Source organism: Colossoma macropomum, unplaced genomic scaffold (assembly GCF_904425465.1).
Source record: "Colossoma macropomum unplaced genomic scaffold, Colossoma_macropomum, whole genome shotgun sequence".
NCBI lineage: Eukaryota > Metazoa > Chordata > Actinopteri > Characiformes > Serrasalmidae > Colossoma > Colossoma macropomum.
In genome coordinates this window covers 33,252,793-33,309,178 of record NW_023494795.1, presented here as the reverse complement: position 1 = coordinate 33,309,178, position 56,386 = coordinate 33,252,793, and the positions used below count along the sequence as shown (strand labels likewise).

At 38.9% G+C, this 56,386-nt stretch overlaps 1 protein-coding gene and 1 long non-coding RNA gene across 4 annotated transcripts; one reads left to right on the top strand and one right to left on the bottom strand.

Moving 5' to 3' along the window:
- Nucleotides 1–246: 246 nt before the first annotated feature.
- rsph3 (radial spoke head 3) lies at nucleotides 247–23,292 on the top strand. Of its 3 annotated transcripts, none has more exons than XM_036582235.1 (9): nucleotides 247–468; nucleotides 706–793; nucleotides 1,002–1,140; nucleotides 3,020–3,165; nucleotides 5,038–5,241; nucleotides 6,410–6,572; nucleotides 7,083–7,169; nucleotides 8,900–8,979; nucleotides 23,088–23,292. In XM_036582235.1, the coding sequence occupies exons 1-8, from the start codon at nucleotides 356–358 to the stop codon at nucleotides 8,959–8,961; spliced, it is 1,002 nt and encodes a 333-aa protein (XP_036438128.1). In that variant the 5' UTR covers nucleotides 247–355; the 3' UTR covers nucleotides 8,962–8,979; nucleotides 23,088–23,292. The 3 variants fall into 3 exon arrangements, with proteins under 3 accessions (XP_036438128.1, XP_036438127.1, XP_036438129.1); XM_036582234.1 differs by having other exon boundaries at nucleotides 3,020–3,171; XM_036582236.1 differs by lacking the exon at nucleotides 247–468 and adding an exon at nucleotides 516–571 and having other exon boundaries at nucleotides 3,020–3,171.
- A 5,262-nt stretch (nucleotides 23,293–28,554) lies between these two features.
- LOC118816201 lies at nucleotides 28,555–29,280 on the bottom strand. The gene is made up of 2 exons (XR_005007851.1): nucleotides 29,180–29,280; nucleotides 28,555–29,063 (listed from the first exon to the last, which is right to left on the bottom strand). It is a non-coding gene; the product is annotated as an uncharacterized LOC118816201 (long non-coding RNA).
- Between the last annotated feature and the right edge of the window lie 27,106 nt (nucleotides 29,281–56,386).

The following is a 56,386-nucleotide window of genomic DNA, read 5'->3' as shown; positions in this document are numbered from 1 at the left end:
TTTTATGTAATTATATGATTATTTACATTTTATTATAATGTAGCCTTCAAGGGTGCTTCTGTATCCAGCTTGATGTTTGACGTCCCATCTTTGATCTATTAGTTGTGCGATGGAGGGGTTGCGTTCGTCCGTTTAATTCATTATCAAAATTTTCCCTGAGGAGAAATGAATGTTTTGAGCGCCACCAGCAGATGGCGTGAGTCTGCACCTCATACGGGTCAATGTTGCCAGGGCAACTTTCAACAACAATAACACCGATTCCTCACGTGGCAACAGACCTTGTGTTTTCTGCTGCTTTTATTTGCTTTTTATGATTTAAATAATATATTTTCAGTCAGTATTATAGTGTGCGAGAATGACTTCGACGTTACAGCCTGATAGCGAGACTCCGAATGAAACATACACATTTTCTAGTCGTCCACGACCTGTTCCAACTCGTCTCAAATACAAGGAGCACGCGATTACACTGTAAATAAGCGCCCTTTATTATATTTCCTGTTTTTTGTCTGATATGGTAAAGTTTGCCTTGAAAGCTAGCCAGCTAATTAACGATACCTGCATTAAACCGACGGTTAGTAGTTTGTTAGCTAAAGAGACTGAAGGGTCTGGGATTTTTTTCTGCCATCGTTGTTTTGTTGTATTTATATTTCGTTTATCGCTATGTAACGTTAGGTTGGCTAACTTCGTTTTTTTCATGGGATGCAGAAACGAAGGACAAGGAATCTATGGAAACATTATGTATGATCGACGTGTCGTTAGAGGAAATACCTATGCCCAACACGTTCTACCACGTGTAAGTAAGAGTTTATGTACTCAAGAAATGCCGTAGGCCTAATTATCTTAAAAAGTTTCTAACTAAAATGCGAGGAGAGTCACTCGAACATTTTGCTGTCAGAAGACAGTAGATTTATTATGTTGAAGATGATGTATTACTTATCAAACGGAATTAATTAATGAATCGTTTGTGTATAATCAGTACTTTTGCAATATGTTTTTGACAGACGTCTCAGCCCGACCTTGTTGAGATTCAAAGGCAGCAAGAGGCTAGAAAAAGATCCATCGCAAAAAAACGGGCAAAAGAGTTTCACTCAAGAACCCCAGACGCACTTCAGGGGAGAAAACACACAGATGTGCAGACTGGTAAGTAAGGATGACATATCTTGTCACTTTGTTGCTATTTCTTATTGTAATGTTTTTATAAAAACAAATTTAAATGTGATAAGAAGGCCCTGTGATGGACTGGCGACCCGTCCAGGGTGTATCCTGCCTTCCGCCCAATGACAGCTGGGATAGGCTTCAGGACCCCACCGCAACCCAGAAGGATAAGCGGTTTAGATAATGGATGGATGGATGAAGTGATAAGAAGTGGTGACAAGTCAGAAAGCTGTAGCTAACTTCTTTCTTTTTGAATAAGAAGTGTTAGTCCGCAAATAGCCTTCACTGTTGTCCGAATGACACCTGTTTTTGTGGTATTTCTGTTTTTGTGCAGTCCTTGGAAACTCCAGTTAGAAAGGACAGAGGTTTTAATTATACAAGATTATACAAGAATTATATAACAACAATTTCACAAGAAATATAGCTTTGGAGATAACAGACCTACTGAGCATAGGCCTTTCCTGTATTTGATTTTGTTGGTCTTTCACTTTAAGTAACCTTGCACACCATATGAGCCTTTGGAGTTAAGAAAGCTATAGACCAAATCACAGTGTTTGTAAACTGATATGTCAAATATTGTGGGTGGAAATGGGGTCTATATGCCTTTAAAAAGTGTGAAGGTGCCCAGTTTTCCCCTGCTATTGCTGAGAAGAGAGAGCATGAATAAAGAAGTGTGTTAGGAAAACTGCTTTTTGCTTCCCACTTTATCCAGCCCACGGTTAAGTTCAGTTTGTTCCAGTTCCTCCAAAGATGTTTAGTGGGGTTGAGATCAGGGCTCTGTGCAGGCCACTGGATTTCCTCCACACCAAACTCATCAAACCATGTCTTTATGAAGTTCACGTTGTGCACAGGGGCACAGTCATGCTGGAACAGGAAAGGGCCTTCCCCAAACTGTTGCCACAAAATTGGTAGCATATAACTGTCTAAAATATTTTTGTATGTTGTAGCATTAACATTATCCTTCACTGAAATTAAGGGGCCAATACCCCAATAGCCCAAAACCTGAAAAACAGCCCAAGACCATTATCTCACCTCCACCAAACTTTACTGTTGGCAAAGTGCATTCTGTTAGGTAGTGTACTCATGTTGACATTTACCATCTGTGTGATGTAGTCGTCATAAAGTTTATACAAGCACACTAGCTCATGAGCCAAAAAAAAAAAATATCCAAAAGAGATGGGGAAAAAAGCTATTGAAATCAGTCTGGGAAGAGTTCAAAAACAATTTCTAAATTCCTAGAACATCACTGAACCTTAGTGAGAGCCATTAACTACATACAGGGAACCCTAGGAACATTGGTGAATCTTCCCATGAGTTGCCAGCCTGCCAAAACAGGGCAGATCATCAAGTTATCAAGTTCTGCATGTCACAGTAAGAATATAATGCACTGCAATGCGTAACATTCAAAAGAGAAAAGCAAATTTTACATTTTGGAGTGGCCTAGTCAAAGTTCTGACTTGAAGCCAACATAGATGCTGTAACAGGGCCTCTAATGAGCAGTTCATACTTGAAAACGTATATATCTGAATTAAAGCAGTTCTGCAAAGAAGATTGGGCTCACGTTGCTCCACAGTGATGTGAAAGGCTGATATCAAATTACTGAAAATGTCTAATGTCTAATATTACATTTTATTTTGAGATCTAAAAGCATTTATTTAGATAAATATGCAGCAATAGAGAAAATCTGGAAGAGGCAAACACTTTTTCATAGCACAGTAAATCTGATCTTTTGGCTTGAAAACATTCCTTATTGTTTGCAGAGAGTGAAGCAGTGTCATAGATCCGATGCAGTTCAGTTATCTTACGAGTCCAACAATTCAAAAGTATTCTTGCATTCTGTTTTGAAATTTGATTTGTATCTCAGAGTTATACTTGGAGGAGCTGAGTGATCTTACTGAGGATACCAGTGTGGGATGTCAAACAGATGCATTCCTGGACAAACCAACCACTCCTCTCTTTATCTCTGCCAAATCTGGAAAAGATGTAGCCACACAAATAGAGGAAAGCGAGGTACAGGTAGAACTTTTTCTTCATTTTTTAACCTGATTTTACACTTCTGCTTAATAGTTATGCCCTCTTCTAAAGCTCTTTTAATAATTAAGGCTGTAATTTGTCTGTGATCACATTACAAGAGCATCAAAGTTAGAATTAAGCAATAGTTTGTCAAACTTCAAATGTATACAAATTTTCGTTTACTACAAATGATGTTTATTAGCCAAGACATGTTTGGTATCTGAAATCTGCTAATTCAGCTAAGAAAAAACTTGAATCCTACCAGTTAGCACTGTGAAAACTGCATGTGTAAATCATAAGTATATATATATAAAGTTTATATAAGAAAAGTTTTAGGATTGTGCATTAGGATTGTCATTTTTTTTAAATATTCACTATTGTTCAAAAATGAAAAATGACTTTCTAATGTTGATATATTTTGTGATTTTATTCATAACAGTTTATGGAAGTACTAGGTACCTGAGGTGGTTCGTTAATGTATTGACTAGAGAGATATAAAAACAACAACATTTAATTTTTAAAAATTATTATTATGTATTATTATTGGTAATACTTATTTTTTATTTCTTTTTCTTTTTCATTCTAAAGAAATCAGCCTCCACAGTTTCACGTATTCCCTCCAAATTCACACTCCAAATTCTGTAGGATTTTTTCAAAGTGATTACACAGCTTAGAGCTGGCTCTTCATCATCATCATCATCATCATCGTCGCTAACCGCTTAGTCCAGCTAGGGTCGCAGTAGCAGTTGGGAGAGCAGAGAATCCCAGATGACCCTGTCCCCCGCAACTTCCTCCAGCTCATTTCCGGGGACCCCAAGCCGCTCCCAGGCCAACCCGGAGATATAATCCCTCCAGCCCATCCTAGGACGACCCCGGGGTCTTGTCCCGGTAGGCCGTGCCTGGTACACCCCCACCGGGAGGCGTCCAGGGGGCATCCAGATCAGATGCCCGAACCACCTCAGCTGGCTCCTCTCAATGCGGAGGAGTAATGGCTCTACTCTGAGCTCCTCCCGGATGGCCGAGCTCCTCACCCTATCAAATAGAGTGTAGCCCGCCACCCTGCGAAGAAAGCTCATTTCCGCTGCTTGTATTCGCGATCTCATTCTTTCGGTCATTACCCATAGCTCATGACCATAGGTGAGGGTCGGGATGTAGACCGACCGGTAAACAGAGAGCTTCGCCTTATGGCTCAGCTCCCTCTTCACCACTACAGTCCAGTACAGCGACCGCATTACTGCTGCCGCCTGTCCCAGCCTGCGGTCGATCTCACGATCCTTCTTCCCATCACTTGTGAACAAGACCCCGAGATACTTAAACTCCTCCACCTGGGGCAAGTCCTTTCCCCCCTACCTGGAGTGGGCATGCCATCCTTTTCTGGGCTAAGACCATGGACTCAGACTTGGAGGTGCTGATCCGCATACCAACCGCTTCACACTCAGCTGCAAACTGCTCCAGTACCAGAAAAGCTGGTCCATTGTTCCACGGCCGGGACGGAATCCGCATTGTTCGTCCTCAATCCGAGGTTCAACTATCGGTCGAAGTCTCCTTTCTAGCACCTTGGCATAGACTTTCCCAGGGAGGCTGAGCAGTGTGATACCCCGATAGTTGGCACACACCCTCCGGTCCCCTTTCTTAAAAATAGGGACCACCACCCCGGTCTGCCAGTCCAAGGGTACCGTTCCCGAGGTTCATGCAATATTGCAGAGGCGATAGTCAGTGGCAAGGCACCAGAGGTGGATGAGATTCGTCCGGAGATGCTTAAGGCTCTGGATATTGTGGGGCTGTCGTGGCTGGCACGCCTCTGCAATATTGCATGGCTCTTCATATGACTAAATATATTGATGTCAGCTTTTCCATTTCTTGTTACAGCTTTTTGACTTTGATGTGGAAGCCCAGCCTGTGTTGGAGGTGCTAGTAGGAAAGATCATGGAGCAGGCTTTACTGGAGGTTTTAGAGGAGGAAGAGCTAGCTGTCTTGAGGACACAACAACGCGCTTTCCAGGAGCTACGTGACACTGAAATGGTGGAGGTTGAGCGCCTGGAGGAACAGGAGAGGCGTCGCCGTGAGGAGAAGGTACTATTATCGTGAATCTAGGGTGGTCTTACAGTATACATTATATGTATAGCATGCCAGCATTAATATTAAATGGCTAGTTCCAGTGTTTGCATTTTGCCCCAAATCTGATCACTAAATATCCTCTGCTCTTGGCAGAGAATTAGAATTTATGTTTACATTGATAAATTGATTTATTCATTGCATTATTGCAATATTTCCACTATATTTACATCTAAGACAGCATGTAAAAAAGGCAGCATATGTTGCTCCAAAATGTGTTCAGCATTAATGGTACCTTCACAGATATGCAGGTAACCCACTAATACACCCCCAAAATGACAAATCCTGGCTTTTGAACTTGCTGGACAATCTGGATGATCCTTTTCTTCGTGGGCTCAGAGAACACAATGTCCATTATTTCCAGTCTGAAAGATTTACTCATCAGACCACAATACACGTTTCTACTGTGAATCAGTCTATTTCAGAAACATGCTATTTTTTATTGCAGTGCTGTCTGAGGGGTCACAGGCATTCATTTGAGTTTTTGTGGCCTTTTCCTTTATGCACAGAGATTTCTCTAGATTCCCTGAATCTTGATATTATGCACTGTAGAATGTGAAATACCTAAAATCATCGCAATTCCTTAGCTGAGAATTTTTTTAACTGTTAGATTTTTTGCAGATGTATTTTTTACCGATGCATTTTTGGTATATTTCTCCAAGTATTTCTCAGTAAGTGTGTATCTTAATGGACATACTGTCAATGTTTATTTCCTTTTGTGCTGGAACAGATTGTGCCAGTGTGTTTATCCATGTTTATATTGTCTCTTATATGCAACAAGTATCTTCTTTTTATAGCCTCTTTTCTACTGTATGGCCAAACTATTCTGAACACAGAGAGTAAATTGTTCGGGTGGACATGGTTTGGCATGAAATGCTTAAAAATTTTCCCAGCATGGTTTCCTTAGGATGGTTAGCTAACTGTGGCTATGATTTAATGACAAAGGTTTTCACTGAATGGCTTGACATCACTTTTGTGATGCCTCATCTAGGCAAAAACAGTTAAAAAAAACTCAGAAGCACAATGTGGCCATGGCAGCTATTCAGCCCTACAGCAAATGCCATCATCTTGTATGCCTGTTATCTATTCTGATTGTCTTTTCATGTTTGCTGTTTTCCTAATGCAGGACTGCAGAATTAAGCAGAAAAGGGCAGTTCTAGAGAAGGAGAGAGAGACAGCAGAAAAAATTGCTGCTAGAGTGTTCGCTCAGCATTATCTCGCTGACCTGCTTCCCTCAGTCTACACCACTCTGGAGGACCATGGCTATTTCTCTGACCCAGTGCAGAGAGGTGTGCATCCCTGCCTCCAGTTCTTTGTACTTCAGTCAGTGAATATAGAAATATAGGAATCTAAAAGACAGCTTTGATTGGAGAGTATAATATAAATATATATCGCTGCTGTCGGAAGAAAACCTTGTATCTCTGTTTATGTTAATTTCAAAATGCCTTTTGCCATTGACATTGTGGTCATGATGAATGGACCAAAAGAAATGGGCCAAAATTACTTGGAAAAAAATCTGGTTCCATTGACATACATAAAGGTGTTCTTCCGACAACAGCGATATATATGTATATATGTATGTATAGGAAAAAAATATATGTGTGTGTGTATATATGTGTGTGTGTGTGTGTGTGTGTGTGTGTGTGTGTGTGTGTTCCCCCCTATTACATCATAACTCCTACTTCTCTTGAAATATGACATCTATAGGTTATATAGTTATACACGTATTATATCGGTTTTTATCTTTTAATCTATATCCTTACATTTATTTAAATATATCCTCACCCTCTGTACTTCAGATATAGAGACAGGATTCCTTCCCTGGCTGGTGACGGAAGTAAACAGTGCTTTGGAGAAGCGACAAATTGCACTTACAGTATTTGACAGTGAGTTCATGATTTTTTTTTAATCTTATATATTTATTCCAAATGAGTATTTTCCTTCAGATAGATACAGCTTCTATCTGCAGAATGTTTTCAGATATTGGTAACAATTTTCGAGTGGTCCCTTGTAGATGATTAATAAACTCTTAACAGAGTTTCAGTAACATATCAGTGAAGTAGCAGTAGTACAGCTTCGGAAAACATTGAGGCAAATGTCTTGAAGATGTACTACTGATACATTACTTACATTAAGTAGATGTATATGTTTCATGAAGTAGACTTTATATGGTACTTCCATTAAGCAAAGCCTGACCATACCCAAAGCCTAACTCTCACTCTAGCCTGAATCCTAACCTTAACCAAAATCTTATTCACTAACAGAATGGTGTCAGCATCATGTCTATAACAGCTTGTTGAGGATGTTGAGGTGGTGTGTATTATGCCTGTTACATGTTTAGTGACCTCTCGGGTTAACATCTACAGATATAAATTTGAACACCAAATAAAGGGAAAAACAACTGAATTCAGCAGGTTATAAACAAATTTTATTTATGCAGGAAATTAAACATTTCTTGATAATGTACTGAATATATTCACTGCTGCTACATAATTCCTGTTGATTAAGTTGTTGATGTGTTACTGAGAGTCTATTGAGTATTTAATCTAAAAAGGACCTCTCAAAATAAAGTGTCACCCAGGTATTCAGTGTAGTTTTTTGATACATGTGGAAAGTTAGAGCTTTGACATCCTCATTAGTTGCTTCCTTTGGAAGCCTCTAAATTTCTGTTGTACTCCTCTGCCTCCACTCCATTCTAAGAATGGTAAAAAAAACAATGCAATATATTAAACAAATTAAAGCATTGCCAGTTCTTTAGTTGGTGCTATAGTTACACTTTCCTCTCTTTGATTGTAAGAAAATCTCTATAACTTTCTACTAAGTCCTCCAGGGTGGTCATTCCTTGACAGCATTGTTTTGTAGTTTTCATTTGACCTTCTGAAGAACAAAAGAATTAGGTGATTAGTATTTGGATTTTTAAATCAAATTTCTGGAGAGCTTAGCATATAAAATACATTGTAGAACAAGCTGTTTCTTTGGGGTCACTGGTAAGTTTGATATTTAATGTGCAACTAGATTGTCAAACATAAAAAATATACAAAGTTCTGCTCACCTTGCTTTGTCCACCGAAGATAAGATCACTAAGTTTTAGGACTTTAAGTCACTAAGCAGAATCGCCAGCCTCTAAAAAGTGTGTTAAACAGCAAGTTCTGTTGACTGAGGTTGAGGCATCATGGTGTTGTTTAGTGTTAATTGCAACTGACAAAAAATGTTGGGAAGTATTTTAAATGCACTATTTTTAAAATATCTTTTTTTAATAATTCATCCAACCATCAAATAGAGTATTTTTTGTATAAGTGTTAAAATCAGTTCCATTTTAAATTGTTTCTAAGCATCTAAGATACTGTTCAAATAATTGGTTGACAACATTTTCCAGATTGGTGTGGTAAGGTCAGTCATTTTTCAGATGTGTTGTAGAAAAAGTCATGATATTTATTTGACTGGTGTTTACATAGTTCTAGCTGCTGAGTACTACGTTACCATGTCCTGGATAACATATAATATTTAACCTCACCATAATCAGGAACTTCTTACCTAAAACCATGGCCAGCAAGGTGAACTGTAACTATTCTGAGTGAATTCACACTCCAACTGACTCTTTATTGTTCTGTTACAGTTCTCATCCAAGATGTGACCAACTGCAGAAGAGAGATGTTTCAGATTGTCAACCCTGAATGATATTGCCTTCCTCTGTTGGTAAATTCATACAATTTACAAAATATTTCTCTTATCATTTATTCGTAAAATAATAAGGTCTGTAATAAGGTCTCATGAGCGTGTTAACAAATGTGTCTCATTTTCACCATAATGTAATATGCTTTTGTCATACTGGTTCCTTTACTGCTAATACATGTTGTTGATCATGTTCTACACCTAAAATCACTGTCATTAATAGATCATTTGTAATACTTTTTGTTTTTTCATGCATTGTAGCTTTTACAGACTGGCAATTCTCCACTGCTTCAACAGAGCAGAGAATTTCAAAGAGCGAAGATTATAAATATTATACACTAGTAGCACAAGCAACATTTGCTGTTTGTATTAATCATAAATACATTTGGTTAACAAATGTTAATGCAAATGTTTCATGTAAACATTTTGTTGGGTTTCATGTAATGGCAGTTGCAAAGGTTTACCATATACAGATGCAGACTAACATAAGAATGTATAGGATTTTTAACCCTTTCCCATTGCAATTGAGTATAAGATTAGACTTAAAGGGATACTTTGACCAAAATGAAAACTGAAACCATCGCTACTGTTGTATGTGCATTTTGTTGTTGCTGTAGTCTTTCTGTAGTCTTTCCTCTTCTGATGTTATATCTAGAATGTTGAAGGCTGCTTCTGGGGTGGATGTTTGGCTAAATTTCTTTTTTTCTGTTAGCTGGTATATGTAGATAGCTAAAGTTACTGCTAGGAAGCTAAACATCTTATTGCAGTCGTTTATCGTTCAGCCTTTATTTAAATACTGAGGACATTGAGGGTGACCTTCATTTACAACGTAGCCGAGCCAATACTGAAATCAGGGATTGAACATTTTTTATTGTAAAAACATATACACATAAAAGTGATAAATAGTAAATAAAAAAATAAATCAGAATAAACTGTAAAAATTGCAAAAATTAATTAACATAAACATCAGATCAACTAGGAATAAAATAATATTAAAATATAGTTAATATATATATAAAAAAATATAAATATAAAATAAATAAAAGAATAGAAAATGTAAAACTATAACTTAAAAGTTAGTATAGTAAAATAAATAAAAAGAATGATACATGTAAAACATAATTGTTTTTTTTTAAATATTAAAACATAATAATAAATAACTAAAACATACCAAAATCTGCGGCACGGTGACGTAGTGGGTAGCGCTGTCGCCTCACAGCAAGAATGGCCTGGGTTCGACTAGGGTCATTTCTGTGTGGAGTTTGCATGTTCTCCCCGTGTCTGCCTGGGTTTCCTCTGGGTACTCCGGTTTCCTCCCACAGTCCAAAGACATGCGGTCAGGCCAATTGGACATGCTAAAATTGCCCCTAGGTGTGAGAGTGTGTGTGACTGTGTATGTCTGTCTGTCTGCCCTGCGATGGACTGGCGACCTGTCCAGGGTGTATCCTGCCTTCCGCCCAATGACAGCTGGGATAGGCTCCAGGACCCCACCGCGACCCAGAAGGATAAGCGGTTTAGATGATGTATGTATGTATGTAACATACCAAAATCATATTGAAAATGAGCAAAAATCAAATAAAACAATTACGGGCTGAGTGGAAGTGGTTAGAGACTAAAAGATTAAAATGTTCATGTGACACCAGCAAGCAATGTTGTAGAGATTTCTGTAATGAATTCCAGCTCACTGGTGCACTATAGCTAAAAGCAGATTTTCCCAGTTCAGAAAACACTCTTCGCACTTAAAGGGTAATCCAGTTATTATTTAATCCAGTATGATGGCATATGGCCAGTAAGCTCTTTATGAATAAAAAGAATCCAGTGTGTCTCCAGCACAGCTAGAGATGACCAGCCATCCTTCTTATATAGTACAGTGATGGGTATTGTAGAGGTCACAAGTAATGAATCTTAAAGCAGAGTGGTGTAAAGAGTCTAAAGATTTCAGAATAGTTGCGAGTGCATATCTGCACATCACCATAATTCAGAATAGACAATAGCATTGCTCTGACAGTCTTTTTCCTTGTGTGCATTGGGAAACATTTTGTTTTGATACAGGAATTTTTTTGTCTAGAAATATCCACATATTTATATTCACTAACTTTTTCAATGTCAGATCACTTAAGGGTTGTGATTTTAAAAATGTTAAAATCAATGTTTGGGGCTCTGGAAAATAGCATAGATTTATTTTTCCCAACATTTAAGACTAATTTATGATTGTAAAAAGCTGATTGTAAGGCATTAAAAGAATACAGCAGTTACATTACAGCACCACTATAGCCAGCCGAGCAGTACAGAATGGTGTCGTCAGCATATAAATGTACTTTGTCTTTGACAAAGGAGGTGGCATTGCCATTAATATAGATATTAAATAATTCTGGTCTGAAGATTGAACTTTGATGTACCCCTTAGTGATCGGTAGTAGTTCAGATTTACCTTGTCCCAGGGCCACACATTGCTGACTATCCAAGAGATATTTTCTAATCCAGTTGACAGCACTGTGGATAAAAATGATATTTTGTAGATTTTTCAAAAGTATGGAATGATCAACTGTATCAAAGGCTTTGGAGAGATCAATAAAAATGACTGCACAATGTTTCTTGCGATCAATGTCAGTGAAAAGATTGTCTAAGATAATAGTAGTAGCTGAGATTCTAAGATTTTGCCTTAGCATGACAGTATCGAGTTGGGTCTATAGTTATTAAGATCTGAGGCATCACCTGTTTTTGGAGTGGAATTAAATGTGCTGTTTTCCAGATATTAGAATTTCTGCCCAATAAAACAGATAGATTAAAAAGAAAAAGAGGAGAGAAGAGATGCGAGAAGAAAAGAGAATTGAATTGTAAAGAGACTATGTCTTCCAGCAAGGGCTGGATCCATTTCGAGGCGCTTCCAAGTTGGTATTATCAAATAAATGTCCAGCAGCTGCGAAGTGAGTATTAAATGCTTGGCAGAGCTCTCTTGCTGATGATCATTAACTAAGATATGAGTTGCAATAGGCACCGGTTTGTTTTTGAGTAAATTGACTGTCCTCTGGAATTTGAAGGAGTTTGAAGCTGAATTTGTAAATAACTGAAGGTGACATTCTGCTTTTGCTTTTGTGACGTAGGAAGTATATTTATTCCTTAGTTGCCTGAGAATAAGCTATTGGTTTCTTTCACCATTTCTTTTTGCAAAGGCCCATACTTTATTTCTTGCATTGAGAAAGGAAGATATTTCAGTGTAGTATCTGTAGTAACTTCCTTAAATAATCATTACAGTGGAGTAAATGGATTACTTACATGACAGGAATGAAGATAAAAAATTATGAATTCTGTCACCGAGACTGTTGAGGCTGAGGATATAATGCTTATAGTGCTGCTTTTAGTGTTTGTTATGAATACTGCGTAACACAACAGATAACATTAAAGTCTAGTATACAGCCAGAATGCCACTTTAATATGTGTGAAACTGTGAGTGTACAAACATTTCTGTACTGCAATCAACCTACTTTTATTAATGAATGTGGATGTTAAATGCAAAAGTCCAGCTGGAAAAAGGATGTGGGAAGGGTCCTCATTTGAGACAGAGCACAGCCAGTTTAGCAGTTAAAAAGAGACACCAGTAAGCAATAGAGAAACGATGAGACAAGGAACTTGCAGCAGAAAACAAGCACAATGAGGTAGAGGGTGGTAGGATGTGGAGCATCCTTGAAGTTCTGGTAGTTGTGGAGGACATTGTACAGTACTGTGCAGGATCACAGACCACCCTTCATTTTTTATTTTCTAGTTTAAATGACAAGGACAAGTTACTCATTTTCATTCACAAAAACTTTCAACATCAGATAAACAGTACATAAATATTTCATCTTTGAGAGATATGAGACATTTAAGCTCCACTCTTGCTTCAAATCTGAAAAAATCCACAGATGTTTCTGTCTGTCCTTCCGCTGTGAGAAGACAACACAGCGTTGTTTTTTTAAACTGTCAATAAGCTGTTCCTGAGAAAAGGAAAATTTGCACTAGAACACTAAAACTGAGTTGTGGAGTAAGGTTTTATGGTCTGATGAGTCTAAATTTGTCATTGGAATTACTTGGATCATGTGAAGCAGCAAATGGTACCAACTTCTAAAACTCGACTGAATTTGGAAATTTCTTTAAAAGACTAAAACAAGGCTTCCTAAATGAATAGAAGCTTTAATGAAGGCAAAGGGTGGACACACAAAATACTAAACAAACTGACATATATTTAGTTATTAAGACTTGTGTGTGATTTTCTGTTATATATATGTTGTCTGCTTTTTCCTGATGCTGAAAAATGAATAACTTGCACTTAGTGGCCATTTTGTCAGAATAATGGGTGGTGAATGTGAAACACAGACATAACTGGACACAGAGAAGGGATTTGGGAAGGGTGCTCAAAAGAAAGATATTAAAGTGGTAGTTTGGCAAAAAATCCACATACCATTTCCCTTACCCCTAATGAGCCAAAACATGTTTAGTGTCCAGAGTTGGCTTTTTTATTTGTGCATGGGAGCTACAAAGCTAGTGTAGCTATCACCTTACAAAAGCATTGTGCAAAGTTAGCATCATGCAAACTACCTCTGTTTAGGGCATATGATGCCATGGGATATATACACTATATGGACGAAAGTATTGGGACACATTACGCCTACGTGAGCTTTTATTGTCAATCCACAGAATATGTTTCCAATGCTCCAGGGTCCAGTGGCAGTGTGCTTTACACCACACCATTCAATGCTCGGTATTGTGCTTGGTACACCTGCTTGGCCATGGGAACCCATGGCATGAAGCTCCTGGTGCACAGTTGTTTTGCTGATGTTAATGCCAGAGGAGGTTTGGAACTCTGCACTTATTGAGCCAGCAGAGCGTTGGCACCTTTTATACACTAAGTGCCTCGGCGCTCAGCCACACCGCTCTGTAACTTTACATGGTTGAGTTGCTGTGGTTCCTGAACGCTTCCAATGTTCAATAATACCACTCACAATTAATCGTGGAATATCTAGGAGGGAAGAAATTTCGCAAAACTGACTTGTTGCAGCAGTGGTGGCATCCTATTAGAGTACCACGCTTGAATTCAGTGAGCTCTTTAGAACGACCAGTTCTTTCACAAATGCTTGTAAAGGCAGACTGCATGGCTAGGTGCTTTTATTCACCTGTGGCAATGGAACTGAATGAAACAGCTGAATTCAATGATTACGAGGTCTATCCCAACACTTTTGTCCATATGGTGTATGCATCATTTCTACAGATTGGCTGCTTCCATAGCTACCAAGAACCCCATCCATTGCCTTACTTACAAGAATTTTTTGACCTAGTTAGTTCAAAAAACATTTTTTGAGTATGCTCTACACACACAAAAAAGGTGGAATATTAAGTGTTCCTCAGGGGTTCATTAGTAAAGACAGTGGTTCTGTTTAGAGCCATGAGTTGTAAATAGAACCACTTCATGCTTAAATGTTTCATTGCATGTTCTTCAGATTGATGGAGAATGTGTTGTATATGGTTTTACATAGAACATTTTTGAAAATGGCTCAATGTAGCTATGTTACCAGCTTGACATTGTTACAATAGCTGAAATATCCATTAAATTCAACTGAACTTCAAGTTCAGTGTGAAAGAGTTTTTTAAATTGGTCCCTAACCCTAAACCTAACCCTAACCTTAACCATAATGTTGATAATCAACTGAACATCAACAGAAACCTTGTTAATGATTTAAGTATCTGTAGAGCATCTATAGCATTGGCTATATATAGTTTTGCTCATAGGGGCTTGGACCCGGATTTTTCTGTAAAACACCTGTTGTAAAAATCGCTATATAAATAAACTTCAACTTGGCTTTGACTATAGGGGACCATCCAAATGAAGCGTAACCAATGTCATGGTTACATACATCTAATTAACACTCAATGAAACCATCCTGAATTAGATACTCTTTTTATATAAATACTTTTACTTTTTTACTTTTAGTACATCTAGGAACTTGTATTTTTATACTTTACCTGAGTACAAAAAATGTAAACCAACCAAATTTTTACCAGAGTATTTTTTTTTTTGAGAGTACCAAAATACTTTACTTCAATAAAGGACCTGTGTACTTCTGCCATCTCTGCAGAGCAGGCTCTATTTTTTAAGCAACCACAGTTTAGAGGGTTACCACAGGGGTATTGCTGCTGATTTGGTTTGGCACAAGTGCATTTTTACCATTTGCATCTAGTTGCTATTTTAGTTGCCAGAAATGAATGCACATGCGCCAACATGGGTGGAGGGGTGCAGCAGGGGAAGGGACACTCAGAATCCACCAGGGCAGTGGTATTTTCACTTTGGTTCAAAAGCTTGCACTGCCGACAAACTCAAGGGCAAAATTGTATTTTCCTGACTTCACACCCAGGTGCAAGGTACTGTGGCATTTTACACATGGTTTTGTCGGCGTACACTATTTAGAAGATTCCACTTGAGTATAAACAGACAACCTCACCCAATTATTAAATAAATGCAACTTACTGAATTATTTGTAACTGATAAGAACAAACAACAGAGTTTTTAGTTTTTTAAAAAACTAAAAACTTTTCTTTAAAAAACTTTAAAAAACTAAAACTTCTTTAATTTTCCACCTTTAGTAAAATTTGACATATGGAGCTATTGAATGAGTATTTTTCAAAAAGTCAAAAAGTATCAACATTTAAACATACTCAAGCATGTTTAGGTAAAATGTTAACAAGTGTGTAAAAAGTTGTGGGCAGGGCAGTTTCATTTTAGACTGATATAAATTTAGTTCAAATTTAAATTTAAATCTTGAATTAAGATTATTTTTAAAATTATTTTGTTGACGTATGCTTTATTTTATAATAATTATATTACCTTTGCGCTTGCACCATGATCACAAAAATAGGGCCCAGTGAAGTTTATAATAATTGACAGTATGTTGCAAAGCATCTTAAAGCTTGCATTTTGTCTGTACCTTTGTCCGATCTATGGGAAGGCAAGATGGCACCAGTGTCTTTGTCAGCGTGCCATCTGTTCCTACCTGCCTTACTGCTACCTGTTTCATGTGTGTTTGTGCTTGTGTGCCTCGTCCAGCAGCTACCTACAGTATCAGCAATTCAACTTCAATATGTTCGTGAAGCTTTGCTCAAAATACGATCTGCAATGGAGGAGTTGCAATCGTTTTTAGAAATGGATACAAACGCTCTGCTCTCTCTATTGATGTAAGTAAGTAAGTAAGTAAAGTTTATTTATATAGCGCTTTTTACAACAGGTGTTGTCACAAAGCAGCTTTACAAGGAAATGAGCATTACAAAAAGAAATCCGGGTCCGAGCCCCCATGAGCAAGCCAGTGGCGACAGTGGCAAGGAAAAACTCCCTAAGAGAAACAGGAAGAAACCTTGAGAGGAACCAGGACTCAGAAGGGGAACCCATCCTCCTCTGGTCGACACCAGATAGTAAACATTGTTGGTATAAAGTATTATAGTACAAAAACAGGGTAAAAGGTGAAGGAAACAATTAATTTGAATAGTTCAGTGATGCAGCAGAAGCAGCAGCATCAGTGGGGTCAGGTTGTGAGGGTGAGGTTTGCACGGTGAGCAGTGGCACCCGATCAAGGCAGCAGAGGCAGCAGCATCAGCAGCAGGATGGGCAGCTGTTCAACTCGGCAAAAGAAAGAGAGGAAAAACACAGTCAATGGGTGATTGATTAATTTGAATTAGTTTGAATGATTGATTGGTTCAAGTGAAAAATTTTGAATAGTTCATGCAGCAACAGCAGTAGTATCAGTGGGGTCAGGTTGTGAGGGTGAGGTTTGCATGGCGTTGTACAGCAGGAGGCTCAATGTTGGTAACCCGGTCCAGAGGGCTGGCGAGCAGTGGCACCCGATCGAGGCAGAAAAGGCAGCAGCATCAGAACGCACAGGATGGGCAGCTGTTCAACTCGGCGAAGAAAAGAAAGGAAAACACACAGAGAGGAAAACACACAGAGTTAGTTCTGTAATGGGTGACCGATCACAAATTACAGTGTTAGCAGAGACTCTGGCAGGTATAGAACTAACAGGGAAAACTAATTACCAAAGGCTTGAATATACAAGTAGGTTTTTAGCTTAGACTTAAACACTGAGGCTGTGTCTGAGTCCCGAACATTAACAGGAAGACTATTCCAAAGCTGGGGGGCTTTGTATGAGAAAGCTCTCCCCCCCGACGTAACTTTATTAATTCTGGGTACTAATAGTAAGCCAGCACCTTGTGATCTAAGTAGGCGGGATGGTTCATAGTGAGAGAGAAGTTCACTCAGGTACAGCGGGGCGAGTCCGTTTAGTGCTTTATAAGTCAGCAAGAGAATTTTATAATCAATCCGAAATTTTACTGGCAACCAGTGTAAGGCTGATAAAACTGGGCTGATATGGTCAAACTTTCTGGTTCTTGTAAGAACTCTGGCTGCAGTGTTCTGGACTAGCTGAAGCTTGTTAATGCTTTTGCTGGGACATCCAGCCAGCAGGGCATTACAGTAATCTAGCCTTGAAGTAATAAATGCATGAACTAACTTTTCTGCATCCTGTAGAGATAATGCATTTCTCAATTTAGCAATATTGCGAAGATGCAGGAAGGCTATTCTAGTAATATTAGTTATATGTGTGTCGAAGGACAGATCAGGGTCTATAATGACACCAAGGTTTTTTACATATGAGCTTGATGCAACTGAGAAATTGTTAAGTTTAAGTGTTAAATTAGACAGTTTGTTTCTAGCTGCTTTTGGACCAAGAAGCAGAACCTCTGTTTTATCTGAGTTTAGAAGGAGAAAGTTACCTTTATGTCTTGTATACAGTCTTCAATCTTGCTAAGTTTAATTCTATCATCTGGGTCGCTTGCTAAATATAACTGAGTGTCATCGGCATAGCAGTGGAAGTTTATGCCGTGTCTACTGATAATGGTGCCCAGTGGTAGCATATATAAAGTGAATAATACAGGTCCTAAAACAGAGCCTTGTGGAACACCATATTTTACTTTTGTGAGAACAGATGATTCACCGTTTATATTAACAAACTGATACCGATCAGTGAGGTAGGACCGGAACCAGGAAAGAGCTGTTCCTGTTACCCCTACAAGGTTTTCTAGTCTGTCTAGTAAGATAGTGTGGTCTATTGTGTCAAATGCCGCACTAAGATCGAGGAGGACCAACAAGGACACATGATCTTGGTCAGAAAATAATAATAGATCATTCACAATTTTTACTAGTGCTGTTTCTGTACTATGATGTGGCCTAAAACCAGATTGGAATTTTTCATGTATTTGATTCCTATGTAAAAAGGAGCTTAACTGTTTTGCTACAACTTTTTCCAAGATCTTAGATATAAAGGAGAGATTCGAGATAGGTCTATAATTTGAAAGTTCGCATGGATCGAGGTTAGCTTTCTTAATCAGCGGTCTAATTACTGCTAGTTTAAGAGATTTTGGGATGTACCCAAGGCTAAGAGAAGAGTTTATTATTGACAGAATAGGCTTGGTTATTTCTGGCAGAATTTCCTTGAGTAAACCTGTAGGAATCGGATCTAGCATACAGGTAGATGATTTCGCGGAAGAGACTATTTTAAATAGTTCATTTTCTTGGAGTAAGGTAAACGATTCCAGCCTCTCTGCAGGAATTATAATATTTTCAAGGTTGAGGCTGGCATTATGGGGAAGCAGGTTTCTAGAGTTTAATTGCGTATTCTGAATTTTCTGCCTAATTTTTTTCAATTTTATCACTAAAGAAATTCATAAAATCGTTGCTGCTATAGGCTGATGGCATCTGGGGTTCACTAACTGTTTTGTTCTCTGTTAGTTTAGAGATTGTGCTGAAAAGTAATCTAGGATTATTCTTATTGTTTTCTATGAGAGAGGAGAGATAAGCTGAGCGTGCTGTAGCAAGTGCTTGTCTATAGTCTGTAAGGCTCTCCTTCCAGGCGGACTGGAACACTTCTAGCTTAGTCAGGCGCCATTTACGCTCAAGTTGTCTGGCGTTCTGTTTTAAAGCCCGAGTGTTGTCATTATACCAGGGGGCGAGTTTTTTCTGCCTTACTATTTTACTTTTTAATGGGGCCACACTATCTAGAGTAGATCGAAAACTATCCTCTAAGAGCTTGGTCATAGCATCTAGCTCAGTAGGATTAGATGGACAGATGAGAGCGGCTGATAATTTAGAAAGGTTTCTAATAAAGCCACCAGCTGTGGAGGGATTTATTGTCCGCTTGACACAATAACATGGTGATGAACGCACATTACCACTAAAGTGAATTTCGTAAGAGATTAAGTAATGGTCAGAGACTGCTGTGCTCTGGGGGAGAATGGCTAAGTTATCTATGTTTACACCAAAAGTCAGTATTAAGTCTAGAGTGTGGTTGTGGTAGTGTGTGGGCCCCTTTATGATTTGGGTGAAACCTATGGAGTCTATGATAGATATAAATGCCTTGCTTAGTGCATCTTGGGGATTGTCTAAATGGATATTAAAATCTCCGACAACTATTATTTTATTTGAAAGCGTTATTAGACTTGATAGAAACTCAGAGAATTCCTGTAAGAACTGAGAATACGGCCCTGGTGGCCTGTAGACTGTAATTAGTGTAAAGGAATTTTTATGTGTTCCTTGATCACTTATATTAAGAAAAAGACCTTCAATAGAAGAGAATGTATAGCCTACTTTCTGCCTCACGCCTAAAGCTTTAGTATGGATGGTTGCTATACCTCCATCTCGGCCGCTTAAACGAGGGCTATGTGCATAGCTGTAGCCTGGGGGTGTGGCTTCGTTTAGACTAAAGTAGTCATCGGGTCTAATCCACGTTTCTGTGAGGCACAGAGCATCAAAGCTGTGATCGGTAATAATTTCATTAACAACGACAGCTTTAGGAGTAAGGGATCTTATATTAAGCAGTCCTAGTTTTAGACCAAAGGTGCTGTCACTGCAAACTGGTATAACTGGTCTGATATTAATCAAGTTACTGAAGCAAACTTTTCGAGGCTTTTTGATGCTTTGTTTTATTCGGGGAACAGACACTGTCTCTATTGGGAGAAACCTATGAGCATTTATATTTATAGAATGAGCATTTGTTACCCTATTTACAGTATAAAAGCTAGCAATCGCATAATCTTCAGCAGTAGCACTATCATAATGAGCTGTGGCGTTTCTATCTTTGCCGCTACTTACGTGGCCTTCGCTCTGGAGTCAGCGGATGGCCCTCTCAATGTTCCGTGAGAGAACTATGGATCCCAGGCGACTGGGGTGGAGGCCGTCCCTCCGGAAGAGCGCTGGCTGTTCCCAAAACGAGGCCCAGTTGTCCACGTAGGCCAAGCCGTTGAGGGCGCACCAGCCGCGGAGCCAGGACTGCAGCGCGAAGAGCCTGCTGAACCGCTCGGATCCCCTCCTGTAGGTGGGTAGCGGTCCGGAGATGACGATCCTGGCGTCCGTCTTCTTCCTGGCGGTGTCCAGCAGCGTCTGGTAGTGCTCCTTCAGGACCTCACTTGGCCGGTCGAGGATGTCGTTGGTCCCGACATGGATCACCACGGTCCCGAAGGCGTTTCGTCTGAGAGCCGAGGGGAGGCGCCTGGCTATGTCTAAGACACGAGCACCTGGAAAACAAGAAACAGTGGCATGGGTGTTTTTAACCTTTACTTGAACGTGGCGGACAATGGAACTACCAATAACGTAAACAGAGTCCTGTGTAGAGCGCCGGGGCGCCGGGGCGGGTGACGAGGTCCGGGGCGCTGGGGCGGGCGGCGGCGAGGAGGCCCGGGACGTAGGTGAGGGCGTAGGCGGTGAACAAAGGACGGCGAAACGGTTGCCGGAGGTGAAGATCGGCTGGGGCGGCGGTGAGGGTCTGCAGGGCCCTCTGCGGCGCTGGCGTTCCCAGGGACCATGCGGGGCTGGCGTGAGAACGGTGTCTCCCGGCGTGCGGAAAGACGACGCTGGCGCCACCACCGAGGGGTAAACTTCCCGGGTGGCTTCGAGCATCGACTTCTGCCGAAGGAGCTCGTCCTGCTTCTTCAGTAGGACGGTGATCTGCCGGTCCAGCCGGGCCAACTCTACGCTCAGAGTCTGGAGGGCGCGTTTCTGGGCGGACGCCATGGTGGATGGGCTGAGGGAATAACTGAGAGATAGATAGAGAAAAAGAGAGGGAGAAGACAAAATAAGAGGGAGAGGCATGAGGGGGTTAGCGGCCTGCTAACTGCAGAATTTTCAACTAATTTTCAAGTAAAGTTTGGACGCTGCTCGATCTGAAGTTCTAAGGTGTGCTGCTCTCTGTCGCTCGCAGTGACATGCTCTCTGTCGCTCGCATGTGTATTCTAGTTTTGAATCACTTCTTTTTAAAGTTGAATCCATGGATCCCCAGCTCTGTGTTCTTATCTACAGGCCACCTAAAACAAATAAGGACTTTATTAAGGAATTCTCTGACCTTTTATCTGTAGTAACTGTGATGTCAGACCGGATATTGATTCTGGGGGACTTTAACATTCACATATGTTGCCCCTATAAGCCTATGGTCAGTGAATTGAACCATTTGCTGGATTCATTTGACTTTACTCAGCATGTAAATGGCCCTACTCATGAGCATGGGCATACTCTTGATCTTATATTATCTCATGGTTTTAATGTAGACAATGTGACAATTTTTGAAGCTGCATTTTCAGACCACATGCCTGTTATGTTCAGTTCACTGAAAGCTTCACATCCTATGGCTATTAGAACTTCAGAACAACCTTCTAGAAAGTTAGGCCCCACTACAGCTACTCAGTTTGCACTTGCTTATACAAATTATTTTTTGTCTAGTGATCTTCACTTGGGTATTGAAGACCTAACTGCTTCCTTTCAATCTCACTGTAGAACTGTGCTGGATTCAGTTGCCCCTCTGAGAGTTAGACATCCTAGGTTTAAATCTCAACCTTGGCTGAATGATACTATTAGGACGGCTAGGAAAGAGTGTAGAATAGCTGAGCGCAAATGGAAGAAGGATAGGCTGCAAGTATCATTTGAGATTCTCAAATCATGTTTGATTAGGTTTCAGATCTGCAAAAACAGAATACTTTTCAGAAATTATCTCAAAAAAAGCATAAGCCAAAATACCTGTTTAATACAATAAATTCAGTACTAAATCCTCTTCCATGCCATGGCCCAGAAGCATCTCTAAATAACTTTAATGCTTTTCTGGATTTCTTTGTGGCCAAGGTTGAAAATGTTAGGTCTAATATCTCAATTTCTGTGACTAGGCCCTTTGCCTTTCAGCCAGGTATTCCACCATTTGAGAAATTCGAACTGGTTTCCTTTGCACAGTTATCTGACATTGTTTCTCACATGAAGTGCTCCACGTCTGCTATGGAAGTTTTTGACACAATTGGACCTGATGTTTTATCAATTATAAATGTAAGTTTAGCATCTGGTGCAGTTCCTGCGTGTTTTAAGCATGCAGTTGTTAAGCCCCTCCTAAAAAAGCATAATCTGGATGTAGGGGTTCTGAGTAATTACCGGCCTATATCAAAACTATCATTTTTGGCTAAAGTTATTGAAAAGGTTGTTTTTACTCAACTTGAATCTTTTTCAGACAACAACAAAATTTTTCAATCAGGGTTTAGGGCATTTCACAGTACTGAGTCTGCTCTTTTAAAAGTCACTAACAATCTTTTACTTAATGCTGATTCTGGTGACTGTTCTGTCCTGGTCTTGCTGGACTTGAGCGCTGCATTCGACACTGTAAGTTGATCGTGCTTTTGCTGTCACTGCACCAAGACTTTGGAATGGTCTTCCAAGTGACATCAGGCATGCTTCATCTATGACTGTTTTATAACAAAGCTTAAAACACATTTTTATTGATTAGCATTCAGCAGCTGTTGAACTGTGGACTGAGGTCTGTACACTTGTGTGAATGTATGGTAGTGGTGTTTGGAAGGTAGGAATCCTTTTTGTGTTTTATTGTAAAGTACTTTGGTTTTAAATGTGCTATATAAATAAAATTTACTTACTTACTTAATTTTTTATAGAGCAGTTTGCATTCTACTTCTGTGGCTAGAGGGAAGTGAAAACTGATTTCAAAACTTTTTTCAAAAAAAAAAACTTTAAAGATATTTCCTGACACTTGACATTTTGGTCATGACTTAATGAAATTTTCAATTTTCTCATTACAGGTTGTTCCTGAGATGGACTTCCAGTATCTATGGGGTGTGTGATCGAAAAATCAACATTAAATAACTAATAGAGATAAATAGAATTTAGCCTTTAATTGTATATTAATACCCAGAATAAAAACAGTGCATGGTACTGTGTTTCAATTTCACTATTATATAGGAAAAAGTAATTACTTATAATTAAATAAAGAAAATGTAAAATCTATACATAAATTAAACTTTTCTGACATCTTTCTTTTTTTTTTACCTTGTTAGGTCATGTCCCTGGTCATATCAAGCACAATTTATTATACCATACTATTTAAAAGACAACATTCTTGTTTTCCCATAATATTTTAATGGAATTGTAATGACTTTAGTATGCTTTGAAACATCTGTGTTTTGATTACATGCCCATGCACCAGTGTTATGTCACAGTACGGAAGAAAGAAGAAAAATGCGGTATGATTTCTGATTCACGTTGACTTAAAGTGAGCAGCATATTGACCTTATGGTCAAAGTTGTGTTTGCAATAGCAACAGTTTCCTTGGCACAGTTTCCTTTGCACTGGAAGATAGCATTCTAGTTTGCATGCATTCTAGCATGCAAACTTGGCCTTACTTGCTCACCTAGCACTGCAGCTCTGAGGTATGCCGTATTGTTTTATGTTTATATTTAGCATGACTAGAGCATGCTACCATTTTTTCCAGAAGATCTGCAGCTTGCAGGTGCCCTCTTAGATAGCTAGCCAAGGGAGTTACCTGTCCTAATAATAAACATATGCTGAATGTGGCTTTTCAGTAGTGAGAGGATATCTTGTTAAAACTGAAGAAAAAGGGAAGATGTGCTGATAAAATGAAGCTTGGGAGAAAGTTAACCTTTTAGCTGGACAGTGAGCCCAAACACAACATTGGAGTGACTTAATGGCCTACAGTGGTCTAGTCAAAGTCCTGTTTTATTGCATGCCATATCTGCAGTCACGAGATGTAGTAGCTTTGACATATTTTCTCTACCACTGTCTGATTAAACTAGTGATGGCAAGCCATTTTGCTCTACAGCAGCAAGAAAACTGTTGAAGTTTCTGCATGGTTACTGGCATTGATAAGTTCACAATAAATCTATTAAAACCCATCTATTTCCATATGAACCGCCAGCTTCCACCTCTATTTCAGGATCTACACAATCAAAAAGCAGATTAACAGCAGTATGAAGATGGGAGTGGGAAAAGTAGGGAGACATTATACATACTATATATAAGTTAAAGTTTGAGTATGTTGTCAAAATATACTGATGTTGTTAAAATTGGATGTATAGAGCCAAAAGAAAAGTTTAGTATTTTTCAAAAACTCAAAAAAGTATCAACATTTAAACATACTCATATATATTGTGCCACATTAGAATCAGAATCAAGCTTTATTGGCCAGGTATGCTTACATATACAAGGAATAATAATATATATAAATATAATAAATATAAAATAAAATAAATATAAAATAAAAATAAATATAAAATAAAATAAAGTACAATAAAATAAAATACAAAAAAAATAAATAAAACATGCATTCCTACCATCACTCACTCATACACACACACACACAGTCATACCTGTAACCTTTACATTGTGCAAAGTATGGATCTAAAGTTAAGGTGCTAAGTGCAGCAGCAGTTAAAGGGTGTATAGTGGCAAAGAAAGGGATCAATGAGGTGACGGTCAGATAAGTGGGGTAATATGGCAGGTAAGTAAGATGCTAGAATAAACACTGGTCTGTGACGGTAGTATCAGAGGATGGAGTTGAGTGTGTTACTATATACCAGTATTTTAGAAGTGCAGTTTAGAAGCTGGAATATTTTAACTGTTCAAGAGCGTAATGGCTTGTGGGAAGAAGCTCCTTTGTAGCCTGGAGGTCCTGATCCTCATCTGGCTGAAGCACCGGCCTGAGGGAAGGAGCTGGAACAGGTGCTGTCCGGGGTGTGACAAGTCAGTGGAGATCTTCTCTGCACACTTCCTGGTTCTGGAGGCATGCAGTTCCAGCAATGCGGGCAACTTAACCCCAATTGTCCTCTCTGCAGACCTGATGATGCGCTGCAGTCTGTGGAGGTCATGCTTGGTGGCTGAGCTACCCCACACTGTGATGGACATACTCTATGATGGCTGTGTAGAAATGCACCATCAGCTCCTGGGGCAGGTTGAACTTCCTCAGAACATCTAATTCCTCAGAACATTGAATTATTAATGCTCACATCTATCTATCTATCTATCTATCTATCTATCTATCTATCTATCTATCTTCAGCATGGAATAGTATATCAATGAAAAAAACACTGTCATGTCAGTATGCTGCTCTAGGATCTATAAATGGAGTCCACTGAATAGAATCAAAAGTAAAAATTAGTGATCCACACTAATGGAGTGGACTGTTGACTTGAGTTTTTTTCCCCCGGTAAATGACTAGTTTGCTGCACGCACTTTTCAGGCGCGCTGACATGCTGTTTAGCTGCAATTCCTGTGATTTTCTTGTAAATGGAACAAAATATTCAGGATTATATTTGACTGTAGCCCGTTTCGTGTCTTCAAGTGAGTGAGAAAAAGTCATTTTGGTCATTGAAAATTCCTAGTCGTTGATAAGGGGAATTCAAATGTTAGGCGACCTTTACTGGGAGTACAATTAAAATTAGATGAATAAGAAAAATAGTTTAGTATTAATGAACAACGTTCCGTTTACATCTAGCAATTACCCGCGTACTGCGATCTTCTTAAGTTCCTGGGCATCCTTTCAACCAGAGACACAGAGACTTCTGGAAAGCTTAGTGTAGGTTAATAGACATTTATATGATTATTTTTTAGCTTTTTCATCCGAAGGCCACATCCCAGCCATCAAACTTCCCAGTCCAGACCGATATGCTGACTTGTTTCAATTTTATTTCATAAAGCCGTGTGGCTTAAACTAGTCATTATAAACAGAAAATGTAGTTTGCCCAAATTCAATCTATCCTCTATTTGTCTGGTTCTACAAAATGCGTGCAAGCTCAGCTATTTTTTGTTTTTTGGTTCAAATGTTGGTGTTCCTCATAATTATTTTTTACCAACCATGTTTTTAAATAGAACCTAGCGCAATGAACTTTAGTATCTTAGAATTTTAGTATCTTAGTATATTTGCCTAAATATTAGAATATTACCCTTATTATTATAAGTTTGATCATATTTGTGGCCTGTAGTGTGACATGTTTCATTATATGTCTTGGTATACATCCTGATCGATTAGCCTAAATTAAATCTATTTTCTTTTTTGAAATCTAATTGCTGTTGGTAACACATATTACAGAAAGATTAAACAATGCTAAATAAATAATAGGCGAATTATTGCATCAGATCTTAAATGCCACTGTTTTAATGGTTATGCAGAATCAATATAAATTGCAGGCAACAAATAGACGTCTGCATGTCTTTAAGTATATGTCAAAATATCTACTTATTGATGCAGTAACAATAAGACTATAACTGACACCAATGTTTGAGTGTCCTATTAATTTTTCTTAAGACATGAGTAATATATTTTTCTTAAGTTCGGTTGGATATGATGAAGAAGCCAGTGCTTAGGTTAAATCTATATAAGTATTCTTGACGTGATTTGTTTAAAACAATTTTATTATACAACCCAAACATAATCACTTATAATAGGCTATAGCTATTGCGGTAGTTTGCATTCATAGAAACACATGATTCGATCAGTTTGATCGTCATGCCGCGTGTTAAAAGGCTATATGGAGAAGGGTCTGGCTGCAGACATGTATGGAAAGCTAATAGGCGTGTTCGACTTAACCCGGCGCTGCGCAGACGGATCGCCGCCTGGCTCGGTACGTTGCATGCCGGTTAGTTTTTTTGTCCGACTTGCGTCGGCGCCATCGGCGCGTCACGATGACATACGGCGTTAAAATCTCGCGAGTGCGAGGCGGCTGCAGGCTTCAGAGCCAGTCGCTGCAGTTGCTTCCCACGAGCTGCGCGAGCTGAGAGATGGCTTGATGACGAGTGCTTAATCCTCATTGGCTAGAAGCTCCGCTGACACCTGTGATGTGTGTTTCGTTTTATTCTAAAATGAAACTTTTTTTTCTAAAATGTAAATCTCCGCTGTAGCTCTTAAAGACTCTATATTTACGCTAATACTATCAGGCTCTCTAGTAGCATGACAGTTTATTTCGGTGCAGTATTCAACGTATTTAATGTCATAATTATCATTTCGTGTCGTGAAAAGACTCTAGTGCCTGATATTTCTTCAAACTAACATATCTAATTTTTTATCTTGATAATTTTCTAGAACCTTTAATGGTTTTGGTCTTCTTATTTTATTTTTATGAAGCACTCTGAAATGCTTTTATGATTTATAACGACGTTTTTTTTTTCTGTTTCACCTTCGTTGTTCATCATACTCGATTTCATGCATATAACAGAGGGATTTCTACTGCATCCATATCATCAGCTACGAAGAACGGAAACTCCTCGAGATCCGCCAGCTCACGTGGGTTTCATGTGGCGACTGTCCGACTTGACGGCTCTACCTTCCTCCGCCAACTGCAACCGGCTGCTCTCGCTGACCACCAAGGCGAGGCGCAGTTCATCTCGAACAAGCCTAATAGAGCCAAAACGCCTAATGAGCAATCGCCTGCACGAATGAAAATATCACGCGTCCACACGTAAAAATGCAAGTGTGCAGGCGGTAAAAAATTACGTTTACACGTTTTGACGTCTTACATCCAATCAGTAAAGCTGTATATGAATATATCTGCATTTTAATAAGGGAGCGTGATCATTGATTGTGGTAAAATAATACATATTCAAGGTTGAAAACGTTAGGTAAGACACTGTAAAGTGGTACTGTACTGTTACTGTTCTTATAAGCTACATTATTGATTAGCTTGCTACATTACTTGCTAAATTACTACATTTACAAATTTACAAATACAACTGATTACTGCAGACTTGATCTGTTTGGTTCGAGCCTTAAGCAAGATTTTGAAGAATGAAAGCATTTTAGTAAAGCTGTTTTTTTATTTATTTATTTATTTTTTTTGCATGGATACAATTTTAGTTTATATTAGACCAAAAAGGTTTCTGATGTTTTGGAAGAAGGCATTTTACTTAAACCGTTGTGCTTAGGAAATATAGTTTTCAGCCTTCATTAATATGATATTATTCAGAACACATCGTTCTTTAAAAAAAAAGTAATATTTTGAAAATGTAGGCCTTGGAGCACTGGCACCATATTTTATATCAGAATAGAAGAAAAACAGCAGACTGTTCTCTGACTGTTTGACTAATGCCCATACTCTCAACTGGTGTGGCTGAGAAATACTGTTTTGCTGTTACTTTATTAACAATCTTACTTAGGAAGAATTAATCTATAAGAAAACTGGCATTATGAAGGAAAATAGGTCTCTGAACCACTAGCACCACATTTTGAACTAGGTAAATAGACAAAATCAGCACAAGTAGTATTGCTCAGTAATACAGTTTTGCACTGGCACTTTATTGATATCAAGAATCTTTAAGAAAAGTGGCATTATGAGGAAAAATATAGGTCTTTGAACCACTTGCACTTGCAACACATTTTGTACCAGGTGTAGTAAGGATTAGATAAAGTCTCTGACCAGCTTCTCAAAGCATTTGAATCGGCGGTAGAGGGGGTGGGGACTCTTTCCGTGAGCGTGGTGTGATTTGCCTCGAAACAGGCGTAGAAAGTTTTCAGCTCGTCTGGAAGCGCAGCGCTGATGTTATTCACAGAACTAGTTTCCCTCTCAAAGTCTGTTATTGTGTTTAACTCCTCCCACAGGCTTCTCGCATTGGTGGTGTTAAACTGTGAGTCCACTTTAGCCCTGTTGTCCTGTCCTCAAATGAAGCACCTTGCTTAGCTTGACAGGCAGCTAAACTCCTCTCCAATAACCACACCAACAAGAGATTCCAGTATATCTCTGTTTACTGAAGGCACTTGGAGTAGGGTAAAACTGAGAAAGAAAATCAACATAATTCTCTGTCACAGTTTAAGTCTGGAAACATAGCGGAGTGCAACAAATGCTTGTCAACAGAGAGAAATATACAGTAGAAGAAACTGCTTACATACCGACAATACCATCTAAAGCCAAAATGTAGATGTTTAAAGAAGATAGCCATGCTTCCATTGATAACTGCACAAACGAGACTCATACTGATGACATCATCAACCAAGGACAAGTCACATTATTTAAGTTACATATAGAACATTGTCACTAGGTGGCGCCAATTTACAAGCGTAAAGTACTAAACACATAAAGTCTATGGGACATTACACCTGTACTCGCGCTGCTCTTATGGTCTTACGGAGCGCATAGCTGGCTTTTTTTTTTACATCCGTGTTTCCTGATTTAAAAGCAGCAGTACGTGCGTTTAGAACTGCATGGACTTCACAGTTGAGCCATCCTTTCTGATTGGGATAAACACGAACTCCCATTTCGAAGGCTCCTTTTTTATTATTATTTGTACACTTTACATTTATTTTAATATTTTTTGTTCACACTATAACTTTGTATTTTTTGTATTGCTAGAGGAATAAGTAATTATCAGAGACAGGGTTTCAGTATAACAGTAGTTCACAATGAGAAAAAATAAAGTATATAAAAATAATAAAAAATAATAATGATATATATATATATATATATATATATATATATATATATATATATATATATATATATATAAAGTACATTCATAAACCGAAAGGCAGATATCACATCTTGCATGAGGTAGTAGAACAAATCTTTAAACAAAGTTGAATTTACGTTCATTAGTTTAGCTGTTCTTTTACAATACATATATGTAAATTTCATTTTATGAATGAAGTATTTACCAAGTAGAATGAACAGATTAAGCAAGTAACAAATGTCCTTATTGGAGTCTTTATAATAAAAGAAAATATAAAATATATCTATTCTTAATATATCCTTCATTGCATTAAGACTATACTGTTGCAGGGGTAATATTTATGAAGGATTTTGTATGTTACTTCTTTGGCTTTGTTATTTAATACATATTTGTTATGTTATATGTCATATTTATGTTCCAATCAATAACACATTTTGATGCCCACTGAGCCAGTACCATGGGAGTACTTCTTGGGATGTATAAATCTCTAAGAAATCTATTATTAAATCGTTCTTCATTTATATTAATTCCATTGTAGATAAGAGACCAGAAGAGTAGTGACTGCTTATGGAAGTTAGCTGGTTCGATTGGTAATTTCCCTATCGCATAAGAACACTGCAGCAAGAAGTTCAGACCACCAAGTTTTTGAAATAAAAAATTGGGTAGAATATTCCATTGGCTATGAGGATTTTTTAAGTATCTTTTAATCCAATTTACTTTAATTATTTGATTAAATGTTGTAAAGTCCAGTACATTCAGTCCACCATCCTTTATTTTTATAACTTCTTTTTTTAATTTTGTGAGGCTTGTTCTTCCAAATGAAATTAAATAATAATCTATCAAGAGGGCTACACAATTTCACAGATTTTGGTGTGATTGCATAACTTTAAAGACAGTATTTCACACGTATTCACATTTAATTTCAGTCCTGATACGCTGGAGAATTTGGTTATTGTATCTAAAGCCTTGGGAATTTCATTTGCATTTTCAAGAAAGACAGTGGTGTCATCAGCCAGTTGTCAGACTTTTATTTCTTTCTGATTAATTGTTATTCCTCTGAACTGACTTTGGTTAATCAACATGCTTAGAATCTGAGTTGTTAACAGAAATAGTAAAGGTGCTAAGGGGCAACTTTGATGAACACTTCGGTTTATATAAAATCTTGGTGTGGTTCCCTGGAGAAGCTTAATTGAGCTGTTCCCTCCTGTATATAACGTTTTTTTATAGCCCTAATGAAAAAGGAATCAAAATGAAAGAATTTCAAAGTTTCCCAGATGAATGTATGACCAATGCTGTCGAAAGCTTTTTGGAGATCTAAGAAAAGAATCGGGAGTTGCCAGCAGGCGAGTCTTTGTATTCTACCAGATCCAATACAAGTCTAATGTTATTCGAAATATGACGATCCTTCAGAAAACCCGATTGGCATTCATCAATGAGCTCATTAATTCCATATTTTAGCCTTTTTGCTAAAACAATAGCCAGAACTTTGTAATCGTTGTTTAACAACGTTATTGGACGCCAGTTATCAAGAAGCAGGGGGTCTTTGCTTGACTTAGGAATTAATGTTATAATGCCCTGTTTTAATGAAGGGGTAGTTGGTCTTTTTCAAGATCTTCTTCATATGTTGCAAGCAGAAAATGAGGTATGAGGTTTATAAATTCCTTATAAAATTCAAAAGTCAGACCATCACATCCAGGTGATTTATTATTTTTCAGGCTTTTTATTGCTTCTTTAATTTCATCTATGTGTAATTTTTGGGAACATAAGTTCTTAAAGACATCTGTAACCTTTTTCTTTTTTGTTAACAGCATAAAAAAGTAATCTGCAAACAATTTTCTATAGTAGTCAGTAATAAAATTTGCGATTCTTTTTAAAATTATCATTGGGTTTTCATCATTGGGCATTAAGTTCACCTCTCGTTTTTTCAAGACTGAAAAAATATTTACTATTCTTTTCTCCATCCACTGTCTTCTTGACCTCACAAAAGCCCCATGTGCCTTATCTTCATAAATTTGATCCAGTTGTTTTTGTAGGTCAGAGAGTGTACAATAGTTTTCAGTGTTTTCAGGATGAGTACTTAGATTTTATATTTCATTCAGTAATTTAATGATTTTGGCTTTTTTTTCCTTGGCTTGATTTTTGATTGTCTTCAATTTCCTCCAGTAGCGTGACATTCATAGTTTTGGAGCAGTATCTATAGATGTTGCATAGTATTACCTGAAGTTCTGCTGTTTCAGTCACAAGTATTATCCAGTGTCCATTCATATCTCCTTTTGTGAAACAGAAGCTACCTCTAAATTTGTGTGATAAAATAGCGACCCCTGCTGAGTGATTATTACCATGTGCTAACCATAACTTTTCTCCCCATTGATTTCTCCAGAAAGAACTATCATCCATACAAGAGTGAGTCTAAAAATGAAAATCTACGTCACTGTCTTTGCAGAAATGAAGAAAGCTTTCCTCTTAACTAAGTCTCGTAATCCTCTAGCTTTAACCCAAATCAATTTTAAATCCGTAGTGAAACAACGGAGATTTAACTTTTCACGTAAATATTTCAAAACTATACTTTTTTTTGTCTCTAAGAACAGTTGTAACGATATTTTACTCACAACAGAGAACGAGTCACCATTTTTAGTGTGCTAACTGTCTGGATGAACTTTTTAGTTCGGCCGTTTTCAGTATTAGATGTCCATAAAGTGACAGTAGTGGCTGCTGTCCAGAGGTGCATATGTAGAGTATCCAAGGGTTTTCAACTTTCGCAGTGAAGCCCCCCAGCAACGACGGTACCGCTCTGCTTGAGTCTGTTGTTCAATTCAGAGATCATTTTCTCTTGCTCTGCACATTTCTTGGACAGGGTGTTGTTTTCTTTTTTGTCTTGAATCTCAGAAAAAGCAAAGTTCAGCAATGTCTTCAGCTCTTCTATGCAAGTCGAGTTATTTCTCACCATCTGTTCCAGAGTATCGGCTCTTTCGTTGGTTTTTCATAATTAATCGATAATGTTTGATTGAAGCTAACGGAATGAAGCAGGGCTCTTTGTTGGCGTGTCAGGAGCCATATACTGAATAGTGATGTCCTTATTGTTTCGTCCTCAAGGATATCTCCATCACAGTCCATATTATTGTCCCAGTGATTGAGATTTTGAATAAATATTCCCTTGATCAGTAATCAAATAGATTAGATGTTGTAATCAATAACCAAATAGCAAGTATTGCCTAACAGAGAATATTAATTTTCTCACAAAGGGTAGGCCTTAGACTGTCTGCATAGGATATTCTAGACACTGGAAAGCAGCTGGGTTCACAGAGAGGCCTGTGTGTACCTACTGACCCAGTGAAGAGAGGGGCAAGTTGACCTTGAAAGGTAGAGCAGGCTGGTAAAAACCTGTTGAAGCCAGTTTTGAGGAGTGAGTTCATCATGCGATGGCCAAATTGATGGACGAAGAGATGCACCTATTAAAGAATGAGCTAATATCAAAATTTGAGAAGAAAGGCGGGGGGATATCACATTACCCCAGATAAATGGTATATAAACTGTTGTTTGGAACACGGTATTTGCGCAGTTGGGGTCTCTCGAGACCCTGTGGCACCTGATGCTGAAATAAAAAAGAAGCCTTTTCTCCCTTCCACAAGAACTCAGCGGCTGAAGTCTTTTATTCTACTTTCTTTTATTTTTGATTGAATATCCTTTTTATTTTTGTTTATTTTTTGTAAGTGATTAAGACAATAATTAGAACAAAACCACAGCACAGAATAGTTTAGATTTTAAAAACCATCATATGGCGGGGCTTTGGCCAAGGAAGAAAATAGCTCTTGGTCCCGACACCAGGACGAGTGTTTTGCTCCTGTTCTCTCGGCAGTGTAGCCATGGTCTGTGAGTGCTTCAGTTTGCTTCCGATCTCTTTTGCCTTCAGGTTTGCTCAATGTTGCTTTCTTTTTTAATAAAAGTTGTTTTTCGACCTACATAGCTTATTAGGTAGACTGAACGCCGTAAAACGACCACATATAAACGGTTTAGACAGGGGCGAAAAAAGCAATGTTTTGAGCGGAGCACGTTAAAGTTCGCTTGCACTTGCCTCCATGACAGGCGCCTCCTCCCCAACAAAAAAAAACAATCTCATCAGTAACCAGCGGTAAAGCATGTCCAGCTCTAATACATGAAAAAAAAATAAACAACTAAAACGTTTCTGGCTCCATCTTTAAAGAATTTTAAAAGAACTTGACAAGAGCGGCGTTTGGTGGCGCAACGGTAAGGGCGGGAACAGCGGTTCTGTGACGCAAATCCGCCGTAGGGCAGACCGTCTCATTTCGGTTCAGCCTTCACGGATCTAAGCATTCTTTGAAGGACACGCCTTCGTAGACCGCGTCCTTCGAAGGATCCAGCCCTTGAATTGGGACACACTGAGAGTCTGCATATTCGTTAATGTTGTTGTTTGACGCCTCGCGTAACATCTCCCAGTCTGCGTCTTCAGAACAGTCCTGCAGCACAGAATCCGATTGGTAAAAAAATTGGGCAGGAGCAGAATGGAGAGATGATCCGGTTTGCCAAACAGAGGTTGGGGGAGGGCTTTGTACGCTTCACGGAAAGGGAAGGAGCAGTGATCCAGCGTGTGTGATTTTCGTGTGCTGCATGAGATGTGTTGGAAGTACTTTGGAGCGACTTCCCTAGAGTTCTCTTTGTTAAAGGTGCACAGAGAACCCTGCGGGCTCGAGTGCCTCGATGCAATGTTGAGAATGATCCACTACCCAAATAATACCTGCTCTGTGGTGGTCCTGTGGGGGGCCTGACCGTTGAAGAAAATGGTTACAAAGTATGCAGAGAAACAGATGGACTACAGTCTGTAACTGTAGAACTACAAAATCAAACTATGTGGTCAGTGGAGCTGATAAAATGGACAATGATTGTAAAAACAAGGAGGTGGACTTAATGAAGTGGCTGGTCAGTGTATATATACACTTATAGATGCATTTCATGACAGAGCTGTAGTTCTGGGTGGCACATGGTGCAGTGGGTAGCGCAGCCTCACAGCAAAAAGGGCCTGAGTTTGATTCCCTGGCTAGGCGACCAGGGTTCTTTCTGTGTGGAGTTTGTATGTTCTCCCCATGTACGTCGGTTTCCTTCTGCAGTCCAAACACATGCAGTCAGACCAGTTGGACATGCTAAATTGCCCCTATGTGTGTCTGTGTGTAAATGTGTATGTCTGTGTATCTGCTCTGCGATGGCCTGGTGACCTCTAAAGGGTGTTTCCTGCCTTCCACTAGTGAACGCTAAGATAGGCTCCAGCACCCCCTGTGACCCAGGAGGATAAGCAGCTTAGAAGATGGATGGAGCTGTGGTTCTTGTGCTCTCAACACACCTGATTCAAACATATTCAAATATACTAATTAACAAGCCTGTCATTGTGTGGATATGTTAAAGCAGGGAAAATACTAAACTGTGCAGGCCTGGATACTGAAAGAGAACGGTTGAGAAACATTACACAAGGCATTAACTAAGCAGAAAGCACAATGAGCTCACACTCAACATGTTTAAAAGCTCAGAATAAGAAGAAAATGCTATGTTGTTTTTTTATAAATATAATTTCATGTTTTTAGTGTTCTGTTCTATCTATTAAAATACAAACCCCATTCCAAAAATTGGGTTGGGACAAATGATGCTTGCAGCATGTTCCAAAAAAGTTGGAACAGGAGCAATTAAAGACTAAAATACACAAACAAAAAAAAGTGCAAGGTAAATCATCAAATATCATTTTTGGTTTTCAATTTTTAATACAGGCCAAACAATTTAATAAACACTGCTGTTTTTAATGACATTTCACATACGGTCCCAGTTTTTTGGAATTGAGTGTGTAGGACATCGAGTCAGGTAAATTAATCTACATTGTCATTCCAGCCATATACAGGTGTGCAGTTGGATGAAACAGCTTTCTCCAAGGCCCTGGGGCAACATGTAACAGCACAGTAAACAAACAGTGCGTAACAAGGCACAAATGTGCAGGTGTGTAATACAGAGAGTCTTTCACATGCAGCAGCATATTAAAATAGTAAGTGTCTAAGCAGCATAATGGATTCCTAGAGTGTAAAGAGGGTGAATAAAATAAGTGGCCATAGCCTGTGTTCATAATGGGTATAATTAAAATATGAAATATTGTAATCACACAAAATTTCAAAACTCTTTGATACCACAATTTCCATTCATCAATTACTGATATTATTCTATCCATATCATTATTTATTTTTGTGTTTAAATGTACATCTAAATATGTAGGACAATGTGTAAACAATAGTTATTTTGTATGTACTTAGGCCTACACATAAATCTGATAAACATGAAATACTTATCTAATAATTATAAAATCCATAACCATTAAAATAAATATATTTTGTTTTGGAATGAGACTTGTGTAGTAGGCTACTCCTAGATTTTAGTTTGAATATTGCTTTGTTTGTGGTCCTGTCAGTCATAGTAGTACTTTACTGATCTCATTTGGTTTTGTCTTGTGATTTTAGGCTACACTGTACTGCAGCTGATTGCACATTTTATCCACAAAGTGTGTCCTGCTTTATCAGTCTCAGTTTCTGTTGGTTCCTGGTGGTGTCCAATAGTGTCTAATGGTATTTTGTGACTTTAGACCATGCCTTGAACATGTGGTGGCAGTATGAGGGAAGACTGATTGAGGGAGAGAGGAGAACCCTGAGAACTTGAGCTGGAGTTCTGGGCAGCTTCAGCCTGTAACTAGAAGACCAGACCCCCCTCATAGCTGTAGTAGGACTGATGTAGGATGAAGGAACAGGGTGGAGATGGGGTGGCGGTGGGGAATCACGGGAACGGAAGGTGAGGAAGTGAATTTATAGAGATATAGTACTTAGTCAGATTGGAAGAACGAGGGGTTTCAGCCCCTGTTCCTTCCCCAAACTTCAGTTAACTACAGTCAACTACAATTAGTGTTTTCCTGATTGGTTGATATCACAGTGTCAAGGACTCTACTGGTGTAACAGGTGTTCAGGGACTGACTCCAGATGCATTTGAAGGTTTCCTAATGGGATCTTAAGATGTCCTACAGAAAACTAGTGGTCTCTAATGGTAACCCTTAAGCTAATTCCCATTAGACAGGAAAACCATCAGGTTTTAATCCTAATGGTTCTAATGGTCTCTTTTTGTCAGTGAAGAGACAGATGCAGAAAAAATAACATCTGGTATTTTAAATGTCAAAAGCATAGCTTTGTTTAGAGTGTATTAAAATATTCTTAAAAAGAGTGAAAACTCCACTTATTTGCCAGAGGCCATCTCAGAAGACGGCGAGCGTGTCAGTGTGAGAGATCTTATATCGTCTATGTGGAGCTGTAATACATTGGTAGCCCACTATGGTAACCCACACGTAAAATCCTGCCACTATTACAAGCAAATACATTTCACATGATAAAAAAAAAATCACATGCACAGGTGTCAAAATGTTTCGTCTGTATACAATCATGCTTCGTCATCTGCACATGGAAATATTCTGTGCGTGCACATGTTATTTCCGTCTGTACAAGTATTGCTTTTACGTCTGTACAGTGATGATATTGCCGTCTGGTGGCGGCGATCGGTCTGCGCAGTGCTGGATTCAAGTCCAACAAACAAGTCCAAAAAACTTAATGTGTTTTGTGTTACACCTCAAATGATGCAGCAGTTTTATTTTGGTGTCTGTACATGTGACCGGAATAAAACTGTGGCACCATTTCAGGTGGAAAAGAAAACCTGAACAAGTAACTTATATGTAGGAAGCAGTAAGCCATAAAACATAAACATAGCTAAAATCATACTCTTTCTTTTTATGACTATAAAACATGATTATGTTCATCTAACATGGCTAAGACTAGCTAGCTAAGTAAACTTAATGAGACTAGCCATAGGATGAATTTTAACTGACCAACTGTCTTCCTTTTAGCTTGTTCAAGTCTTCTCCAGTTGCTATTTGCCTCTTTCAATCATCACACAGACAACGTATTTATAATAAGAATTTCATTTAGCTTGTTCAATATTTAGTGTTTTTAAACTTGCTCTCTTTTTCTCTCAAATTCTCTCTCCAGCTACACACACACACACACACACACACACACACACACACACACACATTTTCTAAAACGCTTATCCTTCTGGGTCGCAGGGGGTGGTGGAGCCCATCCCAGAAGTCATTATTCAGAAGGCAGGATACACCCTGGACAGGTTGCCAGTCCCTCACAGGACAGACACCTACATTTACACACACATTCACACTTAGGGTAATTTAGCATGTCCAGTTAGCCTGACTCCATGTCTTTGGACTTCAGGAGGAAACCGGAGACACAGTGAGAACATGCAAACTCCGCACAGAAAGAACCCTGGTTGCCCCAGCCAAGGAACCGAACCCAGGCCCTTCTCCAGCTACAACTGTCATTTATTTATTTATTTCAAATAGCATGAGAGGTTCTTAAAGAGACAGGCACCATTACATTATTAAAACTGTTGGCTTTAAACAGCTGAAAAACACTGCCAAGCTAGTTTGTGTTTATTTGAGACCATATTTTCTATAAGGTTTAAATTCAGAATCTTGTCCTTTGCTTTTATTAAAAAATGTTTTGCAATGATGTTTTTAGGTAAAGTGGTTTAAACTGAAATTTTATTTAAATACAAACATTGATGACATACTTAGAACTCATTTCATAGCAAGATTCAAATTACTTTAATCTATCAACACTGAGGAGGTTAATACCTAAGTGTTATACTAAAATTGAAATAACGTGATGCACCAAAATTGAAGACTGGCTGAAAATCTGTCATAATAATACTGAAATTATGATATGTTGAATTATCTGTGCGCTGTACGCCATTCTGTTATGTACTGCCTATTCAAATCCATTAGGGCCCATAATGGGTTAACTGATTTGGGTCAGGGGTGAAGTGACCCATACTAGGCCTCTGTCAGGTTGTCTGACAGAGCAGCCCACAGGCCCAATTTTTAGCCTACAGTGGCCCCACAGCAGCACCTTGAATAGTGTCATTTAACCACGTCTAACTGAAGCAAAAGGCAGATGTTGTAGAAAAGTTCTTTGTTGTTCTTACCAGCAGTTTCAATTCATCCACTCTGTTGCTGAGTTAGCGTACATTGGTGTGCTGGAAAGTGCCACTCGCCAGGCAAGTTGTGCAAGCTCTCTGTCTGTTTCATGCAGGAGGATGGCTAGTGATCTCCAGGTTACTCTCAGCAGGTATACATGCAAATGATCTTGCATTGTTAAGCCCTTGATGCATAGCTCATTCCAGTCAGAAGTAAGTCTAACTGTGAAGCCATGTGCAAGTTTAACAAGTAAAACAAATACACAAGACACCAAAACACTGTGGCAGAGAATCGATAAACAAGAACCAAGAACCAACCCTTTAAAAAAGGGAGAAGACATCTGGATAGATGCCCAGAGGACAAGTCCCTGGGTCTAGTACCTACAACCCAACTAATTAGCCATGAAAGAATTAAACCTGGGATGTGAGCTCCAAGCTCTATGTCCAATAACCAAGACTCTCAGAATAGCAATTATACCTTTGCATATAATATTATTACATTATAATAATTGTTATAGCTTGTAGACCCAGGCTCAGGGTTTTTTAACCAAAGCCTCGGGCTTCAGTAGAAATGTAATTTGGATTTCAGGCAAAGGTTAAGTGCCTAAGCCTTTAGCTTTGCAAAAAAAAAAAAAAAATTGGGATGAGAGCTCTGGCTCTGGCTCTGCTACATAGGTCGCACCACAAATTTTATTCTTTCAAGGCTGAAAGGCTGGGTTGTGGGAACTAGACACTTTTTATGTGGGCTTCAGATTGCAATTTCTTGGCCCCATTCTAAAGGCTTTTTTTGGTTACAAGACCCTGGGCCTGAGCCACAGAGTGTGCTGAACCTGGTTCTGGGCCTCATAGCTCTCATTCCAATTTTATAATCCCTCAGTTTGGAAAGGGAGCTTGTGGGAAGCTCTGAGGTCCAGGCATGGGTTCCCGTACCCAAGACCCAGCCATTTAGCCTCTAAAGAAAAAAATTGGGATGGGAACTTAGAGGCCCAGGCCTAGGGTTCTCCAACCAAGAACCAACCCCTTAGAATTTGGATGGGAGCTCTGAGGCTCAGGCACCATTACTAGTACCCACAACACAGCCATTTAGTATTGAAAGAATAAAATCTGGGATGTGAACTCTGATAAGAAGGCAAAGAATCCACTTACCAAGACCCAACCCCTTGGAATAAGGACTATAATATTTAAATGGGACCTTGGAGGCTCAGGCCCAGGGACTTTTACAAAAACCCCAAAGTGTAAACAAAATTGCGTTGAAAGCTCTGAGGCCCAGATAAGGATCCAGTACCCAAGATCCAGTATTTTGCCTGTAAAGAATGAGATGGGAATAAATGGGAGCTCTGAAGCCCAACTCAGCATCGTCTTACCAACACACAACTCCTTAGAATATGGCCAAACAAATTGAATGGCCATTTAGCCTTGAAAGAATAAAAACTGGGATGTGAACTCTGAGGCAAACGCCAAGGCTCCTAACCAAGACTAACAAAGACCCAACCCCTTAGAATTGGGACTATGAATTTGGAAAGGGAGATTGCAGGATCAGGTCCAGGGTCTTTTTACCAAAATCCCAACCTATAACCATTGTCAAAAAGGTGAGGCCATTTACAGATTATTTTGTCAGTAAAAGAATTTGGTAATCAATGCGAAAATTAACTGGTAACCAGTGTAGGTTTGATAAAACTGGGCTGATATGGTCAAACTTTCTAGTTCTTGTGAGGACTCTGGCTGCAGTGTTCTGGACTAACTGAAGCTTGTTAAGGCTTTTGCTGGAACACCCAGGCATTACATTACAGTAATCCAGCCTTGAGGTAATAAATGCATGAACTAGCTTTTCTGCATCCTGTAGAGACAATGCATTTCTTAATTTAGCAATATTACATAGAAAGTTGCTTAACATTCAGTCTTTTATGTCTTTTATACAGTCCTCAATCTTGTTAAATTGAAGTTTATCGTCTGGTTTGGCTGATATAAATATAACTGTGCATCATTGGCATAGCAGTGGAAATTGATGCCGTGTTTACTGATAATGGTGTCCAGTGGTAGCATATATAATGTGAAAAATATAGGTCCTAAAACAGAGTCCTGTCAAACGCCATACTTTACTTTTGCAACAACAGACGATTTGCCATTTACATTTACAAACTGACAGCCCTTTAATTTTGATAGAAATAAATTTGGAACAAGAGCTCTGAGGCTGAGACCTTTACTCCAGCACTGAATACCCAACTCTTTTGCACTGTTAAGAAAAAAAGCCCAAAGTCCTCTAACCAAACCAACACCTTAGAACTGCACCAGGCCCAGGATCTTTCAATCAAAACATCCAACCATGGTTGAAAAGAAACTGAAATTAAAGCTCTGATGCCCAGGAATGGGTCCGATACACAAGACTCAGCCCTTAAAAAAAAATGGGATAGAGGATCTGAGGCCCTCTCTACTCAACTGCTTAGAATTGGGACAAACAAATTTGGATGTAAGCTTTGAAAACCTGGTCCATGGTCTAGTAGTGAAAACCCAGCCATTTAGCATTGGAAGAAGAATATTTTGGATGGGAGCTATGAGGCCCAGTCCCAGGGTCCTCTAATTCCCAACTCATTAGAAAAGGGCCAATATAAGTGTATGGGAGTCCTAAGGCCTAGGAAAGGGTCCAAGTCAAGTCAAGTCAAGAGGCTTTTATTGTCATTCCAACTATGTACAAGTACACAGTGGAGTGAAATTACGTTCCTCCAGGAACAAGGTGCAACATGGAACAAAATAGACCGTACAAAGTGCAAACGTGCAGAAGTAAGTGTGCAAAAAATGTAAACTAGAAAAAATACAATAAATATGATAATTAAAACAGACATTAGACACAGCAAACAGACAGGACAGTGAAGTGCAGTGTACATGTGAGTATACGCAGTCAGATAACATACGTGAGCACAGTAGTTACTGAGGTAGGATATACACAGTACTTGAGTAAACAAAGTGTAAACACAGTGTTAGCAGCCATGTTCCAGACAGTGCAAGTAGAGCATCAAAAGAGGAGTGTGTGTGTGTGAGTGTAGAGTATGTGTGTGAGGTGTTTTCAGTTCAGTCCTTGTGAGGCAAAGCTGTTGCAGAGCCTGGCAGTGATGGCAAGGATGCTCCGGTACCTTCTGCCAGATGGCAGTAGTGAAAAAAGTCTGTGTGAGGGATGGATGGGGTCGTCCACAATGCTGGTGGGTTTGCGGATGCAGCATGTGGTGTAAATGTCCATGATGGAGGGGACAGAGACCTCGATGATCTCTCAGCTGTCCTAACTATTCGCTGTAGGGTCTTGCGGTCGGACATAGGTTAGCATTCTGACATAGGTGTCTTTATTATCCAGGTGGGTGAGAGCCAGGTGGAGTGTGGTGGAGATGACGTTGTCTGTTGAGCGGTTGGGGCGATATGCAAATTGCAGTGGGTCCAGTGAAGGGGGGAGCTGGTCTTTAATGTGCCTCATGACAAGCCTCTTGAAGCACTTCATGATGATGTGAGTGAGTGCAATGGGACGGTAGTCATTGAGACAGGACACTGGAGACTTCTTCGGCACAGGGATGATTATCATCATTTTGAATGAAAATGGACTTCTCTTGAACTTGAAGCACGTTGGAATGACTGCAGTGCTCAGAAAGATGTTGAATATGTCTGTGCGAACATCAGCTATGTTCAGCACATTCTCTGAGCACTCTGCCTGATATGCTGTCAGATCCTGGAGCTTTTCATGGGTTGACTCTGTGTAGAGTTCTCTGCACATCAGCAGTGGACAGACACAGTACCTGTTCATTTGGAGGAGGTGTGGTTTTCCTTGCCGTCGTGCCGTTCTGTGCTTCAAACCGAGCATAGAAGTTATTAAGCGCATCTGGAAGGGAGGCATCACTGTCATAAGCAGGTATAGGTGTCTTGTAGTTGGTGATGGCCTGGATGCCCTGCCATATGCGCTGAGTGTCAGCAGTGTCTTGAAAATATTCATGGATTTTCTTTGAGTTGGCACGCTTTGCCTCTCTGATGGCCTGGGAAAGCTTGGCTCTTGCTATTCTGAGGCTTGCCTTATCCCCTGACTTGAAAACCTTGTCACGGGTTCTCAGCAGCATGCACACCTCTGCAGTCATCCATGGCTTCTGGTTGGGGTGTGTTGTGATGAGTTTGGAGACAGTAACATCATCAATGCACTTGCTGATGTAGCCAGTCACTGATTCTGTGTACTCCTCCAGGTTGATGGAGTCACCGGAAGTTGTTGCTTCTCTGAACATCTCCCAATCAGTATGCTCAAAACAGTCCTGAAGAGCAGAGATAGCTCCTGGCTGCCAGGTTCTCACTTGCTTCTGGTCCGGTTTGGCACATCTGATGAGCGGTCTGTATGCTGGAGTGAGCATCACAGAGATGTGGTCTGAGTAGTTGTAGTGGGGGCGGGGCTCGGCTCTGTACGCGGCAGGGATGTTTGTGTAAACAAGATCCAGCACCTTAGCCCCCCAGGTTGCAAAGTCCACACACTGGTGAAATTTAGGGAGCACTAACTGGCATGGTTGAAATCTCCAGTGACAATAAACAGTCAGTCTGGGTGTGTGTTTTGGAGATCACTGATAGTGCTGTACAGCTCGTTCAGTGCTGCATTAGCATTAGCACTGGGAGCTATATACACTGCTACCCAGTACCCAGTCTTTCAGTTAATTACAGATATGTTCACCCAAATTAAGATTTTAGCTTTGTTTCTCATGAAAACATGATATTACATTTTCTTGCATTTAACACATTTTATGGCAGAAAAGTAGATTATCAGTCAAAGTTATTTTTTCATGATTTTTCAAGTTTCAGAACTTCTGATTAGAAGTAAAAGCCTTTTCAAAAGATCCCAAAATGTTTTGCTCAGATTCATTCTCCTATTTTAAGGTTTAAACTTCGTTTCTCATGAAAAAGTGAAATTCATTCAATTATTTGAATGTAAACCATTTTTATAGTAGCAGAGAAGTCCATTTTCAGTCAAAATGATGATTTTCATGTTAAGTTAACGCTGTCCAGCCTGTCTGTGTATATGTTTGTTTCAATAAAGCAATAAGCCACTACAGGCCAATGGTTACTGCGATTTTATCACATGATACCATTGCAGAAACGCACTGCCTCTAGTGGCTTACTGATTTTATAAAACAGGAGCCAACATAAAATATATTAACATACACAATGTTTTAGATGATTATTTAAGTTATTATTAGTAATAATCAACATAAACAAGTGTTCCGCCAAGAAATGTAGTTCCTTTAGAGTATGTATGGTTGCTATACAACCGTTGTCCATTGTTTTAAAAACTTTTTTCGTATAGCAGTGAACATATGTAACATAGCACTGTTTAATGCAAATAATTTGTTTGTAAGTACTTTTTGGTCACCAAATTACCACCGCGAATCTCCTTCTGCCAGTTTGACGACGCCACTTTTCTCACACTGGGGCTGAATTTCAAATGGCTCCTTGCTCCTTACATAGTGCACTATGTAGGAATTTAAATTCTGACTCCTGCACCCCAACAACGCAAAATGTCTCTAAAAATTGTCATTTGGGACTCATCCACATTCATACTCGACAAGCAGTGCACTATTTGGCGGCAGCAGCTAGAATTTCTAAATTTAATGTTACACAGCACACTATTTAGCTAGGGAGTACAGAGCCATTTGGGATTCAGCCTGGGTTTGATGCTACTTCACAGATATTTGTGAAGCGTGTAAGCCATTCAGGTGACATGAATCATATCATGAGTACTTTAATAACCTGACTGTTATTAGGGGTTTTAGAGCTTCTGCTGAGCAGTAAAAGCCTTTTCAGTGTATTAGATATCTCAAAACGACAGCCTCAGGATTTCACAAATTCATTCACCCAAGTTTAGGTTTTAGCTTTCTTTCTCATGAAGACGTGAAGATAAACATGAAGATGTTAGTTAGTTTACAATTAACCACTGTTAAGTTCAATGAAAATGAAGTTTTTACTCTAAGATGAGCATTTCTGACTGATCTAAAGCATTTTGACGCTTCTGGTGAGCATTTAACAGTGCCCTAGATATCCCAAAACGATGGCCTTTCACATATTTACTGGGCCAAGTTAAGGTTTTAGTTTTGTTTCTCATCAAACGGTGATATTATGTTAGTTTGCTTACAATTAACAAGATTTTATCGCAGACAAGTCCACTTTGTTTTGATGTCTAACTGAAAGCGTTTCAGTGGTTCTGGTGAGCAGTAAAGGCCTTTTCAGTGCGATAGATAGCCAATAAAAATCTTTGCAGAGTGAATTAGATCTCAAAATGACTATTTAACCTTTGTACAGATTTATTGACCAAAGATAAGGTTTTATATTTGATAATCGTGGAAATGTGACATTAGGTTTGTTTCCTTTCACTTCATAATGTTCCACTTGGAGTTTTTTGTTAAAATCTAAGTTTGACTGAGGTTAATTATTTGGCTTGTGAGATAAGAGTACTTATTAGTGAAAAATGTAACACACAACCATGTACTGCCCAGTGTTTTGCTGTGTTTATACACTTTGTTGGGTTTTTTTTATATAAATGTGTCTTACCAGACCAGCTGAGTGGTTGGTGAGGTACAAGATATTTTTTAAAATGTCCTAATGGGTGTCTGGACAATTTGGTGATTTTCCTACTCAAACTGACTTGATTCAAATCAGAGCAGTAGACCATGTGTAGTTGACGTGTGAAGAACAGGAAAATCCAGATCCCTTACCAATCCCCTAGGGCCACAGTTAGCCACCCCTGTTACAGACATTTGCACCACTTGGTACAGCTGCATAAATGTGCGTAATATACAGAAAAGATTCTGTATATTATTGTACATAATTACCATTTTAACTTTTATGTTCTTCTAGCTGTTGTGTCTTGTTGGTGCCCTAACTATAAGCGAATCATTCAATGAAGTAAAGATCGAATTTTTAAAGGGTTTAACCCATACTTGAGACACAAACAGGACAAAACATTTAAAAAGATTCATAAACCCCAAAGCTAAATATACATTTATTATACAAATATATGTAAACCCAGTGTCAAATGGATTTTAAGACATTTTTCTGTTTCAACAAACCCTTTCTTTTTGTGAGCTGATAAAATATTTTGGGACCAAATATTTACTCTGGTAATCAGTGATGAGTATTTTCTGTATCAGTCTTTTCAGTCTTCTTCATGGTCTAGCTTTAAAGAAAAATTTGGAAGAGGCAGAGCTGGGAGTCTGAGTTTAGAGGACATTACAGGAAAAATCAACAAAATTGGATAAAAGGGGACCAAAAAAGGTCAATTAAGTGGTAGGTAAATGGGAGCAGGTGGACTTATGGTTAGCATCTGCATTTTCCTTTCAACCAGAGATGGGCAGAAGAATAGAGTTATTTTCTGTAACCAATCATATTCATTTACTCTTGTTTCTGTTCTTTATCGCTTTTTTGTAATAAATAATAATAAATAAAAAATGTGCTATTGTCTTTATTTAACCAGTCACCAGTATGCCTCACACCAGGGAAAATGATGTGACTACCATGTGACTGTTGATTTTGATCTGGTCTGGGTGCTAAAACCACACCAGTATCTCAGGATGATTGATGTTTTAGCAATATAATGATACAGTTAATCATATAAAATGTGTTGCTGTTGTTATTGTTACTATTACAAGTTTCTTATTAAAACAATATAAATTAACAATGTGTATGAAACCACTGAATGTAAAGCATAAACATAGAAATACCACAATACATACACATTATATCGTATGGCATTGTATTAATAGTAATATACAGTGCTTAAGCCATAATAGTATATAACCGTATAGTAGTGTCAAAACATTTATTTTTTAAGCAGTCCAGTATGCCCTTCCTTTTTACATTAATTGATTATATTAAGATGCATATTTAACTATGAAGGTAAATCATGACCGCTTTTAAGACCCCACAGGCAAGTCTAGGGGATAATGGGGTCAGTAACATGGTTTAAAATGTGACGTGTGGTGCACGAACCAGGAAGGAGCAAGACACGAACCGTTTCCTGCCTTTTTTACCATTCATTTCACGCTAGGGTAATCACACTAGGAACACAGTGCGACCTCCAAAAACATGACTATTTACACTATCAACAATATTTACAAAACGGCAAATATGCTTGCTGCTAAAGAGAACGAAAGTCTGGACCTGGACGGCGCTAAAGGAAAGAAATCATCAAAACAAACAGAAAGAATAAACACTATCCTACATCTTTAAGTTCTCACTTACCAGCAAAACAAAATAGCTATCTACACTGATTTTACACTGATCTGTTATTACTACAATTCTTATAGGCAACTCTTTTACGCAGTAATGTATACTAATTTGTTTATTTGTCCTATGAAAGCAATGAAAGTCTGGTTGCTGAATAATGACAAGAAAAAAAAAGTCAGCTAATACTGCAACGTCAGGTCATCAGATGTGAACTTTATTGCTCCAGACAGAGGTTTAAAGCTGTGTTTAATATGTCGTAATACTTATCGTTTTGACTGAAAGACATTCAGTCCCACCAGTTCTCAAGTACTGCAACAACAACAATCACGGTAAAATATTGTTTAGATGGTTGTAGATGCACAAAACGCAGCGTTGGATATAACTTTGATGAAAACGTACAGTTAAGGGACGACTAGCATAGCATATGTTTGTGAGGGGCTCAGTTCAATGCATATTCGAAGTAAACAGACCTAGCTAGCGTTAGCTAGCTGTGTGTCTTTGACGTGACCTGTAATAATCTTTTCCCACGGAGGAGGCTGTGCTCACTTCGCCTGTGATTTTGGATGTGATATTTGGGTACTAGGTGTCCGCAAACCTGTGTAAACCCGGAGCCTGGGGTTTCTATATGGAGCCTGCTGACGCTATTGTAGCTAGCGCTAGCTTAGCAAACACAGCGTTAGCAGCTAGTAGGTTACAGACATCAGCTACCTGGTTTAATTTCAACGTTTGTCCATTTAACACTTAATGCTCTGTTCGATGAACCCATGTTGTTCCAACATGGACTCTGATACCATTAGCGCAGCTAGCTAGCGTTAGTTAGCTAAGCAAACGTTAGTGTTAGCAGCTAACTTAACCTAGGTAGTAGGCTACAAGCACCATGAAGCAGGTTTAACATTAATTTCAGCTTTCTGTTCCTTCAACACCAATCGCTTGACTTTGCTCCATCAGAATTGTCAGTGGAGATCCGTTATCTTATTAATTAGCAAGCTAATGCTAACTCTTCGGCCCTGTAGTGGAAAAGAGTTTTATGTTTGCCCATATAACAGCAGAGTGTCACTGCTCATTATTATAATCATAATATAAATTTGTATATAAGATGGTGCACACACACTCACAAATGTATTTTGCTCATGTGAACAGGCAACTTATTCTTCTTCGCTGGAGCCTATCCCAGCTGTCATCAGGCGGAAGGCAGGATACACCCTGGACAGGTCGCCAGTCCATCGCAGGGCAGACAGACATACACACACAATCACACACCAAGGGCCACTCTAGCGTGTCCAATTGGCCTGACTGCATGTCTTTGGACTGTGGGAGGAAACCGTATCTTTGAGACGGGGCGTGTGCAACATAGCGCGAAAGCCCCGTTTCGCAACGACTAAGAACTGGCTGCAGGTCACATAGCAACGATGCGTTATTCGCATTCACAAGCACTGCAGTTGATTCCTGGCAAGTTAAATCTGCAACGAGAGACTGATTTTAAAGTGGAACGGGAAAATTCGAACAAGAAGCTGGAGAGTGAGAAGCAGTTGAAAAGAAAAAGAAAAGTTTTCTGGCGGAGATGGGAGGAAAGCGGCTATGGCTAAAGCTTAAAGCAGAGTAAAGTAAATCTGCATTTTTGTTTATATTGTTTAGCCTCTACTAGGACATCAGCACATACTGAGACATACTGAACATAAATGTTGTGGCTGCCAAGGTGCTCTGATTTTTCTTGAAAGGACAAAATGGCTCTTCTTATCATTTGGGTTGTGACTCCTGACCTAACCTGGCTTTTAATGCAGAGGGAGCCGGTCGGATTTCTGGCTCATCCAGCAGTGTTTTTTTTATGTGCCACCACAGACTGTCCGGGCGCTGCACTTACCCACTTCCAAGTTCCGCCTTTTGCGTATCGTCAACATTACATTATAAATTACATATTTAGAAAATCGATTTTTGACGTTTGTGAATCGATTCAGAATCGTTCGGGTCCGCATCGTGATGCATCTAAGAAATGATTTTTTTCCCGCACCCCTAGTTATCATTACATAATTACTGAATGTTACTTCATTGTTTCACAAATTCTGGGCCATTACTTAAGACTTCATTAATTGTGATGAAAGGCACACACATTTAGGTGAATGTGTTTATTATTGCAGTGTTCTGTTTGAAGCTTATTGTTGTATGTAAAGTTGCATTTTAGCTTGTGTTGCCTGCAAGACAAGCAATAATGTATTGACAGCGGTGCACTTTTAGAGAGGTATTTAGTCTATTTTTTACTACTCTGCTTTATTTTGTCTACAGTCTTGTTTTATTACTTAATATTCAGTGTTTTTCTATAGTGGTAAAGCAAATGTGTATTTTAGTTGATCCTAATATGCATGTGCATTTGATGTACCTTAATAAAGTCACTGTAATTTTCATGTCATGATAGTCATTGTCTTGACCAGGTGTTTAAATAGATGGAACATTAATAAGTGTAGTTGAAGTTTAATTTGTGAAAATTAACATTTAAAATTGTACATTAATAAATGCTCTGTGATATAATTAAGCTGTTGTACATAATAAACAATGAGTAACTATTTGGAAATGCATCAAAATTTAGTAGTTTAATTAAAGTGTAATTTACTGTAATTTTAGGTATTATCCTTGTAAATATGGGTTCAATCTGACAGTTAATGTGTTATGTGCAATGAAAAACAAAAACATTACCAGAAAGATGTATTTCTTGAAGAAATTCAACTGATTGCTGTGCAGCAATGCTAGCAATCTTTGGTGGTTGCCAGGGTTTACTAGGTGGTTGTAAGGGTGTTTTTAGATGGTTGCTAGGGTGTTTGTAGGTGTTTGTTATTGTTGGTCTAGGTGATAGGTAAGGTGTTTTAGTTGGTTAAGAAGATGCACAAGGTGGCTGCTGGGGTGTTGTGTTTGATAAGGTGAACTAGGTGGTTGCTAGCGTGTACCATGTGGTAGCTAAGGTGTAGGTTGTATCTAAAGTGTAGGTGATTGCTAGGGTTTACTACCCTGATAGCAAGAGGATAGAGGACTACTGTTGGCCCGCTGATGGCAAAGCTGGTGGTCCACTGGTGTTTTGTTCAATGTTCTCTGAGTGGCCCACTGGTGTTTAAGCATTTATTATTGCTCATTTTCCACTCACAGTCCTATTTACTTATTTTTTTCCTATTTTACTTTGTAAATTAGTTTAGTAAATAATTTTAAGTGAGCAATAACATTTTCTATAAAATAATTTTATATCAGGTCTAGTCATTATTTTTCTCTTAGTTGTTTGTAATATTAGTTTCTTTTTTCTAAAATAAAAGGCTCTGTGCGTTTGAAATCTGGGTGGTCTGAGGGTGGAACAGCGGTGGCAAACAGTCAGCGGGGTGTCCTATCAAACCAGCAGACCGATATATGCTTGGTATCTGGGTAGCCAGTTGCTAAGGTCTTTGTAGGTGGCTGCAAGGGTGCACTTGGTGGTTGCAAGGCTGTTCCAGGCTAGAAACTAAGATGTAACAACTAAGATGGCTTCTGTTGTGTATCTAGGTTGTTGCTAAGGTGAAGTATTTGGTTGCCAAGGAGTACTAGGTGGTTGTTAGAGAGTGCAAGATGGCTGCTAGTGTGGTTAGAGATGTTGTTAGGGTGTTTCTAGGTAGCTGCTGGAATGTTCTACATGGGTGATAGGGTGTTTATGGTGGCTGGTTTTTCTAGGTGATTGTTAGGCTGTTAGAGTGCTTGGTGGCTGCTATAGCATACTGGGTGTTGCTAGGGTATTGCTACAGTGTACTTAGCGGTTGCTAAGATGTACGTGGTCGTTGTCAGGGTGTTTCTACATGATAGAATGTATTGAGTGGTTACTGGGGTGTTTTGGGTGATAATAGGTAGTTGCTAGGGTGTTCTTGGTGGTTGCTATAGTGTTTATAGGTGGTTGCTAGGTATACTAGTTGCTTGCTAGGGAGTTGCTGGGATGTTCTTGTTGGTTGCTTGGATCTACCAGGTTGTTGTTATAAGAACACATAGAACATTAGATGATTTCAGCAATTACCCTAATTAACATAACTAATAAGGCATAACTTTACTGATGTAGTAAGAATATAGATATTGTCTTTTATATTGTCATTTTGTAACAACACAGTGATTTAATTTTCCATACTATTATTTTTTTCTTTATTTCAATCACACACAATAAAATGTGGCTCCCCAACATAATCAAAATGCACACAGTTTAAAAGAAAATTATAAAAATTATGTGCATTATAATTAATAATACCATGTTTTTTACTGAACAAAAACTCCAAAGCATGGGTTTACATTTGATTTTTCAGCCTATGATACAGCCTGTAAAACACTGCTGTAAGTGGCTTTAAGAAATATTTGCCCACCAACTGCTTACAAATTATTATGCTTTGTTTTTAAACTGCTTCAGAGTACATAGTAACTTCCTAATTTAAACGGAGAGACAGACGAGAGACTCTTGTGCAACGCTAACGCCAAGCGAACTTTTGACCCCATCACCAAACAATTACCGCCATTTCAGTGCGCCTAGCTTTGCTGTTCCGTAGGGATTACGCTGGCAACATTGATGGCACAACGTCCTGTCTCCTGGGCTTAGAAGAATGTGTTCTTGAGGTAAGCACGTACATTTTCCAGTCTGAGCAGTCTGAGAGTAAAAGCGTTCTCGAAGGTTTTCTCCAAGGTTGGCTAAGGAAATGTTTAGTTGTAATTTTTGTGGCAAGTCGGTTAAGACATTGAGGGGTTATGTGCTTCATTGCAAATTTAATCGAAATGAACCACGTTGTTTATTTAAGTGTTTTGGAGCCGGCTGTAAGCAGACATTTTGTAGATATGGAGCGTTTAAGGCTCTTTTTTACCCGAGGCATAGTGTATCTGCTGCTGTTAATCGGCTGTTACCGATTTTAAATGCGGATTGGCGCTGTGTGAACGCCAGTGTAGAGATACTAAATCTCTATTAGCGCACTTGAAGGAGCATATTGTTGAAGGTCGTGCCGTTAGTTGCCCAGTGAGAGGATGCACACAGGTTTTCAAGGTGAAATCTTCATTTACCGCCCACATGTCACGGAAGCACAGAGATTTTGCAGAGAGCAGCGTTAGTGATTTATACAGAGAATCTGTATAAATCTTCTACCTGCTTCGACCATACAGAACATCGTTGAGGAGATGCAAAACATACATGACTTGGGTCAGACATACTTTGAGTAAACTTACTTCACTGCTAAAAAATGACACATCATTATCAGATGAGGACAGGGGATTTGATCTGCTCTCTACATGTCACGCAGGGCCAATGAGGACAGCATTCTCAGGAGCTCAGTCTTACAAAAAATTTTCAACTATGTGGAGCCTAAGAAAATATTTTTAGCAAGAGATGAGAACAGCACAGATCGGTTTGCCTATTATGTGCCTGTGAGAGAGACTTTGAAATGCTTGTTAGAATCTGATCTGTGGCAGTTGTGTGTCAGGGGAGCACTCTACTGAGCCTCCTTCAGATGTTCTAAGTGACATTAGTGATGGTCAGATATTAAGATCCAGTGATTTTTTTGGTCAACATCCATCATATTTGAAGCTAGTACTGTACCAGGATGCCTTTGAAGTCGTTAACCCTTTAGGCTCTGCAAGAATAAGACATAAAATATTAGCTGCTTATTTATCTGTTGCTAATTTGCCACTTCATGTACGGTCTGACACAGACCACATGTTACTTGTTTTATTGTGTAGAGAGAAAGATTTCAAAGAATTTGGACATGCTAAGGTGTTCTCTGAATTAATAGCAGACTTGAAGGAATTGGAGGAGAAATGGATTGTACTAACAGATGAAACAGCAGTCAAAGGAACCATATATTGCATTGCTGGAGATAATTTGGGCTCACATTGTATTGGTGGCTTCTCTGAAAATTTCAGTTGCTCAAAACATTTCTGTAGGTACTGCCTAATAACACGATCTGAATTTTAGAGTGATGACCCAAATCTGTGCAGACCAGAGCGCACCATTGAGAGCTACAATTCTGCTGTTGATCGCCTCCAGACTGAAGAAACACCTGATGTGGAAGGCATAAAATTCAAGTCAGTATTCACCTTATATCTATATGATCATTAATAAACGATGAGTTGTGACATTAATAGTGAAATGAAAAAGAAAAAAATAATACAAATTTATTTCCCCTGAAAGGGGATGGGGGAGGCAAGGAATATTGGCCTGGGGGGAAAAAAAAAAATTCTGACCTGGTTGTTTCATCCTCTCAAGGTCATCTTACACAGCTTCTTCACCCAAGTGAAGAAGTTTACTTCAGCTGTAATTTATACTGTCATCTAACAACATTCCCCTTTAATTAGTTTTTACCTCAGCTGTAGCTTGTACTGTCATCCAACAATTCCCTTCCTTTCAGCCCTTATTAGTAGCTACACTTTGTACAGTTTCTTTTTTTGTGAGTTCAAGAGTTCATTGAGTTCATCTCCTTTAGAGGTGATATCCCAGATGCATGCAGTCCTGCTTCCTAATGTTAGCTTTTTTCAGATTTCCAAATGCTCAAGTTAGCTAATATTTAGTTTATTGATTATTAATCAGGAATGTTCTGTCACTATCTATCTGTCCATACAACCTTCAACAACTCTGTCCGTCCGTCCGTCCGTCCGTCCATCCGTATTGAACCTTTCTACAACTTATCTATTTATCTCTCTAACCCTCTGTCAATCAATCTATCTGTCTGTCTATCTGTCTATCTATTAACAACTATCTGTCTGTCTGTCTGTGTCTGTCTATCAATCCCTCTTCAACCTTTCTACAACTTATCTATTTATCTCTCTAACCCTCTATCAGTCTATCTATCTATATCTATATCTATCTATCTGTCTACCTGTATATCTGTCTATATGTCCATCCATCCATCCCTCTTCAACCTTTCAACAACTTATCTATCTGTCCATCCATCCGTCTTCAACCTTTCTACAACTTATCTATCTGTCTATCTATCTATCTGTCTCTCAACAAGTCTATCTGTCTAACTCTATCGATCTTTCTGTCTGTCTGTCTGTCTGTCTATCTATTCACAACTCTGTCCATCTATCTGTCCATCCATCCCTCTTAAACCTTTCTACAACTTATCTATCAACAACTCTGTCTGTCTATCTAACTCTATCTTTCTTACTCTATCTACCTGTCTGTCTGTCTGTCTGTCTGTCTGTCTAACAACTCTATCAACAACTCTGCATATCTGTCTATCTATCTATCTATCTATCTATCTATCTATCTATCTAGCTATCTCAGCAAGTCTGTCTATCTGTCTAACACTGTCTGTCTGTCTGTCTATCTATTAACAACTCTGTCTATCTGTCCATCTATCTGTCCATCCATCCCTCTTAAACCTTTCTACAACTTATCTATCAACAACTCTGTCTGTCTGACTATCTTTCTAACTCTGTCTGTCTACCTTTCTGTCTGTCTGTCTATCTTTCAACAACTCTGTCTATCTATCATTATCTATCTATCTATCTATCTATCTATCCTTCAACAACTCCTTCTATCGATCAGTCAACAACTGTCTGTCTATCTTTCTAACTCTGTCTACCTTTTTGTCTGTCTGTCTGTCTATTTGTCTGTCTATCAACAACTCTGTCTCTCTTTCTGTCTGTCTATCCATCTATCTGTCCAACACTCAACTACTCTATCTGTCCGTTTGTCTGTCTGTCTGTCCATCCATCCATCCATCCATCCTTATTCAACGTTTCTACAACTTATCTATCTATCTATCTATGTATCTCTCAACCACTCTGTCTGTTCATCTGTTCGTCTGTCTGTATGTCTTTCTATCTATACAACCCTCAACAACTCTGTCTGTCTATCTGTCTATCTATCTGTCCATACAATCTCAACAACTCTATCTATCTATCTATCTATCTATCTATCTGTCTATCTATCTGTCAACTAGTGCTGCAACTAATGATTATTTTGGTTGTCGACTAATCTGTATCTGTATTTTTTCGTTTACTCAACGATTATTTTTTGTTATGCCCTCCATCTCTGCTTCACCACTTCATTAAATGTATTTGTAACATTAATACATGTAATCATAATAAAAGTGAAATAAATAAATTTTATATTACAAATTAAAGTGCAAGAAGGATTTCAAATGAAGGTAATGTGTAAAAATGCAACTCAAAATAGCAGCCTCTGCCCCAGCATAGGGGGCTGTTAAGTTGCAGAAGTTGTAACTCTACAAGTCAAAAACAAACTATATAATAAGTTTAATAAGTGACATTCAAGTAAGTAAAAGTAAAAAAAAATAGTCCATGCTATATAAAATCTTGCTGGGTCTGGAAGTTCAAAGGTTCAAATAAGGCTTCAAATAAAAAAAAGAACTTCTTCCAGTCCAAAATAACTATTAGCAATAGTTTACAAAAGCTTTAAATTGTAGTGCAGGAATGTGAGCATGTTGACGTGGAGCAAGGCTGGCTCTTTTTTTTTATGTGATGTCCCCATTCGTTAGCTAACATAACTGAAATAGCGTTCTCTTAGCAAGCACAGTCCTTGAGACCTCGTTTTCTGACAGATAAGTAACCGGGAAATCTGTCTGTAGCATGGAATGGTTAACTTACATTTATTGAGTTTGTATACGGTAGAATGGAATGGTTAACTTACATTTATTTAGTTTGTATACGGTTTTCTGTTTAATTTTATATATATATATATATATAATCATCATTGATTTTCATGTGTATTTTGCTACGTTATGAGTGTGGCGTGTGGAAGAAATCGGCACCCGGTCTGTTCTCTAAACACCGCTGCACTTCAGTGCACCATCTGCGACTCTGCCGCTTCGCACGCAAAGCCTGTGTGAAAGAGCTGACCACTTGGGCGCCGAAATGAAAAGCAAGACGACACAGACGCAGTATGTGTAAATTAGGCATCACGGCTCCAGGGTGCTTGTGTTTCAGATTCCTATGCATCACCATAGTGCTGCCGTGAAGTTCGAAAGCTCCCATTTGAAAGTTTCCCAGCTGGCCACCAACGTCAAAAGACGTTGATATCTGGTTGAATGTTGGTCGTGACGTCGGATGACCAAAATTCAACATACACGCGACGTCTAATTCCAACGTCAAATGGACGTAGAATAATGACGACAGCCGACGTTAATATTTGGTTGGTTTTAAGTTGTGATGTAAAGTAACCAAAATCCAACGTCTTCCAAACATCACACACCAACGTCAGATTGACGTAGAATACTGACATGCAGTCATGAGGTATGGTGACCAAAACCCAACGTCTATTTAACGTCACAACCTTAACGTCAAATTGATGTAACATTCTAACATCATTAGACGTTGATATTTTGTTGGTTTTAAGTTGTGATGTAAAGTAACCAAA

Coding starts and splice junctions, on each gene's coding strand:
- rsph3 (XM_036582234.1), top strand. CDS start 356: ATGACTTCGACGTTACAGCCTGATAGCGAGACTCCGAATGAAACATAC. Junction 5,242..6,409: donor GGCGTCGCCGTGAGGAGAAG/GTACTATTATCG, acceptor TTCCTAATGCAG/GACTGCAGAATTAAGCAGAA. Junction 6,573..7,082: donor CTCTGACCCAGTGCAGAGAG/GTGTGCATCCCT, acceptor TCTGTACTTCAG/ATATAGAGACAGGATTCCTT.